At 39.9% G+C, this 62,380-nt stretch overlaps 1 protein-coding gene across 2 annotated transcripts; it reads right to left on the reverse strand.

Moving 5' to 3' along the window:
* Positions 1 to 8,530: 8,530 nt before the first annotated feature.
* On the reverse strand, positions 8,531 to 56,637 carry LOC120490941 (NACHT, LRR and PYD domains-containing protein 3). 2 transcript variants are annotated; one of them, XM_089130933.1, is made up of 19 exons: positions 56,438 to 56,637; positions 50,876 to 50,992; positions 49,474 to 49,581; positions 47,550 to 47,654; positions 47,279 to 47,378; positions 46,836 to 47,031; positions 44,911 to 46,741; positions 39,415 to 39,585; positions 38,031 to 38,204; positions 28,091 to 28,261; positions 22,311 to 22,484; positions 21,903 to 22,076; positions 20,188 to 20,361; positions 18,091 to 18,261; positions 11,580 to 11,753; positions 11,044 to 11,217; positions 10,633 to 10,806; positions 10,240 to 10,401; positions 8,531 to 9,443 (listed from the first exon to the last, which is right to left on the reverse strand). In XM_089130933.1, exons 2-19 carry the CDS (start codon positions 50,932 to 50,934, stop codon positions 9,374 to 9,376), a joined length of 4,362 nt encoding a protein of 1,453 aa, XP_088987059.1. In that variant the 5' UTR covers positions 50,935 to 50,992; positions 56,438 to 56,637; the 3' UTR covers positions 8,531 to 9,373. The 2 variants fall into 2 exon arrangements, with proteins under 2 accessions (XP_088987059.1, XP_088987060.1); XM_089130934.1 differs by lacking the exons at positions 8,531 to 9,443; positions 56,438 to 56,637 and having other exon boundaries at positions 10,236 to 10,401; positions 50,876 to 51,032.
* Between the last annotated feature and the right edge of the window lie 5,743 nt (positions 56,638 to 62,380).

Genomic DNA, 62,380 nt, shown 5'->3' on the forward strand with positions numbered 1-62,380 from the left:
CTGGAACTCGGAGCGAACCGCGATGCCATGCCCACCTCGGGACTCGATCGCGAAGCCACAGCTGAAGCGGTCTCATATGAAGCAAACCGAGCGGCGTTGCCGCGGCCGCGGATGCCATATGCCCCAGGAGCCTCTGAAATAGTTTCAGTGGAACCGCACTCTTGCCCTCGAACTGTCGAAGACAAGTCAGCAGTGAGTGCGCGCGCTCGTTCGTGAGCTGCGCGGACATGGCGACCGAGTCTATCTCCATGCCGAGAAAAGAGATCCTCTGCACGGGGCAAAGTTTGCTCTTTTCCCGGTTGACCCGAAGGCCCAGACGGGCTAGGTGCCGGAGCACCAGGTCTCTGTGTTCGCAAACCTGAGCTCGAGAGTGTGCCAGTATCAGCTAGTCGTCGAGATAGTTCAGGATGCGTTTGGCTGTGAGCATTTTGAACGGTAGTCGATGGAGAGAACGGTTCAAAATGCGCAGGTCCAGGATCGGTCGTAACCCACCGGTCTTTTTGGGGACAATGAAGTAGGGGCTGTAGAACCCGGACCTCATCTCGGCTGGAGGGACCGTCTCGATTGCACCCTTCGCCAGCAGGGTCGCAATCTCCGCTCTCATGACCGGGGCATTGCCACCGATCATCGTGGAGCGAACTCCCCCGAAACGGGGAGGAGACCGTGCGAACTGAATCGCGTAGCCGAATCTGATCTTTCTGATGACCCAGCGGGACAGCCCGGGAAGCTCTAGCCAGGCTTCCAGGAAGTGAACCAGCGGGGTCATCCGAACCACAGACGTCCCCCCGGAGGGGCAGCGAGGCGGGTCGTCCGGCATGCGCGCAGGAGTTACCCCGCCCGGATGCACCGTCGAAGCCCGCTCCCCGACAGAACAGACCAGGGAAGGCAGAGCGTTCCACGGGGGTCTGTTCTGCCGGGGGTCTGGCGACAGAGGGGGAAGGGAGTGGCGTAGCCCGGGGACGACACACGCTCCCTTCCGTGCCCTCAGAGACAGAGAGGAATGAGTGGGCTGACGCACTGGGACGTCGAGCGCACCCAATCCTGTCTGTGCGCTCAGTGATGATGTCAAGTCTTTCTTTAACCAACTCAGGGTGCTGCCCACCCGTGGGTGAGCAGCGGGGAGCTGAGAACAAAAGATTCTCCCCCGGCCCTCCACCGGGGGAAGGAGGGGACCTGCTACCGCCTCCTGGGAAAAACTCAACTTCATCACTGAGCAGCCCGTGTCAGGAACGTCGCTTAGCCTGGCGTTTAGCGGGGCGTGCGGCCTGAGGGGGCTGTGACGCCAGCCTGCGGCCTCCTCCACGCCGTGGCCCGGGTGAAGGCTGTTGCTGGGGCCGGGCGGGAGGGAGGGGAGCCGCGGGGGGGCGTCCTCGGCGGCGAGCAGCGGGAGGCATCTGTGCCGACGACTGGGTGGAGGCAGCAGCTGGTCGTCGGGGCAGAATATGTTTGATTGCCTCCGTCTGCTTCTGGGCAGTGGAGAACTGCTGGGCAAAGTCCTCGACTGCACCGCCGAAAAGGGCCGAAAAGTTGAGCCAGAGATGGCGCTCCTGGACCACACTGGTGGCCATCACCTGACCAACGGCGCGAGCGGTCACTTTCGTCGCCCGGAGAGCAAGGTCAGTGGCGGTCCGCAAATCTTTGAATGCCGTTGGATCAGTCCCGCCCTCGTGCATATCTCTGAGCAGCTTCGCTTGGAAGACCTGCAAAGTGCTCATCGCATGCAAAGCGGTGGCCGCCTGTCCCGCCGCTCTATAGGAACGCGCCGCCATAGCAGACAAGAACCTACAGGCTTTGGATGGGTGCTTAGGAGGACCACGGGAGGAGGCGCTCTGTGGACACAGCTGCATCGCAACAGAGCGCTCCAGCGGGGGCATCCCAGTGTACCCACGGGCGGCCCCACCATCGAGGGGGGGAAAGGCGGGGGAGAGATCGCGCTCTCGAGTGGACAGGGGAGCCCCCCAAGAGCGCGATAACTCCACATGCAGCTTGGGGAAAAAAGGTAATGGAGTTGGCCATGGCCTTGCGGCGGCAGCTTTGTCCAAAAACCAATTATCCATCCGTGAGAGATCGGGGCAGGGCGGAGGGTTCCACTCTAACCCGATACTCCCAGCGGCTCGAGACAGCATGGCCGTCAGCTCGGGATCCGACACGGGCAACGCTGGCACTCCCGAAGGAGGCAACGCAGCCGCATCCTCATCTCCCGAGGACTCTAGCCCGCCTAGTGATGCTGTGATCGACATCGCATCATCATCTGGAGCGCTGCCCGAAGCAAGCGGTACCACCGAAGAAGCGGCCGACTGAATCGAACTAACGCTCACTGGCTCTCGCACTGAGGCGGGAGGTGTGGCCCGAGGAATCGTCGGGGCTTTGTCCCACACCGTCACCGTGAAATCACCAGGTCCCCGGGTCGACGGGCCCCCCGTGGAGGAAACCGATCGAGTAGGGGGGACCGGGACTCTCACTCTAGTCAGATCATTGAGTCTCGACCTCAGTGTAGAGATGGTCATGTTCCCACAGAAGGAACATGAGTCATCCACGAACGCTGCTGCTGCATGCTGAATGCCCAGGCATACAAAGCAGCGATCGTGACCATCAGATGACGATAGAAATCGACCACACCCAGAAGAACACGGGCGAACCATCTTTAAAAAGACGTGCCACGTGCAGCTCTTTCAATGAGAGGAGGAAATTCACTCTTTTCAGCGCTGAGGCGACCAGGGAGAAGTGCAAAGTCTGGCAGACCACTGCTCAGATTGCAGGCGATGCAGAATCTCGCTGGGTACCGCCGTCACACCAACACTGAAGAGGACGCTCATCTTGAAGAGTCTTGAACAGTGAAAATGGCTTTCAGGAGTGAAGAGGTTCTCTTGGCTCCGAAGCGAAAACATACTGCGGTTGCGTTCACTTCCTCCTTTTATACTCACGGAGTAGGGCGGAGTACGCTATGCAAATTTCCGCAGCCCCAAGGCATTGCACGCCATTGGCTCGTTTTTAAATACTCGAAGAGGATTGGCTTTCTATGCGAAACCCCCAATCTCCGTCACTTCTGACGTAACTCGAAGTGACTACGAAAGGGAACACATTTTAAATATGCATCCACAAGACTTTTGACAACGAATGTTGTCGCCTAGAGTTTTTGCTTCAAAATGATCTGAAAATCATCCTGCCTAATCATCCACATTTAGATGACCAGTCACAACAAAGCTTTGAGGGCTGTGTCAATAGAAGCAATGTTATTTAGCTGGGACCCCCTTTTGCAGTCCACAAATTCCACTTCTGGAGTAAGGGTGAAATTGTGGTTCTTGAAGAAGGATGGAATGGGGTTTTGATTCGTACTCTTCGCTTGGAAGATGGTACAATGCCAGGTCACCCAGGTGGAGGATAGCACCTTTCGGTGCTTGAATCCACATGATCTGGTTGAACAAAGGGGACATGGGTGGCAGTGTCATGTTGGTCGTTGGTGAGTGTAGCTGTGTGCTGACGAGTGTTAACGAGCCACCTGTCCCCTATACTGTCTGCTCATGTCTCGGTGACTTGAGTGCTAGGTTTGGCCTCAGAAGGGCAGTGTGTGTCTTGGATCAGAGGCTGCAGACCAGCTGAGTTTGAGCAAAATCATTCTGGAAGACTAAACAGCTGTCTCATGGAGTTCACGCTCCTGTTCAGCAGAATGCTGTGGGTGTTGAGAATTACCACCGTTCCCTTCAATGTCTTGTCAATGGTCTGTAGGCTCTTTTAGCTGTGGGATCTCAGTTTGAATTTCAGCTAGGTTGCCACTGGACATGCCAATGTTAAACAGAGTTCCGACGGGAGCGGAGGCTCTGAGCAAAGCTCCCAGGAACCGTTTGAAGTGGGGGTTGTGCCCACCTCTACTTGTGTGACAGTCCTTTTCTCAAGTTGGTTGAACTTTTGTTCGACATTGGGTTCTTAAATAAGGTTTTTACCTTATTTTAGTTTACCTGGGGTGAACTGAAGTCATTCTGGTTGGACCTACTGTCGTGGTCAATCTTTCTGTTGTCCCCAAGCACTCCACCACTGTGTCCGCGGGCCCTTCCATTCATCTGTACCAAGGTGTGCACTCTTAAACAACTTGATTTTAAACACCACTGATGTGGTTGACTTCCCTTTTGAGTACCAAATTGCTGATGTCATGTTGCGTGCCACACCAATGGAAAGAAACAGAAAAGTCCGAGATTCACGTATGGTCAGTGTCGGTAATGCAGGTCAGACGAACCAGCTTGCTGTACCCCAAACAGAGATGACTGTCAAATCACCACAGCACATGAGAGAGTTCTACCTATAAATACCAAAACAGGATGAAGAAAAAGGTGAAACTTAAAGTGAATTAAAGCTTTGTCTAAACCAAATTAAGTACTTATGTATGTAGAAAATTAAAGACATAGGCTTTACTAAATAGTGGTAAAAACAAAAAGGGAATTATGACAATGATGTTAATAGCTGGGTTTCAGTCACGTGATTATGATGACGCGCAAAATTCAGATGGAGGGCAAGGAGTGAAGAGAGCAATGGACGAGATGGAGGAAAGTACGTACTGTACTACTTTACATGCTATTACAAGAGAAAGATGTAAACAAAAAAATCAGATATATGTTGGACGTGATCCTTACATTATGAAGAGGAGCGATTTTTCAACTGAATTGAAAGATTTTCCAGCCATCGAGGCGGTAGATATCAGCAACTATGAACTACCTCGTCTTGCAGACATACTTTGACTTTACAAAGTTCGGAAACATTACACATTACACAAACATAGCCACTTGAAATGTTGTATTAACTCACCTTTGAAGAAGTCATTACTGCACACACGGTAATTTTCCCATTCAGCTCCTCTCGACCGCAGACGTAGGTTTGCAAGACGTTTTCCTGAGATTTGCATTTCGCGCCATGGCAATGCAGTGGCGTGACGTCATGTGAAAACAAGCTATTATCAGAATAACCTAACCTCAAAGAAGAGGTATCATTAGGAAGAGCACAGGAGGGAGCAAGCTTACTACAGCTGGTTTGGGCCACAAAGAGGGCGTACTTCTACTTACATTGCAATCCAAACTGGTTTAAACTCAATTTACAGTTTTTCTCGATTGTTTACACAGATTTCCTGCAAGTATGCCTCATACTCTAAGAACTCTACACACAAATCTAAAAACACACACAATCGGCAAATATGAATAGATATTTATAAGAACCAGTTGAACACGGATGTGCTCAATGTAAAACACTACGATCAATGGAAAACACTTCTTCTCCATTCATCATAATGACTTGGGCCTTTTTTGTTCAATGTTACACTTACTACAGACATTACATACATAAGTGTGTTGTAAAATATTTGAGAATATTGTTTTTATTCCCAGAACACACCAATACACGGTAACAAATATATATTTTATTTTTCCCACAAAAACAATGGGAGATATATTTTGGTCTTTTATGCTAAAGCTCTGATTGCTAATTGTAAAACTGTGTGACGGGTGTTTGCCCGTGTGACGAGTCAGTGTGAATATTTGAATGGAAGTGTGTTCCTTGTGAAAACAAGAGATTTTCTGCATGAAAATTGTGCCAATTGTAGTGAATTTGTGAGTAGTAATTAGCAGTGGTGGAAAGAGTACTGAAAAAACATACTCAAGTAAAAGTACCATTACATTCCAAAAAATGTAGTGTGAGTAGAGTAAAAAGTACTTGTCCAAAAATCTACTTGAGTAAGAGTAAAAAAGTAGCTTATTTAAAAGTACTCAAGAGTAGTGAGTAGTGAGTACTGAGGTGCGGATTCTAACCCTTATAATAAACACTGCACTACAATTTATAAATTAAAAAAAAAAACACATACTGTAATTCAGATTATATTTTGTTCTTTGTAAGAAAGATTGAAGAATATCTATCATCCATCTTTTTAAAATGCATCAAATCAGTACACTCATCACCATTTAAATCATAATTTAAAATTTAAAATTAAGCGAAAAGCCACTGGGCCTGAGCATGCTATTGTTGCACATAAAATATCAATATTCATAACTGTGCAAAGAATTCAAAAACCTTTTAAAACGCATATGATAGTTCAGCATCACACACCAAGAGAAGGGTTAAATAGAGAGATTAAAAAATACCCAATTTCTCTCCAAAGTGGTACCAATGTTAGTGTTTTGATAAATGAGAATCACTAATATTATCAGATTACCTCAACTAATGCACTGAAAAAGGTAAGATAGTGCTAACACTAATTACACACTTTTATTCCATGCTATTAAATATGTTACAATTTAAACGTAAATGCATTGTTCTAGAAGGGTGGCATCATCCTTTACATTTTACACAGCTACATTTACTCACATTGTAATGCTGATAATATAATTTGTTAAGAAAATTGTGCATTAAATAGGGAATTTATATCCAGGAAACTTTTACAAAAGAAACAAACAAACACACTTTGTCTCTGAAGTCTCTGCGAAGCTGTTTTATCAGCAGCATCCACAAACAAACAAAAAAAAAGTTCAGCATAAAAAATGTTTTTGCGGAAGTGCACTTGCCAAATGAAGACGGATCGTATAATGGATCAATAAAAAAAAAACATTGTTTATTAACGAGTTGTGCTAATTTCTTATTAAGAAATGCAGTTCAAGTTAACGACATGGTGCACTGATTCTGAATGTGGTGGCATGGCATGGCGAGCGCGAGACGCGGCAGTGCACAGATCGTGACGCGCGTCTCTATAGTGAAGTAAATGAGCGGGAATTCACCGCATTATGAACTCGTCTCGCAATTCCCCCAACCTCAGACCAAATGTTAGGCCATGTAAACAGGCCAGCCTTTATAAATATCATATTAAGTAGAAATGTGAAATGTACCTTAGCATATTAGAGGGAGACGCTGATATCTGGATTGAATTGATGCGTGATGAATGCACTTCCACAGCAGTCACGAGTAACAGCAGGAATAGGCGGTTAAAGTTTTCTATGCTTAATTTGAATTGATGACAGTCACGAGACCGATTACTCGATCCAATCACGTTGATGGATAAAAATTAAATTAAAACAAGCATGTAACGAGTAACGGCCACAAACAGAAGGAAAATAGCGGAGAAAAAGTACCGATACATCACTTAAAATGTACTCAAGTAAAAGTAAAATTACACAATTTTAAACTTACTCAAAAAAGTACAATTTCTGAAAAAAACTACTTAATTACAGTAACGTGAGTATTTGTAATTCGTTACTTTACACCCCTGGTAATTAGAACTGAAATTTGAGTGTAAAGCAGGAATTGTGCTTGTAGTTCAGCAGAATTGGTTCAGGGGGTTGGTGAATGAGTTACATGTTGTGGTCATTGTGTCTCATGTACCAAAATTTGTGTGTAAACAATTGAGAAAAACTGTAATGTGCTGAACTTGGATTAGTGCCTTTAGTCAGTTTAGTCAGTGAGTCTGCGTTGCGACTTTATTCATGTGTCCGCATTCTCCACCATAATAAGTATTTCTGATCAATTTGGGGAATATGTATACAATAATTAACAATTAATAATTATTCACACGAGTTTGATCCAGATAAACTTTACATGATTAAATATCCTGAAAAGGAATGATATGTTCCCTGCATGTGCATTCATATATGTACTTAGGCAATTAACCACAAATGATTATAATAAATTGGATATGTAGACTATTTTACAGACAGGTTAAAATTAGCTCAATTGTATATCAATACTTAATCAAAGTGGATGATAATTAAAGGATGATAATTAAATATTAATATCAATTAGGTCTATCATTTATCATCTCAGGATAGTCCCTGTGGAATTAATTTGTGATCTGATAATCCATTTGTCCAACTGATCCTGTGATCTTTATCAATTCTCACACAGAAATCATCTCAGAGATTCGCAGTGAAGGCAAATTCTGGCCATGAATACAACCTTCCTGTTTTACAAAGATAGCCTGCTAGTTAAAGTAATTTTATACTTTTAAAGCCCGTAGCTTTTGATTGTGCATTGAAGGGACTTGTATATGAGCATGAAACTGTCAATCAAATGAATATAATGTATTTTAATAAATGGAAACTAGGTTATAGTTACTAACATTACAAGGAATAAAATGTATTTACAGACAATAACACAACAACAATGCAAGGAGAATGCATAAATATATATATATATATATATATATAGAGAGAGAGAGAGAGAGAGAGAGAGAGAGAGAGAATCTGGAAGGATCAGTGGCAAATTACAGTAATACATTCTATCATTACCTAAGAGGCATCTTTGTCTGGAGGAGGCTAGGATTTCCAATGATACCACGCAGGCTTACAAACACAAAAGGAAAGCAAGTTTACATTCATTTTCATGAATACAGGCATTCAGAGTTTGTCTCTAGATACATCTTGAGAAATCATGATAATACTAAAATGACAATAAAACATGGGTATGCATGAATATTTAGTAATTTAATATTTCTTTTCAGAATTAGTCAAGTAACAGATTTCAATGAAGGAATGTCTGTTTATGTGTGTGCGTTTTTGGACAGAGCTTTCTGACCGCCTGGCCTGGCTCTGAGGAGATAGCGATCTGTTTGAGGCCTGACCCCCGGCTGTGTGTGTGTGTGTGTGTGTGTGTGTGTGTTGTACAAAACGTTCCTTCTTGCTGGAAAGGGGGAAGGCTTGGTTTCAACTCAGTTCGCTAGTGTCAATGAAAGACATTAGGAACAGACTTCCTGGCACTCTCTGGTGAATTACTAGCGTGGAAGTCAAAGGTTAAAATCTTTTCAACTGTGGATTTGATAATCCCAACTGACACAGTCTAGATACCCTACATACTGTACATCTGTGCATCAGCAACACACACACACACACACACACACACACCATGCACACATACTGTAACTAACTTCATGTACAATAAAACAATAACAATAAAGATATTCTGTGTATAAAATGTAAGAGAGATAATGTAAATGTTTAAAAGTTACATGAAATCTTTATATCTATTGGAACATTAATGTGCTATACTTAACAATCACGTTCATGATTAGAAAAAAATTACTAATTATGGATGAGTTTAGTCTAAACATTATTATATTTGCAGGCCTGATAGTGAGGATTTCTGCTGACACTTCATCTGAGCTTCTTCCTCTGTTCCACCTTTAATTACAACTAAACCATCATTTAGCTGAATGATAAACCAACATTAATCATTCAATCATATTCATATAACATATCATATGTTTCTAACATGCATGCTAACACACACGCTGCTTTATTTAATTGTGAAGTTTAAGTCTCTTCCACCTGTATGAAACACATTTACACATGTATTTCTCCTCATAGACAGCAGTGAGACTCTTCTGTGGATCACCTGATGGTTTCTGCTCTTCTCATCTCCTTTTCACAGACTTAAACCATGATGGAAATCCACTGACATTTGCCGGTCGATCTTCATCTACACTGTAAAGTAGAACAGAAGAGAAAACAATCAGTGTTCAGTGGAACAAAGTGCAAATTAGTATATTTAAATTACTGTTTTTTTAAGGAAAAATAAGTTACAATGAGTTCCTGTGAAAAGATTAATTATTGACTTTACATGATCTTGGATATAGATATTTGTGTTTTTAAATATAATTCAAATATAAGTCATGTTGATATGTGTGTCTGTGTGTGTCGGTGCGACTCCTATTGAGTCTTTGTAAAGAAGAAACTGAGTGTACGGCCTATGGAATAAAACACAGGGAGCAAAGTCTAATTTTATTTTTGTTAAACACAAACCTTTAGTTAAAGCTGTTTGTCATCCAGTTTAAACATGTTTGTAGGCTCTTAGTAAATAACTGAGAGTAAAGTAAGTGTAGAGTAGTGTGACATGTTGCTTGTCACAGTAAAAACACACTAGAGACAGAGACATTGCTCATGTGAGCTGGACGCTGTGAGCTGAAGCTGGAACCGCACTGATTTTAGCAGGAGTGCAGCGTTTCCTACAATCTGACCAAGTCTGTTTCACACTCAAATGATTCACTTCTACTGACACAGTTCATAAAGCAGGTGTTGATGTATAAAGCTGTGACAGTGAGCTTTTCTTCTCTTTCCTCCTTTGTGTTGAACATTTCAATAACATCACATTTTGTTCTCACACAAACCCTTTGTTGCAACAAATCTTAATGATAACTTCCTTTTGTGAATATCTGAAAGGTTTGTTCACATATCAGAGGTATATGAAGATCTCTTAAATATCTCAGTGATGTTTCCTCACCTCAGGACACAGTTTGAGTCTTGTAGCTTGTCTCTGAGCCGCTGCTTTGAGACTCTTATCTTATTGTCTCTCAGATCAAGCTCTTTTAAAAACTGCAGAGCTTTTGAGTTAGTCAAAGACTGAGTTAAAGAAGAAACATCTGTAATGCCACAGCGATGTAGACTAGAGAGAAACAGAGGAAGAGATTATCTTACAAACAAATCAAGAATGTAAAGAATTTTACACAAATATAATGTGAATTTAGACTCACTGATATATTGAGAATAAATTTAGTTTTAGTTTTTCTAAACCCAAAAAGTACACTGCTATAACCAGTGAAACAAAAGCCCTGGTGTCTTCAAATAAATAAACTTCAGTCACACTGTAATTGCTGTACAGTATAATGACACTAACTCTAGTTTCTCCAGCTTGAATTGTGGGTTCATCAGTAGATCACTGAGGTTTTTCACTCCAGAGTCTCCTAGTTTATTCCCGCTCAGGTCCAGCTCTCTCAGGTGTGATGGGTTTGATTTCAGAGCTGAAGTCACATCAGAACAACCTTCATCTGTTAGATCACACCAGCTGAACCTACATTAGGAGAGAGAGAGAGAGAGAGAGAGAGAGAGAGAGAATGAAGAAAATAAGAGACTCTTTATTCTGTCACATCATCTTTATCAGCAAATAAAACAGACAAAGGAAGAGAGATCTTTATTTCACCACATCATAAAATACTAAAGTGAAAATGTTTTTACAAATTTAATGTGAATTTTTAAACAGTTGAAATGATTTAAAGCATTTTGATTCTTGTATGTGAATGTGACTGACCTCAATCTCTCCAGTTTACAGTGTGAATCCTTCAGTACGGCACATAAGTGCTTCACTCCTGAGTTTCCTAGTTTATTCCCACTCAGGTTCAGCTCTCTCAGGTGTGACGTGTTTGATTTCAGAGCTGAAGTCAGGATGAGACTCTGTTCCTCTGTAATACTGCAATAACTCAGACTGAAGAAAGAGAAATAACAATAGTTCACATCTATGACGATCATCTTATTGAAGAGCTACAGCAGCATTTAGTTTCCAATAGTCTGTTTTAAAACTCATTCACACTAGTTCTGTGCGCTGGAAGACACTGTTTCTTCTCTTTGTGTCTGCAGAGAAGAAACTGTCTGCGTGTACACAATCAGTACATTTTATCAGATGTTGGGAAAAAAAATACTATGTAGATAAAATATCACATAAACATGTGAGCAATAGGCGAAACCCAGAAAGTGTACTGCAATAACCAATGAAACATAAGCCCTGCTGTCTTCAAATAAATAAACTTCAGTCACACTGTAATTGCTGTACAGTATAATGACACTAACTGTAGTTTCTCCAGCTTGAATTGTGGGTTCATCAGTAGATCACTGAGGTTTTTCACTCCAGAGTCTCCTAGTTTATTCCAGCTCAGGTCCAGCTCTCTCAGGTGTGACAGGTTTAATTTCAGAGCTGAAGTCACATCAGAACAACCTTCATCTGTCATATCACAGTATCTTAACCTACATTACCAGAAAGAGAAAGAGAATGAAGAAAATAAGAGACTCTTTATTTTTTAAAGTCACATCTTCTTCATCTGCAAATACAACAGAGAGAGGAATAGAAATCTTCATCTTTATTTCACCACATCACAAAATACTAATGTGAAAATGTTTGCAGAAATATAATGTGAATTTAGACTTATTGTGAGATATTGAGAACAAAGTGTTTTAGTTTAAACTTTTGATTCTTGAATGTATGTATATATATATTTATTTGCATGCTTTGGGAGCGTGTGATTGGCCCTAATGTGTGGTAGAAGTGTGTTCTCGGAGTGTTTGATTGGCTGAATTTCAAGTAGAAGCATGCTTTTGCACATAACACACTATAGACTTCTTTAAAGGGGTCATATAATGCCATTTTTGTACAAGTTAATATGAATGTTTAGGGTCTAAATGAAAACTTTGTAATATACTTTTTTTTTTTTAATTCTCATTAGTATTTGTTTCAGTGCATATGCTTTAAATAATAAACCCTGCCCCTCTGTTCTGCGGGCGTGAACACACGTGGAGTGTTGCCTTGACAACAGTTGAAGGTTTTGGGAATGGCAGCGGGAGTCTCTGAGGACACATCTGTGCAACCGTATCAGTTTGAACCGGAGTCGCACCTAAACAAGATGACGGCCACAAAGAAGTTCAACATTTAAGGCTTGAGGACGTTTCTGAATGGTTAGTTAATGTAATGTTACTTTGATCAAATTTGTATGCACTGGCACGGTATAGTAGTGAGATACGAACGCTGTGTTTACTGATGTATACGTTAGTTCATTGACAGATTGACGTCACAACTAATGGTAATGAAAAACTTTTTCCCGCGATTTGCAAAGATTAATACAACTTTAGGTGCAGAGGGAACATAAATAATTGGTGCCCATTATTTTTTCAGGAGCAGCTTAGCAAAACCAGCTTTATACTGACCCTCGTTTTATTTACAGTATAAAGCAGTCTGGTGAGAAATGATTCGCGCAAACAAGAAAGTATTTACGTTGATCGTGAGGAATATTCCCTTCGTAAACAAAACTCAGCCACTGTGTCTTCAGCGGTTCAAATTTAGGAACATCAAAATGATTTCTGAGTTTGTTATATCACCCAAGAACAGAACAACACAAGTCTTGTTCTGCTCCAGTGTATCAACAATGACGGACTTTAGTCTATGATGACAGCTCGCTCAGGGCGGGTCTGTGTTGAAACACTTCTGTCAATCAACAATCGTGGGAGGAGCGTGTGACGTCACGCGGTCGAACGGCTCGATTAGAGACAGGGGAAAACATATAAGAGATTAAAACAAAACCACTGGCTGGATTTTTATCATTATTTAAATGATGGTTGTGTACAGGCACTGACAACATACATTGCAGTACAATCAACTTGTAAAAGTGCATGTACCCTTATATGACCCCTTTAATTCAAAATTAGGCTGCATAATTTAGATCAGCCAGAACACGTCCCATAAATTCTGATGTACTTGGTACATCATAAGAAGGATGGTGCCTCATCGACACGACAACCATCAGCACTGATCCTCAACAACTCGTCTCCATACGGGCGTGATTACTTCGACTTCCAAACAGATGGAAATGGACAAATACTCTTAATGTTCCAATCCAAATTTGACTGGTAATGCTGCCGGAATCACACACTGTTCCTTCGTTGGGCAGAGGAGATCTGGCCCCCGACTGTGTCTGGTTTCTCCCAAGGTTTATTTCTCCATTCTCAGGGTTGCCAACTTTTGAGTTTTGCTTGGAGTGGGATTTTTTTTTGGGGGGGGGGGGGTCACAAGATCTTGTAGGGCACAATGTATAGTTTGTCCAATTTTAATTTGGCATTAGGCTAACAGTTTTACTGATTAAAAAAAACAGTTTTGGGAGTAAAGTTCATAAATTATTATTCTTTCCAATATGATTTAGTAAAACTATATTGAGACCTCTGTCCTTCTAGGGGGCTTCGGGGGCATGCTCCCCTGGAAGAAAATTTTGTACATTTTAAGGTTAAATGCATCAATCTGGTGCACTTTGAGAGCTCAAAATTAAGAGTTTTAACCGGCTTCAAATCATGAACTGTGACATTCAACAAAGCAAAAGCCTCGACTTGTACCTGGACATTAAAGAGGGATCAGACATCTTTTTTATAAAGTCAATGATATAAAGACTTTATGATATAAAGTCTCAGTCTCTTTTAGGATGCCAAACGATTATTATAATAATGTAATAATGATTTATATAATTATTCCTATTACGTAAAATCCATATAGGCCTAGTCTATAAATGTAGGCTGCTGTATAAATGAAAATGAATATTTCAAAAGTATATTTTACTTACAATATTGTATAGGAAAATTACAATAGTTTTGTCCTAATTTCTTCACTTGCAAGAAATAAACCCTTGAGCTTTTATTTAGGAGAAAACACCAGATGAGAAGAGAGAGTAAAAGGCAAAAGCCGGATTCGAACTCGGGTCGAACGCGTCAAAGTTTGCTATCAGCACCTCACGCCCTCGCCCTACACCACTGTAGATATTTAGTGAAAGATATCTTTTTTGCTAAAAAGACAGGCACGTAGTGCAAATGTACGCTCTCAACTCACGTTCAAGGTCATAGGCAGCGCAGCGTCTCTCTGTGCATCGCAAAAGCCCGTGTTGACAGTTTGTTAATATAAAGCGGGAGATTACCAGATACAGTATTTTGCTCGTGCCCTGTGGGTGTTGTAGCCTAGGCAACTGTATCACGTGCCGTTTGAACTGACGCGCTACTGCGTTCTGTCACATTTAAAAGCGCCAAAACGCTCCATATCAGGAGTAAACTTCTCTGTAGTCTGTCGGTGTCAGTGTCATCTTTTTCCGCGATTTTTCTCTGCGTCCAATCAGTAGTTAAGAGCCTGAACTTGCTTATAGTAATACAAAAAAAAATAAAAAATACAGCCCAGAAGAATGTCTAATTTAGCGTTGAGATTTCTATTTTGAGCGTGAGACCGTGAGATTGAGGCTGAATGCGTGAGTGTCACGCCAGATGCGTGAGAGTTGGCAACCCTGCATTCTGTCCCTGATGGAGTTTTGGTTCCTTGCCTCTGTTGCCTTGGCTTTTGGCTTGCTTAGTTGGGGACATTTAAAGGTGGCCCAGAATTTTTTTTTTTATTATTATTATTATTATATAATGTTTCCTGGGTTGCCCTTATAATGTTAGTATGTTTTTTTAGATCAAAAATAGTCATAATTTAATAATAAAAGGCATTTTTCCTAGCCTGATTTTAGCCTCTGCTTTGAACACTCTGATTGAAGGGGCGTGTCTGCATTTGTGTAACCTGCCTCTGCTGTGATTGGCTTACAAGCTTGCATATGAAATAGCTATGTATTACATATGAAACTCTCTCGAATAATTTTACTATTTTAGGTTTTTACTATTACAGCTATCGAGATTAACAAATCTTGAAATGTTTTTGAAGTATTTAGATCTATTCCCATCACATAAGTTGCTGTGATGAGCATTGAGCAAGCAGAGGACAGTCTGTCGATTGTGAGAATGAAGATCTTATCATTTTAACGCAGTTTCTGCTCTCTAATGCTTTCACCAATGCAGACACGATCATATAAATACAGTAAGAGCTTTGTTGTTCAGTGTAATGTGCGTCATTGATTCATAACAAGTTTGGCAAGTGTCCAAATAAACTCGCGCTCTGTGGAAAGATTGTTCTTTGATCGCTTTCGGTAAATAATTTATTCACAATTTAAATACGTTTTTTTTCCATCCTAAAAAAAAATAAACGATGTGAAGGTGATATTTTAGTCACTGGCTTGACTTACTGATGCATAAACAGTATTGAACGATTTTGAGAGAAAGATTACCTGTCTGAACTTGAACAACAATTACACATCAGAAAGTGTTGCTTGGTAGATCGATCCAAGGTCAGCTCTTGGCCCAAGTTGAGGGAAGCTTCTGACGCTCAGTGTGTGAGCTGTGCAGCTGCAGATGCGTTTTACATATAGGCTTCAGTAAATCGAGGAAAATGAGTTTGCGTACTGCTACATCGAGAGGTTACTTGTGTGGACTTGAGCCAGGTATCCCAGAATGCATCTCGCACCAACCAGCACTCATCAATAGCAGAGGACAAAACCCACGTAATATCAAAATACTACTGTTATTGTGTCATGAAATGTAATTTTAAGAGTGGTTCAGGCGAGAATGTAGTTGTTTAAAGCTCAAATCTGTGGTTTATTTATAAAAATAGCACCTATTTGAAAAATATATCTGACGTTTCCGGAGTTGTGACTTCTAAGCCTTAACCGTCGCCCAGCACTCATTTACCCCAACTATAACATCTTTTCCTCGGTTACTGCTTCTGACTTTTGCCGCTGGCTCTGTCTCTAGTCTAGTGGATAAACTTTACGTATAATTCATCTTGTGTACAAGTCTATCCTTTGTCTCATTAAACTATAGTTTGTTCCATGGCAAAAAATCATTTTGGCTGAGAGAAAAGTGAAGATGCATAACTTTATATATTTAGGCTGTTGAACTTTAACTTTGTAGCCTATTAAAGAGCTTACCTATGTTTGACTTGTTTGCCTTATTTTCTTATTTAATGACTATTGTGACTGTCATATTAATTGCTCTAACTGTTGATCTGGTCTTCGTCAACAATATGTGCTTGCACCCCCTGCTGGTGAGATTGACTAGCACCCTTCCTCTTTTAGCTCACGGCAGCGAGTGAGGCGAAAGCTGGACCAATGTGTTTATCCTAGTCCTGGCTTTTAATTTGTCACTCTCCCCTTTTCTTTTTTTAGTTTCCTCTGATAAAACCGTTGCCTTCTTCCTTGTAGCGGTTGTTCGGCCATGACGAAAACATACAGACGGCAATCAAACGCGAGTTGAGCACTAACGTCAGAATCTGAGAAAGTTGTGGGTGGTGGGGTAAGTGGGGTAAGAATGTCATCACAAGTGCCAAAAAGAACTTTAAATGCCTGTAATTATGCATCAAGACGTAACTCGACAATGCTATGTATGTGGTATGATGTATTTGTTGTTTTTATAATCCTCTCTGTTTGATCTGTCTTTTATGCTGTATCAATATCATGAAATGTATAATGCCATGTACAGTTTGTTTCAAAGTTAGCATAATTTTCCTTTGTCCTAAAGACGCAAATTAACAACGTTATCCTGTTGATAACGTGGGCGTACGCGCTCCTTGAGTTGGACGACAGCCATTGGCTGCCACAGCGTCTCGAGGTATGTCCAGCTTAACCTTTAAAGCCTTGAGACAGAAGCAAAGCGTCCTCTTGTCCTCCTGGTCCTCTTGTAACCTCCTGAAACTTCTTCAACTCTACTCTTCCCTACTCTCTTGTCGACCGTTCTTGTTTTATTTTACTTTTGTTCTACTTTTGCGAATAGCCAGTTAAGTTCTGAAAACCGTGTCTTCCGTCTTCCAGTCTTCCGACGATAAGACGATCACCACGCATAATAGAACTGTTCAGGACGCGTTTGAGTTCCCGCGAAACGATCCCACGTGGAAGGAACAAAGGAACCCATGCCTCTCATTTCTCGGACTGCACACACGCTTTCAACAACACTAACCAGGTCTGAAATGCAAGTGTTCCACTAAATTTTAGACTCAAGCTTGAATCCTGTGGCTGTCTCTGAAGATTAAATTGTGCTAGCAATTGTATTTTTCCTTGTGTTTCCATTTTTCCTTTCTTAAGTGTTTATTCTCATTTGTTGAGATATATCTTGTGTGATTTTAGTGTAACTTAGTTGTGTTCTTTTTATTAAACCTCATTTTATACATTATTTGCCATTGTGTGTATTGATCACATACATAACAAAGCCTCTTTAATATGAGATCCTAACGCTACAATCTGATATTTGTTAAGTGCACAAACAATGTCAGTAAATTTAAGCTAAAACAGACCAAGTGATTGATAGCTTCCTGCAGAACAGCACGCTGGACGAGCTGACTAAGGAAGCTACGTCAATCCCTTTGGTATTTTAAAGATCAAACACCCATCTGTCTGTGCAGTATATATATATATATATATATATATATATATATATTCCTGGTTAATCATAATTCATTGTGTTTAATGGTTTATATATGCCCGAAGCAGACGTGTGTGGTGTAAAACCCCTTGTTGGGTGATTTATTTATGTAAGGTCTCAGTTCAAGCTATATTCAATAATTTGTTGATCAAGATCAATAAGTGTGAATATTTTTCCCCGAAATTCAAATTGAGCTATAAGCATTAAGCCAGATTCTTTACATCAGCTAACATTGCAACCAACAGTAAAGTAATATTATAAATAAATGAGTAAAACTCACGTCAGTGTGTTGAGTTGAAAGTGTTTATCCTGCAGTAGAGCAGCGATCTGATTCACTTGTGTGTCTCCTAGTTTATGTTTACTCAGATTCAGCTTTCTCTGCAGAAACGGATTTTCACCCATAACTCTATTCACATACTGACAGGCTTCCTCTGCAGCAGGACTCAAAAACCTGCGGAACAGTCAATTCATTTCTCAAATACATACAAAAAAATATACAATACACGTTTTTTCTTTGAACACTTAAATACACAAATAAATATACATTTAAAAGAAACTAGAGCGACACTCAGTCCTACAGCAAACTCAAAACTAGAAACGTCTCACGAGCAGAGTGGTAAAAGCTCACTAGATCATGGTTTTCAGTATGAATAGAGAGTGTGAAATTAAGATCTTTCTGGCCTTTAAGTAGCCTGGCTGCGCCCTCCTACGCACTTCCGTACTTCTGTACTACGTCTGGGATCGCTCCATATCCTTAGGTTTCCAGAAATCGATTTTTTGTAGGACCAATCAGCGAATAGAGGGAGTGGCTGAGAAAGATGACGTTGATGTAAGCGCGTCAGTTTCAATTCAGTAATGGCAGTGGAGAAAGACGTGAGAAAAGCTATTCGGTCCGTTGTTGGAAAAGAAACTGCCGAATATACAGAATTTAAAGCCGGATTGTTATCGTCTCACCTCTTGTTGCACAACTGAGGACCAAGTGAAGGAGGCAGAAAGTTTGGAAGTTTGTGCTGGGCAGTTCGTGCACGATGACCGTGACATTTTGGACGGACGGTTTAGCCTGGTGTTCACGGTGTTCGGAAGCCCCGAGTCCTGGCTGCTAAACTATTGTTGAAGATCCGCTCAGGAGTCATGTCAGTCGCTCATATTCCCAACTGTAAATTTACTGATTCTTGTGATGAATAGAACATTTTGAGCCCCTTTGTGCACTCGTGCAGGAGGTTGGTGTGTCAGTTTTACATGTTGTAAATCATACAAATTGGTTGTGATTTAAAAAAAAATAATTGTCATAAATAAAAATGTGAAAAACCATACTTTGAAGATATTTGATTTACAGTTTTACATGGCAATGGTTGATTTGTTTTACTAAAAAAAATAAATGCCACATAAAAATGTATAAACACATACTTTGAAGACCATAATTAAGGTAATTAAGAAACAATAAGACGTAATATGAAAAATTGTTGTTTATTACACATCTGCAGATAACAGACAGACTGATCATTCACTGTAGCTGCTACAGCATTTGCGGCAGATCAGAAACGACCACAGCGGCGTATTTGTAATGACACAGCTTCCACCGTTGAATGAATATATCACTGTCCTTCGTGTCAAATATACATTTCGAATTAATAATTGTTCCTAGATTAACAAAACCTGAGGCGCTCGTTGACTGAAATCCTATTGTAAACATAATCCTCTGATCATTCGGACTTGTTGTTTCCAGCCATTTCGGCGCGTGACATACGTTACTCACGACACCCCGTTAGCGATTGGCTATGGCAGATCGTGAGTGACTTTGGGCAGATCCAATAGATTTGAACTTTAATAGTGAAGGAAGGAAACGTTTTTCAATGGAGCGGTTCCAGACTCTATGTGGAAATGAAATGAACTAGAGTCTGGTTGAACCAGGCTACCCTTTAAGCAGGAGAAGTGGGAAATGTCAGCACAGAGAATACTGGCTTGTAAAACTGCATGTTTGTGAACATCTGGAGACTCATAGACCTGCTACAGAGAGATGCAGTGAATCTGGGCTTGATGGAAAACTATTGTGTTCAGAAAACTATTTCACCTAAAAGGTTATCTAGATTTTTGTTGAGAAGTGTGCACAGAAATAAAACTTTGCATTTCAATTATCAAGGTATACTCCAGAATAGCAGCACATATACTGACCCATAATGTCCATTTGACCTGTAGCTCGTATCATAACTAAACTGTGTTGACGTCTATCATCATCATGATAGAACCTGCAGCATCTGATCTTGATCATTTTGATGCAACACTTTGTCAAGCTAATTCTATAGTTAAAATAATATATTAGTTATGAATATTTAGCCTCCATATAACTAATTTAGTTAAACATTTGATCCTGTCTCACCTCAGTGTCTTCAGTTGACAGTCTGGATCCTGTAGTAAATCGTTGAGCTGCTTCACTCCTGATTCTCCAGGATCATTTCCTGTGAGATCCAGCTCTATCAGGTGTGAAGGGTTTGATGTCAGAGCTGAAGCCAGAGTTTTATAACTTTCTTCTGTTACACTGCAGTTAGAGAGTCTAGAACAGGAATGAAAGCATTCAACTTATTAATCAGTTAAACCCCAAACAATATACATCCTAAAAACTTGATTTTTATTTAGTTGTTTGTACAAATGCATTGAAAGTTAGTTGCAAAAACTGACAACTGAATATGGTTTTCAACTGGTATAATTTTTGTAAATATATTTACATTTGTAAATATATTTTTTATTTGCAAATGTCATGTTATTTATTTGTAAGTTTTATATTTTTTGTGAAACTCTGTGAACAAAGCCCGCCTACTTTACAGTGACAGATCAATGAGGCTCAGATATGAACACACACACACACACACACTGGCCCTCATTTATCAAAAGTGTGTACACCAAATTTCCAGCGTACACCTTGCGTACACTCAAAACCACGGTGAGTTATATGGACGTGGGCGTACGGCACGCTCGAATCCTACACCAGCTCAGGAGGTGGTGTACGCACCACTTCCTGAGTTAGTGAGGAAATGCGCAGAAAAATTCCTAACACCACAAAACGCACTGACAAACTAAAAGATATGATATATTATGACCCACTATAAAACAAACAAACAAAAAACAACATAGTAATTATAAACTTCAGTGTTTATTTTTGTGTAACGTGGACTTTAATGTTTAATTTGTGTGACTTTACCAAAGCATTTGATTTGTAAGCATATGTATTCCTTCAGTTGCGAGCCTGTGTGCTTTACCCTGACATTTCAGGATTATCCCCCGCAGCCAGGTGCGCACGGACTGGGTTCGGTAGCCTAATGAAAGGCTTTCAATGACCAAAAAATAATTCAGACTGACAAAATAATAAAAAATACGTTCTTCCTCTTTTAAATGATAATAATAATACAAATAATAATAACGACATCCTTCTTCTAAATAACAATAAGAATCATTAATACAAATCATAACAATAAGAAGAATACTATTACAAATCGTCATGCAATTATTAATGTGAATGAATGGTACTTCACATCACATCATCATCATCATCATCATCACTATTATACATGTGACGTGATTCGAAATTGAATGCTAATTTCAAAAGACGTGCTGTAAAATAATGCATTGTGATAGGTCATTTCAGCTCCATGTCGGAGAAGTTTCTCTTCTTTGCCGTCTTCCGTGTGCCCATGGCGTAAAATGAGGGCGTGGGGGGAGCGGAGACTTGAATATTTAGGGGCGTGTTATTCTAATGATGATCGTTTTCGGCCACGGGATTTATCAAAGGCAGGCATTGCGTACACCTGGATTTCAAAGGTACGCATATCTTCATAAATCAGGCGGTGAGAGGAGTGTACGGCGCATAATCTTACGCCAACATATACACCCGTTTCTACGCAAGATTGATAAATGAGGGCCACTGTACTCTGTTTCTGACGTGCTTGGGGCCGTTGTGAACTGAAGATGAATAACACGCTGAATTTGATTATAACAAGACTAATTTGTGTAGCCTACACTTAATCACACATTTTTAGGGGGGCTAGGCAGAAGTTTAGGGCCTAGTGATGCCTTGCTGTACAGTATAATGACACTAACTGTAGTTTCTCAAGCTTGAATTGTGGGTTCATCAGTAGATCACTGAGGTTTTTCACTCCAGAGTCTCCTAGTTTATTCCCGCTCAGCTCCAGCTCTCTCAGGTGTGACGGGTTTGATTTCAGAGCTGAAGTCACATCAGAACAACCTTCATCTGTCATATCACACCAGCTCAACCTACATTTGTATAGAGAGAGAATAAAGAAAATAAGAGACTTTTTATTCTGTAAAGTCACATCATCTTCATCAGCAAATAAAACAGACAGAGGAAGAGAGATCTTCATTTTGATTTCACCAGATCACAAAATACTAAGGTGAAAATGTTTGTACAAATATAATGTTAATGTGTTCTAGTTTAAACAGTCAAAGTGATTTTAAGCATTTTGATTCTTGTATGTGAATGTGACTGACCTCAATCTAACCAGTTTACAGTGTGAATCCTTCAGTACGGCACTTAAGTGCTTCACTCCTGAGTCTCCTAGTTTATTCCTGCTCAGGTCCAGCTTTCTCAAGTGTGACAGGTTTGATTTCAGAGCTGAAGTAAGGATGAGACTTTGTTTCTCTGTAATACTGCAATCACTCAGACTGAAGACAGAGAAATAACAATAGTTCACATTTATAATGATCATCTTATTGAAGAGCTGCAGCAGCATTTAGTTTCCAATAGTCTGTTTTAAAACCCAGTCACACTAGTTCTGTCAGTCAGTACCGTGATAATCAACTACAAGTTCATTGGTGAATTCCTCCTCCTCATCGCTCTACTCCACTTATCCTTCTCTGGCCTCCGCTAACCCTGCCGGCCTCTCTTGCGCTAACAGCTCTGCCCAGATGCGCAGGGCTCTCTTGCGTGCCCAATCTGCACCATACCGAACTGGCTTAAACAAACAATCTGTTTTAGAAGATTAAATACAACACACCAGGCGTGTAAAAGAGACTGGCGTCTATTCGGGATTCGGCTATTATTTGAAGTTTTACGATATGCATGGTAATTCTGAATATCGTCCCTAGGGGTTCCTCATATTTTCGTTTGCAAATTGATGTTCCCAGGCCCGCAGTGCTTTTGGCTGGATTTGTGTGCAAAAAACAAACCAAAAGTGTAAGCGAGGAAAAATGAAAGTCAGAAGAATACAGATCCTATTTATTTTGCATAAACATGAAGCTGCAGCTTCAAAATACATGAATTACACTTACGAATACGATTAAAATGCTGCAAATGTTTTTTTTTCCTCACAATTGTTAGGCGATTTACACTTTTACAAATCTTCTCTTGCGCATGCAAATTTAATTTATTCTTGCAATCTTAAGTAGAATTTCACAAATCTTACACTGCACATGCAATTCTTTATGGTATTATAATACCTCCATACACAAGCACCTATTAAATATATTTTCATAATAGTATTATTGTATAAATATATATTTGTATACTTCGAATATGGTTGAATATTTCACCAGTATCAGCACTGGGACTTGTCACTGTATTACTCCACAAGTTTGTGTTTGTGTAACTTGCATCTGTAAGCCAGTAGGGGGCGACACGCGACTGTATTTATGAATGAGCAATTAAACCATTAATTGAACTAATTAGTCCAAAAACATTGATTAATTTGGGACATAAACAAGTTGCCGAAACTAATCTTTGATGCTTATACATATTGCTCATATGCCTATGGACACAGAAGGATTGCATTGGTGTTTGACTGAAATGATGGCTCGTTTAAAAAACAAACAAATTTTATGTTTTATAAGCTCAAATGGTCGCCTTTCTCTGTTCTGTGATGCGCATTCGTGACTCTCCTGTTCGAACTCGTTCATCAAAATACACAAATCTTTTCCAGAGTCAATTCATTGAATGAACCAAATGACACAAAAAAAGATTAGTTCATTTTGATAAACAAGTTCGAACAGGAGAGTCACGAACGCGCATCACAGAACAGAGCAAGGCAACCATTTGAGCTTATAAAACTTAAACTTTGTTATTTTTTTTTAAATGAGCCATCATTTCAGTCAAACGCCAATGCAATCCTTCTGTGTCCATAGGCATATATGAGCAATATGTATAAGCATCAAAGATCAGTTTCGGCAACTTGTTTATGTACCGAATTAATCAATGTTTTTGGACTAATTAGTTCAATTAATGGTTTAATTGCTCACTCATTTTTTAAAAAATGAGCAATCGTTTCGCTTGATAAGACCCTTATTCATCGTCTGGAATCATTTAAAGCCCTTTGAACAGTTTGCAGTTTGCACTGAAACTTTCTTTTGGACCTTGAACCATTTGGTTACCAGTAAAGTGCATTATATAAAGAAAAATCCTGGAATGTTTTCATCAAAAACCTTAATTTCTTTTTGACTGAAGAAAGAATGACATGGATATCTTGGATGACACGGGGGTGAGTAAATTTTCAGCAAAAGTGAACTACTTCTTTAAGTGTCTGTACAATATGTGCTCTTTTATCAATTTCCAGTGCTTTTTTATTTTATTTTATGGATGGCTCAGCTAAACAGGCCAATAAAGAGACTATTAACTACAATTATTCCTTTTAATTATACAAATGTCCAATTAAAACAACTACAAATGTATAAAACTGATCAGATATCAGGTTAAACCCATAGACATTTGTTCAATCTCAGTAAATCTGCATGATTCATTGGTTCACAGAGGTAATCTTCCCTCAATGGTGAACCACTGACATTTCCAAATGTTTTGAAACAGTTATGACATAACTAATCCTTGTTTCCTGAAATCATGTGAGTTTGGCAGTTTGATACATGCTCCGAACCACTGATTTAAAACAAATGATTTTTCGGAAAGGTTTCGTATCTTCATGAAACATGTTTTGAAAGCGCCCATCACTAGTGTTCAGTGGATCTTATTACAGGCAGATACTGATCACAGACTTTAAAAATGAACTTGTTCAATTTTTACAAGTTACTGTATATGCTGCACCAAATTTTACAATATTACATTTTGGGAAATACAAACATTGAAATGAAAGCAGTTATGAACATTTCTGATTCTGAAGTCACAAAAACATTGTTCTGCCTCTACAGTAACTGACATAATTTTTTACCCATGATCCAGCTGGTTGACCAACTGGCAAATAATGGTCCAAACCAAATATTTAAAGCTTGATATCACATTTTAATTGTGTTTTTAATTTGCTGTTTCATATTTTTACTTTAAATTGTTGTGGCTCTGTGTGACGCTGAGGAAAAATCGTCTCGGTTCCGTATGTAACCCTCGTTCCCTGAGTAGGGAATGGAGACGTTACATCGGATGACAGAATGGGGGTTTCGCCTAGAAAGCCAATCATCTTCGAGTATTAAAAACGAGCCAATGGCAATGAAATGCCATGGGTCTGGAGAATTTGCATAGCACATCTCCGCCCCACCGTGTGGGTATATAAGGAGAATGCGGACGCAAAGGCAGTTATGTCTTCGCTGAGGAGCCGAGACTGAATAGGGAGCAGCCCAGCCCATAGGGTAGCAGCTTTCAACTCCAGGGGTGCCAAGGTGGCTTGCTGAGGGAAAGACACATGCTCAAGGAGGCTTACAGTGGAAAATACACATGTGGGGGTTACTCAGAGGAGGAACCATGCACACTGAGGCACCTAGCTAACGCCCAGGCAATAGACACTGGCGCCAGCGTCAACAGTGCTGGAGGAACTCAGGGCTTCAAAAGAGAAGGCTCAGCTGAGGAAAAATCGCACGTATTCAGTCTGTGGAGTGGAATGGCGAACAAGCGAAGACACCTGAGCGGTTCCAGTACTTAGCTGGTTGAAGTGAGTACATGAGAAGACACAGGCTCCACTTGGAGATTGTAGAATCTGGCGAATGTGTTGGGTGTCACCCAGCCTGCAGCTCTGCAGATGTCAGCAAGGCGCCATGCGCTAGAGCCCAAGAGAAAGCCACACTCCGGGTGGAGTGCGCTGTCATACCAAGGGGGCACGGTCGATCACCTGATCCAGGGAGCGTGAGGCCACTTTTGTCGCTCGGAGAGCGAGATCAGTGGCGGCATGCAGCTCATCAAAGAGCCCTGGGTCAGTCCTGCCCTTGTGCATATCTCTGAGCAGCTGGGCCTGGTAGACCTGTAATGTGCTCATCGCATGCAGACCGGCGGCCGCCTGTCCTGCAGCTCTGTGAGACCTTGCCACCAAAGTAGACAAGAATCTACAGGCCTTGGACTGGTGCTTAGGATTGCCACGAGAGGATGCGCTCTGAGGACACAGTTGTATCGCAACAGAGCGCTCCACCGGGAGAATCCCAGTGTACCCTCGAGATCTGATACAGTCAACGCTGGGACTCCCGAAGGAGGCAACGCAGCCGCTTCATCACTTCCCGATGGCTCATGCCCACCTTGTGATGCAGCGATCGACATTGAGTCATCCTCTGGAGCGCCGAATGAAACACGCGGGACCTCCATAGAAAAACCCGCCTGAATCACCACGGCACTCGTGGGTTGCAGAGGGGGGCGTGGTCCGAGGACATGTCATCGGATTATTCCACACGTCACCCTCAAGTCACCCTGTCCACCAGCCGAAGTACCACCTCTCGTGGAGGAGGTAGATCAGGGTGTGGATGAGGGGACCCTCTCCGAGATCATTGAGTCTCGACCTCAGTGTTGCGATGGTCATGTTCCCACAGAAGGAACATGAGTCTTCCACGAGCGCCGCTTTAGCGTGCTCAAAGCCCAGACACACAAAACAGTGCTCGTGCCAAAGGAAGACAGGAAGACAGGAATCGAAGGAAGACAGGAATCGACCGCATCCAGAAGAACACGGGCGAGACATCTTTAAAAAGACGTGCCACGTGCAGCTCTTTTAGTGAGAGGAATAACTCTGCGATGCTAAGGCAACCAGGGAGAAACACAGAGGGCTCTATCTTGCACCCGGCACAAATGACTTTATACACTAACGCATGTCTCAGTCCTATTTTGCATCCACAGACGCATGTCGGTAAACTGGGAAATGAACTTGCGCTCTCTGGGCGGATCGGTGCAAAAAGGAGGCGTGTTTCGGCGCAAACATTCCCTGGTGCTATATTACAGTTCCAGAAAACAATTGCGCCACTGACCAGAAAAAACCTGGTCTAAAGTCATTGGTGCGGCTCGCGTTGTTCATAATGCTATTTTAAGCACGCATGCTTGGCCATAATGTAGCGGGTGCACAATGGGCATAAACTTTGATTCTCTCATCAACCCAGATGCAGCAGTTTTTATTTTTGCAAATCATACATTATAACAAGGAAAATATTAACACATGAGGAAAATCAATGTGGTTTGCGTGAAGATGAAAAAAAACCTGATAACCCATTTTTTTAAGGCTAATTGTAGTACTAAAGGATCAGACCTGTTTGCCCAATAGTGGCAAAGAAACATTTGTATATAATGTTTAACCGACACTGATTTGGGTGGTTTCTCCCATCCCCATACAAGGTCACTTCTCTATCTTTCACTGCCCTGACAAGAACGTCGGTCTCATCGACTGTAAACCGCTCCTGGGTCACGCTTGGTAAACCCGCCGTTACAATAACAATCCGTCATGCAACATGCGCACCTGCTCTTAAAGCGTATGTTGGATGATGCTCTGATTGGTTTATTTCACGTTACGCCCAAACCACACCTATGAATAATGAGGCTACTTAAGACCAACCCCTTTTAAACTTGCGCCCGGCGCAAGAGTCATTTATCCCCCCGGTAAAATAGCAACAGAGCCCAAGACCCGCCCATAAAGTTACTTGCGCTTCACGCTTGATACTTGCGTTTCAGATCGTTAAAATAGGGCCCACAGACTGGTAGACCACTGCTCAGATCGCAGGCAATGTGAGACTCGCTGGGTACCGCTGTCACACCAACACCGGAGAGTTGGCTCGTCACTGAAAACTCAGGTCTTTTGACTTGTGGCGTGAAGAGGTTTTCTTGGCTTTGAAGTGAAAACATAAGAATGTCTGCATTCTCCTTATATACCCACGCGGTGGGGCGGAGATGTGCTATGCAAATTCTGCAGACCTATGGCATTTCATTGCCATTGGCTCGTTTTTTAATACTCGAAGTTGATTAGCTTTCTAGGCGAAACCATCGGAGTGACTACAAAATGGGAACTGCTCTGAAACAAGTGAGGAAATATTATCATCAGCTAACATTGCAACTAAAAGTAAAGTAATATTATAAATAAATGAGCAATACTCACGTCAGTGTGTTGGGTTGACAGTGTTTATCCTGCAGTAGAGCAGCGATCTGATTTACTCGTGTGTCTCCTAGTTTATGTCCATTCAGATTCAGGTTTCTCTGGAGTAACGGGTTTACACCCACAACTCTATTCACATACTTACAGGCTTCCTCTGCAGCAGGACTCAAAAACCTGCAGAACAGTCAATTCAGTTCTCAAATACATGTCTGTTGCATTACAAAAAAGATTTATACGATATTTTTTTTTTCTTTGAACATTTAAATACACAAATAAATAGAAATTTAAAAGAAACTAGAGCGACACTCAGTCCTAAAGCAAACTCATTAGAATAGAAACTTATCACGAGCAGAGGGGCAAAAGCTCACTAGATCATGGTTTTCAGTATGAATACAGAGTGTGAAATTAAAGGGATACTTCACCTCTGGGAAGATGAATGTGTATTTAATATTGGTAATTTATATAGAAGAAATGTGAAAATATTTCTGAAATTGAAGCATTCTAGCCTGAGAAAAGGCGGAAACTGTATGTTTTACTCATGTGGCTGAAAGATGACAACTCCCAGAATGCACTTGCTTTGCTGCCCTTACGAGGCCACACCCAAACCACGCCTGCGGCAGAATCCAAAAAAAAAAAATGGATACAACTAGGCTTGCTTTAAAACATTGTGAGTTATTTGATAAATTTCCATCGAAATGGTGCTAAATTGCATTGTACCGGGATGTACTAGCCTAAAGTATATAACACGACTTAGACTTTCACATTAAAAATATGATGCAAGGCAGGACCATGACAACAGAGTAGCTTAGCTCTGCTTATGAACTGTTTTCCTCCAATTGAAATCACTATTTCTCTAAGCTAATACATCATCTAGGCTAATCCATACTCTACTAACACCACTAACACTAATCGTTTATAAAAAGAATCACAACCAATGTGAGTAATAACTTTTATTTTAAAAAATAATTAATATTAACACTTTTAAACTCAAAGCTCTGCGGATTCAGCGATCTCACCAGAAGAAAACGGCATCGCTGAGATTCGCAACAGCAATAGGACTCTGTATCTGTTTCATTGGCGCACAGCAAAAGAACTCACATTCTCCATCTCCCACAACTGTTTATCGCTGTATTGCGGCTCGAACAGGTAGTCGCAAACATCAGATTCTCGCCCACCCCAGCTCGAGTCTGGCCAGGCTCAGGTCTCGCTCCGACCACCTCGCTCTTGTTCTGCAATCTGATCTGCTCTTATCATCCGATCGTGGTTGCATCTCTCTATTAGTGTTACTCAATCTTAGTGCTGCATTTAACACAATTGACCACAACATTCTTTTAAATAGACTAGAAAACTATGTTGGCATTTGTGGAACTGCATTAGCATGGTTTAAATCATACTTATCTGGCCGTTATCAGTTAGTAGCAGTAAATGAAGAGATGTCTTATCGCTCACAAGTTCAGTATGGCGTACCATGCTACCATTAGGAGATATCATTAGGAAACATGGAAGTAGCTTTCACTGCTATGCTGATGATACTCAGCTCTATATTTCTTCAAAACCTAACGAAACTTACCAACTCATAAAATTAACGGAATGCATTGCTGATATAAAAAATTGGATGACTAGTAATTTCCTACTACTAAATTCTGAAAAAACAGAGATTTTAAGGCTGCTCTGTTAAGTCTTCGTCGTCGGTTAAGAACCTGGGTGTGCTCTTTGACACTAATCTCTCATTTGAAAGTCATGTGTCTAGTATCTGTAGAACCGCATTTTTCTATCTTAAAAATATATCTAAATTACGCCATATGCTCTCATTGACAAATGAGGAACAATTAGTTCATGCATTCATGACATCAAGGCTAGATTATTGTAATGCTTTACTGGGTGGTTGCCCTGCATGTTTAATAAACAAACTTCAGATAGTCCAAAACACAGCCGCTCAAGTTCTTACCAGAACCAGGAAGTATGACCATATTAGCCCTTTTCTGTCAACCCATTGCTGCCTATAAAAGATTGTATAAATTTTAAAATATTGCTGATTACTTATAAAGCACTAAATGGTTTAGCTCCACAGTACTTGAGCGAGCTCTTAACGCATTATAGTCCTTCATGTCTATTGCGATCTCAAAACTCCAGCCAGTTGATAATACCTAAAATATCAAAATCGACTGCAGGCGGTAGATCCTTTTCCTATTTAGCACCAAAACTCTGGAACAATCTTCCTAACATTGTCCAGGAAGCAGACACACTCTGTCAGTTCAAATCTAGACTAAAAACACATCTCGTTGGCCTAGCATACACATAACACACTATAGACTTCCTAAATTCAAATAAAGCTGCATAGTTTAGATCAGCCGGAACTGGGAATACGTCACGTAAATCCTGATGTACTTGGTACATCAAAAGAAGGATGGCGTCTACGCTAATATCAGTTTTTCTGTTTATCCCGAGGGACCCTCTATGGTGGACCTGCGCCTGGATCCATCCCGACTCATCCTTAAGTGCCGGCTTCATCGACACGACAGCCATCGGCACTGACCCTCAACATTTCGTCTCCAAACCGGCGTGATTACTTCGACTTCCAAACAGATGGAAATGGACAATTCTCTTAATGTTTCGATCCAATTTGTTTTGTAATCACTGTTCTTTCGTTGGCCAGAGGAGAACTGGCCCCCCGACTGAGCCTGGGTTCTTCCAAGGTTTTTTTTCTTTTTTCTTTTTTTTTCAAGGTTTTGGTTCCTTGCCACTGTTGCCTTGCTTTTGGCTTGCTTAGTTGGGGACATTTAATATTCAACAATATTATTGATCTGTGTTAGGGGAGCACGGTAATTCGAAAATACAACTGGCTTTCTACTGATACAAAGCTTAATGTTAAATCCTGAAATATCCCTTTAAGATCTTTCTGGCTTTTAAGCAGGAGAAGTGAGAAACGTCAGCACAGAGAATCACCTGAACCCACTCCCTCAATCAACCACCTGTTCATCATCTTATTAATCTGTATCACCTGTTTGCACCTTGTTATTGTCACAGTCTGTCGTCTTCACCAGTTTGTCTCGTCATCTGCACTACACTTCCCCGGATCCTTTTGTTTCTACTCCCGGACTCACTCCCCAATCAGCCACCTGTTCCTCGTCCTGTCATTATCATTTTCACCTGTTTCCACCCCATTTAGCTTAATTCCTCAGTGTATTTAGTTCAGTTCAGTTTCATTCAGGATTTGTCGGTCGATGTCTTTCGTTGTTCATTGTGAACCCGTGTGGTGCTTGTATTCCAGTCTGCCTGCCTGTTTATATATATATTAAAACTTTGTTCTCCCGGATACTCCGGTCTCCTCGTCCCTCTGCCAGAGCCACACCGTGACAGATCGACCGACCACACTGAAAAAGAACAATGGAGATTCCCGCAGTGGCTCTCCTTTGCCTGGATCAAGAAGACCGTTCCCTGGAATCCCATACACGGGACTTTCTGGAGTTGGCGTGCCTAACTCACTATTCTGACCACTCGCTGAGTTCCGCCTCTCTCCGCTGGTTCCGTCCAGCCTCGGCGAGCCCGAGCTCTCTTCTCCGCTGGTTCCGTCCAGCCCCGCCGAGCTCGAGCTCTCCTCTCCGCTGGTTCCGTCCAGACTCAGCGAGCCCGAGCTCTCTTCTCCGCTGGTTCCGTCCAGCCCCGTCCAGCCCGCACCAGAGACCGTCCAGCCAGAGACCGTCCAGCCAGAGACCGTCCAGCCAGTGACCGTCCAGCCAGAGACCAGGATCCCACCCAGCCTCCCTCTCCCGCCTCCTCCCACCATTCACCCAACAGCCCTCCTGTCCCATAGCCATCCAGACCCAGCAGGGTTCGTGGATCCCCGGCCTTCGCCTCACACCTCCTCCATCTGGACCCTTCCTCGGCCCCCTGTCTCATCGGCTCCCCCGTGGCTTCTGCCTCCCTCAGCTCCTCCATGGCCCCTCAGTCCACCAGCTCGACCAGGCTCCCTCGTCCCTCTGGATTCCTTTCGGTCCCTCATCACCCGTCCTTCACCTCTGGACTTTCATTTGTTTGCTTTGCCCCGTCATTTCACCCCCCCCCAGTTCAGTTGGATTCTTCACTCCCTCCGGTCACCCATCAGCCCTCACTCCCTCTGGCCTCACCGTGTCCTTCTGTACCCCTGTCATCACTTCAGTCACCGTAGCCTGCGGGGTCCCCATGTTCCCACGGTTCCTCATCAGCACCTCATGTCGTCAGTTCCCTCCATCTTTTCCGCCCTGGTCTCGCCCTCAGCCTGCTCCGCCCTGGTCTCGCCCTCAGCCTGCTCCGCCCTGGCCTCGCCCTCAGCCTGCTCCGCCCTGGTCTCGCCCTCATCCTGCTCCGCCCTGGCCACGCCCTCATCCTGCTCCGCCCTGGCCTCGCCCTCATCCTGCTCCGCCCTGGGGTGGGGGCTTCCTCCTCCTGACCACGCCCTCCACAGCCTCCAGTGTGCCCACCCCCCCTCCCCATTGATGTTACGGCGTGAGGCCACGCCTACCGGGAGGGGGGAGTGATGTCACAGTCTGTCGTCTTCACCAGTTTGTCTCGTTATCTGCACTTCACTTCCCCGGATCCTTTTGTTTCTACTCCCAGACTCACTCCCCAATCAGCCACCTGTTCCTCGTCCTGTCATTATCATTTTCACCTGTTTCCACCCCATTTAGCTTAATTCCTCTGTGTATTTAGTTCAGTTCAGTTTCATTCAGGATTTGTCGGTCGATGTCTTTCGTTGTTCATTGTGAACCCGTGTGGTGCTTGTATTCCAGTCTGCGTGCCTGTTTATATATATTAAAACTTTGTTCTCCCCGATACTCCGGTCTCCTCGTCCCTCTGCCAGAGCCACACCGTGACAGTTATGTTTGATTCTTGCTTGTATTTAGTTTCCTTCAGTTCAGTATGTCCTCATTGGTCAATGTCAATGTTACATTGTGTGTACCTTCTGCCTGCCTCTGACTGTACCAGTTTTTGTTATCGAGTAAAAGTGTTATTCGTTTGAATCTTGTCTCAGTCTGCTCTTCTGCCTGCACCCAACAGTGACAAAAACAAGACTGTCTTTGTTTTATTTGCATTTAACACAAGCTTTGAATCAAAAAGCCAAGATTGTACAACGTCAAAGGCAGTGTTGGAATGTAACAAAGTACAAATACTTTGTTACTTTACTTAAGTACATTTTTCACGTATCTTTACTTTTCTTAAGTAGGATAAATAGTGCATTCTTTTTACTTCTACTTCGTTACATTTTGCAGCAATTATTATACTTTCTACTTCACTCCTTTTCTCCAACTTCTGTTACTTTTTCATTACATTTTCTGATCAGTTTTTCCCCTGCCAAAACGTAATCTGACCGTCCGTTCGTTGCACGTTTGTCTCACCAGTGACGTTTTGTATGCCATACATTAACTAAATGCGTCTCACAGGCAGTGTGTTTATCGTGCAATTTATACGCAAAAATTTGTTTTTACGTGCATAGGAAACACACCGTGTGTAAATACGTTTGGTTAGGATTATGGCAAGTCAAGAGCTTTAGAATTACATCATAAATTAATCGCGTTTACTGCCAAACATAGTTATTAACATATAGTAAGGATAAGCATGGTTTATATTGCCTAATTGCAACCTTGTTTCAGAAATGGTGACAACAATTTTTTTTCCATCATTATTGAACATCATTACAGGAGTATTAGGTTGAATGAGTTAGAATTAAATGTTTTATTAATCATTAAAAAATAGTCATTAAGAGAATCAATTGTTATGCAAGTACTTTTACTTTTAATATTTAAAATAGATTTAAAATCAGGTACTTTTTACTTAACTATGGTTGTCATTGTGTTACTTCTACTTTTACTAAAGTAAATATTTATCTGGTTATTTGTACTTTTACTTAAGTACTGAGTTGCAGTACTTCCTCCACCACTGGTCAAAGGCATCCTGCAGGTACTGAAAAGTCTTGTGAAGGGTTTCTCCACAGCTCTAAATAATTGTGCCATCAGCATAAAGATGAAACAGAGCATTATGGACATTTGAACCAAGATCATTTACATAAATGGGAAATAAAAGTGGGCCCAGCACCGATCCTTGAGGAACCCCTGATAAAACTTGTAAAAAACCTGAAGAAGTACCATCAAAAGTGACGCACTGAGTCCTATCTGAGAGATAATTTTCAAACCAACCAATTGCCTTCTCAGAAAGACCAATGCTGAGCAGTCTCTGTTTAAAAATACAATGGTTGACCATATCAAAAGCTTTAGAAAGATCGATGAAAAGAGCTGCACACATCTTTTTGCAGTCTACTGCCTCAATGCTGTCATTCACCACCTTCAATGAAGCAGAGATGGTACTATGTTCCTTTCGTAAACCTGACTGAAACTCTGATAGGATTTTATTAACACTCAGGAATTCTTTGAGTTGTTCACTTACTAGTCGTTCTAAGACCTTTGACAGCACAGACAAGTTGGAGATAGGCTTATAGTTGTTTGGCAAAGTAGGATCTCCTCCCTTTAACAAAGGGAGGACATAAGCAGATTTCCAGACTGATTCTAGCCTGACTTCGTCATACTCATATTCAAGAAAAAATATGAGTCTGAAAGTCCTCCATTGGGCTTTGATTATGAGGCGTGTCGTAACCGAACCAGGACAAAAAAAAAAAATCCTCTGGACTCAATTGGATAGTCGGTAGACCTACCAACCAATCAGAGCAACGCATAAGTCAACTCCTTTGCAAAGCGCAGTTTTCAAATACAGAACGTAGCCTACTTTATTTATTTTAGAAGTTAAACAACGAGTGTTACTACTTTTACTTACTTCTCCATGAGTGCCACCAAAGGAGAAACCACAACGACCACAGGCTTTTCATTACGTCCCATCTTCTTAACGACCATCAGAGCCAGCTGATAAGTTACACTTTTCCCGAATCATGTAGGAAGGACGCCAAAATATCTTTCCGATCGACAAATGCCTTGATTGCAGTTCTCTGTTTGTCTATTAAAATGAATGAGCTGTCGATTTTTTTTTACAAATAACGCGACAGCGGAATCTATACATCTCAACTCTCCAGCTGCAGTTATCTTTGACAAGCGCACTTTGATGACGTGAGGATTACGTTACTGAAGACCACCTGTCAATCATCGTATAAAGCCCGCCCTGGCAATTTGATCATAATTACTCCTCAATGGATCGAGTCCAGACCGAACTTCCCGTCCAAAAAATGTTGTGGGCGGAGTATGGGCTGGCATCCAGGCTAATAGCATTCTAAACCAAAGACAAATTAAAAATATACATAAGCGGTTTAGCAAAAAAACTGCAGTATTTAAAAAAAATATATATATATATATATAAACAATCTGAGCCAGCAAGCTTTTTGATGTCCAGTGACATTAGAGCTTTGTGCACATCATCGATTGAAAACGGGGCAAAGGTAAAAGACAAAGGCTGGCCAACATAGCATCTTCCCGCAGCACTACCATCAGAAGAGGAGATTTTTGGAGATAGAGATTGGTCAAACAAAGAACCAGATGAAACAAAATGTTCATTAATACATTCTAGCATTGCAGATCTTTCCGAGATAATAATATTATCCCTAATGATATGGAGAGGCAGTTCATTATGAGATTTAGTTAACGAAATTGACTGAATAGATTTCCAAAAAGTCCGAAGGTTATTTAGATTGTCTGTAGTGGCCGCTAGATAGTATTCAGATTTGGCACGTTGGACAGCTGTAAACTGTTTTCGTAGTCGTCTAAAAGTAATCCTATCAGCCTCCACGCCAGAATTTACCTAACCTAAACTTACGCATAGGAGCATGTTTATCAATAAGTTGTAAAAGTCCATCATGAAAGTATTTCCAGGCTATTTGAACATCATAAATAAGCCTAATGCTGTCCCAATTAAAATAAAATTAATCATGTAACAAACCTTGTAAGGAGAAATGTTTCATATCACGTTTTTGGTCGCCTGGATTTGGGAAATTTTGCATTTCTAACTGCAGCAATCGTACAATGATCACTAATGTCATTAGCAAACACACCAATTTCAGAAAATGTATGAGGTGCATTTGTCAATAGCAAATCAATTAGAGTAGATTTCTCTGGCTGTTTTGAATTTGGATGAGTACGTAGGAGATGCAATTAACCTGTTAACCTTCAGCTCCACAAGGCACAGCTGAAAATGACATGCCTGGATAACAATAAATACAGCTCCTGAGAACAGTGTACCACAGGCACAATTAAGGTATCTTTGGAAAGAAGACAGTTGGGACTCTACTAACAATCAATCAGATTTGATAATGCTCAAACAGAAAAAAAGTTATAAAAGTTAAAAGTGCCTCAAAAATAATGTGCGCCACAAAAATGTTTTAGTATTTCATGTACAGATATATAAAAATAGACCTGGAGTAATTCAGATAGATAAAGGATTGAAAGCCACAAGTCTCATCAGTTTATATTTCAAATTTGAGGAAGATATAATGAACAATGGGGTTCCTGCAAACTTTTTTCCAAGACTATGTCAGTTCCCTTTCTCCCTCCCCCTGCGTGAGGCACATCCCCAGAAATAACATGCCCAAACTAAAATATTTGCAGTTGCTCAACTATTTGCACTACATGCACAATTTAGACATGTTTAATTGTGTGAGATTTAATTCACTACAAAGGCCCTTCATTCCGTCTGAAGCAGGTTTGAACCAGTCCCAGTTCACATCGCCTGCCAAGATAATCTCACTGTACTGCAGCTGTGATAAAAGCTGTGACAGCGTCAGAAGGCTATCAGCTGCAACAGAAGTTGGTCTGTAGCATCCAACAACAGTGATAGTCATACCTTTGTACAAATTCAAGTTGTTTACTCACAGATATAGACAGAAGCACACTGGCAGTGAATTTGTTCTTTACATATATAGTCACGCCCCCAGCCTTACGAGGCCAGTCAGTTCTAAAAACATTGTATTCACTGATAACAAAGTCTTTATCTGTGACTGATTTAGATAGTCATGTTTCTGAAAGAATTATAATATCTGCATCAGTGGATTTTGCCCAAATACGTAAAGAATCAACGTAAAGGAAACATTCAGTACTTCGCATATTCAAATGAATAATACCCAACCCAGATTTTGTTTTTAAAATCAGCCAGAGTATTGCAGATTTTAGAGTCAACATCAACAGAGCCAGGATTTGGCAGCACATCACCACAAATAATTAACATATTAATTACTGTATCAAGCATCTCTGTTTCATAGTTGCACCAAGGCTCACAGAATTTTTAGTATGTAGTGAATTTAAAAAACAACATAAGATCCTTGTCAGATAAAACAGTAAAACTTTTCAAAACAGCAAGGCACAGAGAACAGAGAAGGGATACAGAAGGAACACTATAAAGGGGCTGTAGTTTTTGTAATTTTTTCACAGGTAACTCTGGCCTGGTGCAGGTCTGAGAACTAATGGGGGACCCCAGGCCTTCACTAGAGGTTTCATCTGGGACATTCATATGCCCCTGTCCCCAGAGCAAGACGAGACTCAGTAGAAAAAGTGTCATTTCCGGCACTGTAGAGCTGCGACCCAAAGAGAAGAGCAATTCGCCTGGCAGATGACTGTGTATACAGGCAGAGCAAAGACTGGAGAGTTTGGTAGTTCAACGTTCAAGCACAGGTGCATTCAAAAAGAAAGTCTTACCAGTCGAAGCCGGGTGAAGCAACAATAATCATTCCATAGATTACCAGTAAGGCCATGCAGAAAGCCTGTGGAAGACCATGCGACAGGAGGACACGGGCAGCAGCAACAGCGCGAAGATGCAAGCCAAAAAGCAAAAGCAGCATGCGGTGAGAGTTAAATGATTAGCCAGATCAGCCCAAGCAACAAATTGTCAAGCTAATTGAATAGCTGAAATATTATATTAGTGATGGATATTTAGCCTCCATATAATTAATTTAGTTAAACATTTGATCCTGTCTCACCTCAGCTTCTTCAGTTGACAGTCTGGATCCTGTAGTAAATGATTGAGCTGCTTCACTCCTGATTCTCCAGGATCATTTCCTGTGAGATCCAGCTCTATCAGGTGTGAAGGGTTTGATCTCAGAGCTGAAGCCAGAGCTTTAGAACCTTCTTCTGTTACATTGCAGTTAGAGAGTCTAGAACATGATTATTGATTATTTGATTAATCAGTTAAACCCCAAACAATATAAATCCTTAAACTTGAATTTTTATTTTGTTCTTTGTACAAATTCATTGAAATTTAGTTGCAAAACTGACAATTGAATATGGACGCAAACAAAAGGCACAGAAATCTTTAATATGTTAGACATCAACATCACTTTCGATGTGAACACACTCATAAACTAGAGGGAGTGTTTAGTTGAGACTAGCTGCAAAGCTGAAATCATAAGATACACAACTCCCCCAAAAGCACTAAAATACATTAATCCTGTCACATAAAATATTAAGAGAAGTGATTTCTACCAGATATCGGCCTCCATTCTGTGGCAGATTTACCAGCTCTAACAGAATCATCTGAATTCTGACTCAACACTAGGTGTGCAAGTAATGACTAAATCACTAAAGTATAAATTACTATAAACAAAAACATCATAATTTAAGTGTTTACTTCTAAGAAGTAGAATATACATATATAAAAAATACTTTATCCACTAAATAGTATAATTCCAGTGCAGTACCATGTTAAAGGGATAGTTCACCCAAAAATGAAAATTAGCTCATGATTTACCCTCACCCTCAATACATCCTAGGTGTACATGACATGCTACTTTCAGAAGAATACAATCGGAATGATATATAAAAAAAATGTCCTGGCTCTTCCAAGCTTTATAATGGCAGTGAATGGCTGTATATTTTTCCATCAAAGTCCATCCATCAATGATAAAAGTGCTCCACGCGACTCTGGGGGGTTAATTAAAGCCTTCTGAAGTGAAGCGATGCGTTTGTGTAGGAAAACTATCCTTATTTAAAACTTTATCGACTAAAATAACTAGCTTCTGACCTTTAATAAAACCCCCAGAGTCACGTGTAGCACTTATTTTACAAAAAAAAAAAAGATATTTGCCAATGACCCTCAGGATCTGAAGCTCTTATTCTGAAATTTATTGATAGATCTTTCCTTTTCTTAGAACGAAATGAATGCTTACTGTCACTTCAATATTACTAGATGAAAAAAACATCAACAATAAAATAGCACAATTACAGGATTGATATGGTATACCCACATTGTAACAAATTAATAAAACATCTTTGAATTTTTCACAAAAGTTTTCTTGCGTTTTTGCCTTCGCTGTCCTGTCAGTCATCGCACCTCACTCATCATGTGACTCCTGTGGCTCGACTTACCTCAGTATCTCCAATTTACACTTTACATTCTTCAGTCCAGTGCAGAGCAGCTTCACTCCTGAATCCTGCAGATTATTATTGTTCATGTTCAGCTCATTCAGATTGGTATCTGATCCAAGAACTGCAGCCAGAGCTGAACAGCTTTTGTCTGTTAAGTTACAATCATTTAACCTACAATAAAATCACAACACAGAATTAGATGGAACACATACAATACATTTTTTATATATGAATATTAATTACATTTTCCATTATTTTTAACATAAACAGCATATACAGCAAAGAGGCTGAGTTAAACTAACATTTATCTTCAAAAACTACTATTTCCTGTACATTAGTGTTTTTTATTCTGTGAAAAATTTCCTAGATAAAATGAAGCATATCTGAAAAAAATATTTGTGTAAGCTGTTTTAGCTATAGGAGTTTTTCTCTATTTATGTATCCTGATGGAGTTTAGGTTCTTGCCAGTGTTGCCTCTGTCTTTTTTAATTGGGGACACTTAATAATAGGGGTATGCATAAAAAATCGATTCACATTTGTATCGCGATTCAAGCTTTGCCGATTCAATTCACCGAAAATTTTTACCGAAATCAATTTATAGTTCCAAAAATCGATTCTCATTTATGATTTTCAGAAATGGAATTTTAAGAAAAACGGGTTTAATTAACGTGATAGCAGGGAGACTGGCGCCCCCTTTTTTATTGCCTTTTTTTCATTTCACATATTTTAGTTATCATCATAGATTAGGTATCATTCGAAAGCTTACAAACTCAAAATTCAACCTGTGAAAACCATTTTGAAATTGGACGATTGAGAGGCGAGCAAGGTATTTTAAATGAGCAGCTTCAAACTCTGCTGTTCTCTTGTGCTCCGTATCACACCACACTATAAGGCTGGATAAAAACAAATCAATAAAAACTTGCGGGCTGTTGTAGTTCACCCAGAACTGGACTTTATTCTGTTATGTTGTTTATTTTGATAGGTGAACTGTCTTTTTAGTGTTAAGAGAAGGAGATCTAAATGGGAGATATTGTTTTTTTGCCCCTCCATATGTACAGTATATGTACAGTCATGGTCAAAATTGATGGCACCCCTGGTAAATATGATCAAAACTGGCTGTAAAAAATAAATCTGCATTGTTTATCCTTTTGATCTTTCATTAAAAAAATGGCAAAACTCCAACCTTTCATTGAATTAAAAGAATTGAAAGTGTGGGGGTCACATTATAAAATAAATGTTTTTCTCCAAAATACGTTGACAACTATTATTGGCACCCTTTTATGAAATAGTTTTTGCTATCTCCTTTTGCCAATATACCAGCTCTGAGTCTTCTCCTATAATGCCTGATGAGTTTTGAGAACACCTGACAAGAGATCAGAGATCATTCCTTCATACAGACTCTCTCCAGATCCTTCAGATTCCCAGATCCATATTGGTGCTTCATTTCTTCAGTTCACTCCACTCATCAGGTCAGGACACTGATCATGGCAGAAGCTTTATTTTGTGCTCCGTAACTAATTTTTGTGTAATTTTGATGTTTGTTTTGGAACATTGTCCAGATGGAAGATCCAACCACGGCCCATTATAAGATTTCTAGCAGAAGGCTTCAGGTTTTGATTTTTTATCTGTTGATATTTGACAAAATCCACAATGCCATGTATCTGAACAAGAAGTCCAGGACCTCCAGCAGAAAAACATGCCCACAACATTAAAGATCAAATGGTATATTAAATTGTACACATGGGGTACTTTTTATCCTTGTGTGCACCAAACCCATCTAGCGTGTTTGCTGCCAAAAAGCTCTTTTTTAAGTTTCATCTGACCACAGAAGCCTGTCCCGTTTGAAAATCCAGTCATGTCTGACAACTAAATTTGCTGGAGTTTGTTCTTGGATGAGCGAGGAGGATTTTTCTTCAAACCCTACCAAAAAACATGTGCTGACATATATATATATATATATATATATATATATATATATATATGAGTGTCAATGGGGAGAGTCGGGACGTTTCCCGGTGGTCTGGTTGCGTTTCAAGGCCGCGAGGGCCGGTCTGATAATAGTGATACATTGCAAGTTCTTACCATCCGGCAGACTGGTGTGCGTTTAAGAACTTTTATTTTTTAGACAAAGTGTAATACAAAAAGTATTTCTCTTTATATGAAGATTAATCTGTTAGAAATTTATGTGGATATCTATAAAGCGAAGAAAAAGTCCCATTCACCTGTGGTGTCATTATAGTGTGGTCATTTTCAGGACTTTCGTCCCGGTTAGAGATTTTGGCACACATCCCACGTTGTTCAATGGAGTCATATTAGTCTAGAACAGTTGAGATGTTCTCCGCTAAATAAAGTGCACACAAATCTTACCCAGGACTTCTACTAGTGGTTACAGTCTATATCAAGCAGGGACACGTTTGTGTGCATTTTATTTTGTGATTTCACCGGAATGAATAGAGAGTCTCCACAACGGCGATAGATTGATGAGTGCGTCCAAATGAAGACTGTGCGCACGCCACAAGAGAACTGTATCCATGACACTGATAGCAGCGGCAACGAGAGCTCAGCATGATTTAAAAAAAACAACAGATGTAAGTGCTAGATTTCTTATTTAATAGTGAACTAAATGAATGCTCTGCTAGTTAACTGGAGATGTTTTATTTATTTGTATTAGGTACAACCGTGCAATGTTTCAAAAAGAGGTGGGGGACAATATCGATCCTGAGAAAAAGGGGTGAGGACATGTCCCATCAGTCCCAGCCGCAATTTATGCCTATAGCATGATTGTTTGTTTAATCTGACTACAGCATTTTAAAGCTAAATATAAAAGCTTTTTATTTAAGTTTTATTTTAAACTTAAATTAAATGTATTTGAAAACTGGCGAAAGCTTGGCACTTTGCACTTTTTAGTTGCAAAAGTTTTTATTTTTGTATGAAGACATATAATGTAATATAAAACTACATTTAATTTGTTGTGTTTCTTTTCTTTTAAAATATATGTCAACTACAATCAATCACAAAGGAAAAAGTAAAATACATTTACCTACTCTGAATCGTTTTTTGAATCGAGAAGCGTTTTGGAATTGAAAATCGATTTTGAATCGAATCTTCAGCCTAAAGATTGATATCCAATCGAATCGTGACATTTTCGGAATCATGCACCCCTGCTTAATATTCAACAATATTATTGACTTAACTGCACCGACACCATTAAATGAGTTTAAAAGTTAAAAGTTAAAGGCCTTTCACTATAATACTAAAACTGCCTCCATTCACATGTACATGTCTTTTTGACGTAACATATTTAATTATTTAAATAAAGCAACAATTACTTAAACCTAAGAAATTGTATTTGTTTTTAATATAATCAAGATTAAGGTCAACCGATGTCTGATGCCAATTTATTTGAGAGCAGGTTGGCAAATGGGTGATATATCATTAATTTAAAGATAGTAAAGAAGCATCCATGACAATTACTGAAATTAAATTGATAGCTATTTTACTTAATTACTAAATTAGAAAAAATATATATATATATACTTTTTAAAGATATGTGAAAAATATATATTTTGAACAATAAAAACAAGGGAATGTATTTTTTGTCGTGTGTGGAAAGTATAGTTTGTTTCTATGAGGACGCTGTATCAGAGAGAGAGATGTGCTGCGGCTCACAAGCCTGTTCTTCACAAGATTGTAAAGTTACCCATAAGTTTTGTCGGTGAAGCTCAAAAATGAATACACCTAAGTTTACCCTCTCGGGTTCATACGGCCAATGAGGTATTTTTTTATTTACTTGTCATTTATTTCTGTTACGTGACTGTGTTTGTAACAAGCCAAGAAAGATTTTTTTACATGGTATTTACTTATGCTTTATTTCTTAGTTTTCAATGTGATTTCATTTAATATTGTCCGCAAATATCTCAAGAATTTAAAGGTGCAATGTGTAATGATTTTGAGTATCTATTAACAGAAATGCAATATGAAATCTATAGCTATGGTTTCAATGGTGTATATAAAGAACTCAATTAAAGGTGCTCTAAGCGATGTCACACATTTTTTAGGCCCAAACATTTTTTGTCACATACAGCAAACATCTCCTCAGTATCCGCTAGCTGCCTGTCCCCTAAACACACTGGAAAAAACCGCGGTCTATGCAGACAACCCAGGCTGTAGATTTATATCTATAACCGCGGGCACCCCCTGCTATGAAGCTCGCCATATTGTGATGTCATGTTTCTACCGTAGCCGAACGCGAACAAACGTCGCTTCAGAGTGTTTAGTTCATACCTTGAAAGAGAAGCTGCAGAAACCTAGAAGCTAGCCATAGACACAGTGAGTAGTGACTTTTCCCTTGTCAGTAGTGTAAAATATGTAGTTGGACTGTTTCATGTAACTTAGCTCTTCTGATTTGTAGGGCTGTCACGGTTATGAAATTTCCCTTGCGGAAATGTTGAGTGGCTCAATAGCGCGATATGCGGTATTACCGCCATTTATTTATTTAATTTGTATGTATTAATTGCTATATAAATAAAGTTTATGATGTGGGCAGCATGGACAAAAACGAGGACATTTTCAGTAACCATTGTAACCGAAACTAAACAGCAGCTATGTGCATTGAAAGGCTTTCACTCAGCGCGCACATTGTTATGACAACAGACTTTAAGTAAGTCATTAAACTGTTCATTCAATAAACACGTTCAAGCTGATTCATTAAAAGGGATGTAACAAGGTGTTGATTATTTTTAACGTTAAGTTCCACTTTTCAAGGCTCAGCTGAGCAGCGGTGGTGGGCGGACTTAGGGATCTGAGTGGACGGCGGGGCTGTCGGGGCAGATTAAGCCTCAGTCTGATCGTGGGCGGTTGAGAACTGTTGGGCAAAGCCCTCGACTGCACCACCGAAGAGGCTGACCTGGAATATAGAGTGTCAAGCAGATGGGCCAGCCTGACATCCTGCACATTGGACAGATTCAGCCACAGAATGGTGAGCATCACCTGACCCAGGGAGCATACGGCCACTTTCGTCGCTCGGAGAGCAAGGTGGCAAGAGCCCTGGTTCAGTTCACTCTCCGCAAAAAACACACTCACTGGCAGATAACTGCACAGATCAGCAGGCAATGTGAACTCACTGCAGATTGCCAACACCAGAGAAAGTGGCTCGTCACTTAGAGCGAAGTCAGAAATAGCTGTGGAGTGATGAGATACTCTTGGCTCCGAAGCGAAAATATATATGCATGTTGTCGGCGTCCTCGTTTATACCCAAATGGTAAGGCAGAGATACGCTATGCAAATTCTGCAGACCCACGGCATTTCTTTGCCATTGGCTCATTTTGTATCCTCAAAGTCCATAGGCTTTCTAAGTGAAACCCCATTCGTTGTCATCCGACAGAACTCGGAGTGACAATGAAAGGGAACTTCATGTTTATGATGGGGAATCACTATAGAGAATAATGCATTTTTCATATGGGAGCTAAACATGACAAAATTTATTAAAAGACTTACAGGGCTCTTTTGGAGGCTTTAATGACTGCCGATAATTTAATGAGGCACTCGTCTGATTTCTTGAATTTCTGAAGCTCAAACTCCTCCAGCTCTTCCTCTGATGTCAACAACACAAAGGCTAAAGCAGACCACTGGGCAGGTGAAAGGTCACCAGATGAGAGACTTCCTTTGCTAAGGTGGGTCTGAATCTCGTTCACCAGAGTTTGGTCGTTCAGTTCATTCAGACAGTAGAACAGATTGATGGATCTCTCGGCAGGAAGATTAGCTTCTAATTTCTGCTTGATGTACTGAACTATCCCCTTTTTGGTCCGATCAGTGCCGTCTCGCTGTGTCAACAGACCTCGTAAGAGTCGTCGATTGGACTGGAGTGACAGACCGAGGAGGAAGCGAAGGAAAAGGTCCAGGTGTCCATTGTCACTCTCCAGCGCCTTGTCCACTGCAGTCTTGAGAAAATCAATCATAGTTTCATTTCTGTTTTTGTGTTCTATAGACTCATGATCAAACACACTTGTCTTGTTGATGTCTAGAAACAGATGTGCATAAAGGGCTGCAATAAACTCTTGAATGCTCAAGTGAACAAAGCAGTACATGGTACCAAGAACGATCCCTGTTTCCTCCTTAAAGATCTGGGTACACATGCCTGAGTACACTGATGCCTTATAGACGTCAAGACCACAGGCTTCCAGGTCTGTGTCATAGAAGATCAGGTTGTTTCTTTTCAGATGATGAAATGCCAGTTTCCCCAGTGAAAGGATGGCATCTTTATCCCAGGAAACATCTAGTGTGTATTCTCCATCATACTTTCGGCGGCTCTGCTGGATCTGAAAGCGGAGAAAGTGTGTGTACATTTGTGTCAGAGTCTTGGGAGTGTCTTCAGTGTTTGATTCCTGCAGTGTTTTAGAGATCTCATCAGCCTGAGTGTTTCTCACATCATTATTTCTCTTCTCCTCCAGAATGTTCTGGAGAACAGTGGCTGAAATCCAGCAGAAGACTGGGATGTGGCACATGATAAAGAGACTCTTTGATTGTTTAACATGATCTATGATTGTGTTGGCTTGAATATCATCCTTGAATCTTTTTTTGAAGTACTCTTGCTTCTGTGTGTCGCTGAATCCTCGTATCTCTGTCAGCCGGTCGATACAGTCAGGAGGAATCTTACTGGCAGCTGCTGGTCTGCTGGTGATCCAGACGAGAGCAGAAGGAAGCAAATTTCCCTTCATGAGGTTAGTTAGGAGAACATCCAGAGAGGCTGGTGACGATACATCACGCCACGTCTCATTACAATCAAACTTCAGAGGAAGGCGACATTCGTCCAGTCCATCAAGGATGAACAGCACTTTGAACTGATTCCTTCTTGTAAGGTTCAGTCCTTTTGTCTCTGGGAAAAACTGAGTTATAAGGTCCATCAAACTTAGTTTTTCTTTCTCCTTTAAGTTCATCTCTCTGAATGGAAGAGGAAATATGAAGCTGATATCTTGATTTTCTTTTCCTTCAGCCCAGTCCAGAACAAACTTTTGCACAGAGACTGATTTCCCAATGCCAGCGACTCCTTTTGTCAGTACAGTTCGGATCCCCTTGTCTTGTTCAGGCACTTCAAACAAATGTGTGCATTCAACCTGTACCTCTTGTGCTTCATGACGTCTGGAAGCAACTTCAATCTGTCTCACCTCATGTTCAGTATTGACCTGTTCACTGCCACCCTGAGTGATGTAGAGATCTGTGTAGATGTTATTCAGGAGTGTGGAGTCACCTTGCTTCGCCATTCCTTCAAACACACATTGATACTTCTTCTTTAGGCCACATTTCAGCTGATGAATGAGGAACAGCTCATCTAAACACAGGAACAGGAAATAGATAGTTTTAGTCTTCATTTTCTCTCCTACATTTATAAGAGACAATCAGACAGATGATGACGAGTCTCTTGCCTTCTAGAGCATCAGCAGCTTCATCTTGCTTCATCTCTCTCAGGTAATGTAGTGTGAGATCAAGAGCTGCTGATTTGATACTGGATCTGTTCTCATTAAAGTCCTTCACAAAGTGTTGTGTGTTCTCATGTTGTAATATTTTCTTTAACTTCTCCAGCTCATTCTTCAGAAATGTGATTATTTTCCTCTCAAGATCCTACAAACAAAAGTGAAAAGACAGAATAACAGAATTTAAGCCAAATTGTACATCTACGTTTGGTCAACACTATTTATTAAATAATCATAATACTGTACATGTGCATGAAAAAAAATCCAGTTAAAAGAATAACATGCTAACCAAGTTGTGCTAAAATGTGTTTAAAAGGAGAAAAAAAGAGAGTAATTAAATTTTTTTGTACAATAACATATTTGTTTGCAACATTTTTAAAAATGTGTTTTCCTACCTGGAAGATCCCAAGAAGATTGTCTTTGAAATTTTTCTTGGGATCAAAACAAAGGTTCCTGTGAGTCTGAAGGTCTGAGTCTAATGTCTCATATTGAAGCCTGTAATCACATTAGTAAATTAAAATACTAACTGATATTTTACAGAAAGAGAAATAAGCATTAGCTGTGAAAACTCAAATGTTTGATCTAAGCATGTTTCATGATTGGTTTTCACAAATACAACTTTTAAACACAGTCAACGTGTGACAAAAAATGAGCAAAACAAAATACCTTTCTATAGATGATGGTGTTTTCTCACTTAAGTCTGGTCCTCCTCCTTTAGAGCAATCACTCTTCAGAGACACAGAGCTGGACACATGTGAGCCTGATCTTACACTGATGACACAAAGAACATTAGAAAAGGTTTAATGTTGCAAATAGTAATTAAATGCAGTATTGCTGTGCATTTGTTTATTAGTAACTGTGGTTGATGAATGGACATGTTTAGTTGAATGATTTATTTTCCATAGTGAAATTATGCCTCCTTGTGGCTGACTGTGTAACCGTGTTACAGGAGTTTCATAAATCCCCTTACACAGTCAAGTTCAATCACCTTCACCACCTGAAACTCATACATTATAGCATATTATAATGTAACTTATTAGGCCTATATTTATAGAATAGCAAAGTATGCCTAATCAATCATTGTACCACATAGGCTAGATATATGAAGGCTATCATGATCATTTTGCCAACAATGTATATATATATATATATATTTTAAATTAATTTTGTTTTTAATTTCAACAAATAAAACGTTCAAAACTCATCGGCTTAGACTGCATTTGAAGAAAAATTAACACAACAAAATTCAATAGAATTACACTTCTATAATGTTCTTTCAAGTGCAAAAAATAATATTTTTTTTATTTTGTAGTTTTTCTTATCATAGCCTACAAATGTCTAGCCTGGCTCAACCAGACTCTAGTACATTTCATTTGTAACATTTGTACATTTCATTACCTTAATTATGGTCTTCAAAGTATGTGTTTGTACATTTTTATATGGCATTTAGTAGTTTTTTTTTATTATTAAAAAATTAACCATTAACGACATCTAAAACTGAAAATCAAATTATGGTCTTCAAAGTATGGGTTTTCACATTTTTATTTATGACAATTATTTAAAAAAAAAATTACAACCAATTTGTATGATTTACAACATGTAAAACTGACACACCAACCTCCTGCACGAGTGCACAAAGGGGCTCAAAATGTTCTATTCATCACAAGAATCAGTAAATTTACTGTTGGGAATCTGAGCTACTGACATGACTCCTGAACGGATCTTCAACAATAGTTTAGCAGCTAGGACTCGGGGCTTCCGAACACCAGGCTAAAGCGTCCGTCCAAAATGTCACGGTCATCGTGCACACCGAGCTGCCCAGCCCAGCACAAACTTCCAACCTTTCTGCCTCCTTCACGTGGTCCTCCGTTGTGCAACAAGAGGTGAGACGACAACAGTCCGGCTTTATATTCTGTATATTTGGCATTTTTTTTCCAACAACGGACCGAGCTTTTCTCACGTCTTTCTCCGCTGCCATTACTGAACTCAAACTGACGCGCTTACATCAACGTCATCGTTCTCAGCCACTCCCTCTATTCGCTGATTGGTCCTACAAAAAATTGATTTCTGGAAACCTAAGGATATACAGCAGTCCCAGACGTAGTACTGAAGGAGAATGAAATTGAGCGGAAGTGCGTAGGAGGGCGCAGCCAGGCTAACAAATGTCTTCGGAAATTCCTTTTCCTCGATTTACTGAAGCCTAGATGTAAAACACATGTCATTTGGAGCTGCACAGCCGTGTATATATCTATGCTGCATATTACTATGCTGTCTGACTCGCTCATGGCACGAGCGCCTCTAACCTGCGACCAATGAGACAACTCTACGTTATTGCATGTCAGAGCCCGCCAAAGTCCCCGAATTTTCCATTATAGCAGGTCTTCATTCATAGTCTGTCTGACATATATTAGAAGATGTGTCTGTCATGGATTTGCACTGAACTGATTCTCAAAAATACGGAACAAAGTGCGTTCCCTATCAGTTCAATACGGAACAAGACTTTTATGTGTACGGAATGATTCCGTATTATACGGAACGGTTGGCGACCATAAATACAACCCTATAATTTAATGTAAACAACACAAAATACCTTTTCTTAGATGATGGTGTTTTCTCACTGAAGTTTGGTCCTCCTCCACCTTTAGACCAATCACTCTTCAGAGACACAGAGCTGGACACATGTGAGCCTGATCTTACACTGATGACACAAAGAACAGAGAGAGAGAGAGAGAGAGAGAAAACACTTTAGGGGATACTTAAGGATTTAGGATTAAGCTTTGTATCAGAAGAAAACCAGTAGTATTTTGAATTGCTGTGCTTCCCCCCTCATATCCCCCTGATATGAGAGAAAAATTAAATTTTAGCCTGGAAAAAATCCTCCGATGATGCAAAAATCGTCATTTTGCGTCATCTGAGGATTTTTGGTCCAGAGGCTAAAGACTACAGCCAGTGTTCCACATGTTTTCACCACGCCCATATGGGGCAAGATCTCACTCGCAGAATATAAACATTGCGTCACGTTATTACAAAGCAAACGGACTACACGAGTATAACGTTGTATTTATTAGCAGCGTGTGCTAGTGTATCAAAATCAACAACCGCTATGAGAACCGAAATCATAACCTAAAACATTATAAAACGGTCTAACTAGTATAACTTCACACTCACAGTAAGGTTAGAAGTAAAAAAGATGTGCTTGTTGATCTTTGCGGGGTTTAGCTGACTGAAGACATCCACACAGTTTAATCCAAAGACGACACTTGTCACGATTTAATTCTCCCTGATTGTTAATTGATTATTTTTTACTGTCCTGTGCATTATTTTATTTATTTATTTATTTTTTTTCTGCTTTGTACAGCACTTTGGTCAGCTAGCTGTTTTTAAATGTGCTCTATAAATAAATATTGTATTGTATTGTATTGTATTGTATTGATTTGACTTCGGTTTTGGGAAGGGAAGAAACGGACACCCCCCTCCAACCTATCTGGGAAACGCCTATCTGTGTTACAAATGCCCGAGGCACAACGTTTAACCATATTTTGGATAAAATTACGACGGTAATAGCCTGCCGAGACCAAAAATATGAGACGCCTGTGTTGAAAGTCAATGGAGCGCTGTGAAAAAGTGTCCGACCTCTGTGGGAGCTCGTTCTTGGCTGCGCTGTGATTGGTCAATCTACATTCTAGGGTGTGGCTTAGCCAAAGGCGAATTAAGTGTAAGTGTGTTTTCTAATGTCTATCAATAATTGTATGATCTAAAATCTAAAGTTATTTTTGGATTAATTTAGCGTCTAGAAGGTTATTAACAAATTATTAAATGTGATATTTTTTACAGAGCAAACAAGGCTTTATAGACAATGACAGAGTTAATTTCAGAAGTTAAAATTGAAGTTGTTGCAAATATAGAGCAATGCTCAAAGTTGTGTTATTGACAGGGAAAGACAAAGTCCAGTGGAGTTTAAAGTGAGAGTGTGAAAACAGACGCAGTCTCACCTGTGTTTCTCTGAGAGACTCATCTGAGAGAGAGAGTCCTTTCCTCTTTCCTCTGACATACTGCAGCTAAACTGACCCTGAAAACTGATCAGAAAACACTCAATCCTTCAGCATCACCTGCAAATCACAACATTTACACACATCAACAATAAAGACTTATCATCAACAACAGCAACAGCAAAAACAATCTATCAAATAAAGTGAGTTACAAACAAATATATTTGTAAAATAACCGAATAGTCTTAATCATTTCTGATTGTTTAATTAGTTTAACTGACTCTAAATATGAATTCATTGGGGACAGAAATGTACACTGTGCTGGAAAACTGTGAACCCAATTTGATTTATTCTCTATTACAGTATAATATCATTTTATAATCACATTTACCCAATCTTATTAATTGTTGAATCGTTTGTCAATTAATCATTACTTCAAGTTCACAATGATTGTTGAATCATTACTTTCAAATGATCCTAAAATAACTGATGAGTAAAAGTAACCAGAATTTGAGAATTAAATACTGTATAACTACTTATCATAATGATTTATTTATTTTTTACATTAAACAACATTATAATACAATATTTAGAATGAAATTATTATTTTATTAAAAGCTCGAAAAGCTTCCAAGGTATTAACACACTACCCATTCAAGTGTAATTTTAAGTAACACTGTTTATATGTGACCCTAGACCACAAAAAAAGTCACATGGTTTCAATTTATACATCATATGAAAGCTGAATAAATAAGCTATAAAAATGTATGGTTTGTTAGGATAGGACAATATTTGATAGAGATACGACTATTTGAATATCTGCACAAAAAAAAAAGAGAGAGAGAAATTGAGAAAATCTCCTTTAAAGTTGTGCTTTTATGTTCGCAATTGTCCTGCATTCAGGAAACTTACAAAATATCATCATGAAACATAATCTACTTAATATCCTAAGGATTTTTGGCATAAAAGAAACATCTATATTTTTGACCAATACAATGTATTGTTGGCTATTGCCACCGGTGCGACTTGTTTTGTGATCGAGGGTCATTTACAGTATGTGCTTTATAACAGCGCCTCACATTTTAAACGTCCACAAAAGTTCTGCACAACACACTAATTTCAACACACCTTAACTAAATATAAAAATATGCAGAATACACATAAAAAGCTTATAATGTAAAATAACAAGCCCATTTATGGATATTAAGAGTCATCTTCAAGCACAAACGTAACATTTAAAGTTTAAAAAGTTGTAATTTTTGTAATCTTGTGAAAATGAAAATATGACCAGTAAATGCAATTATAAAATATTTGTTAAAAAGCTGTATTTATAATTTATTTAAGTTATATTATTCTTGTAATGTGTTTTAGTAATGTCATAATTTTATAACATTGTTTTGAACTGCTTGCTACGGATAATTAACTATTTCATTGTGCGATTTTCATTTTTATTTATTTTTCATTTTTTTGCCTGTGCATGTCACAGTCTCGTCTGCACCGTTCTGTCTACGTCTCCTGCACTACACTTCCCATGATCCTCTCGTCTGCACACCTGAACTCACTCCCTCATCAGCCTCCCGTTCAGCGTCTTGTTTTATCTGTTTCACCTGTTTTCCACCTCGTAATGTTTGATTCATCTGTGTATGCGTTCCCTCTGTTCCATTCAGTCCTGGTCGATCGTTGTATATGTTACAATGTGTTTGGAGAGTTTTCCTGCCTGTTCCTGCTCCTGTTTGTTGTTGGAAGTTTAGTAAAGTAATTGAATTTGAGCCTTTGCCTCTCCGGTCGTCTTCTTCAGCCTGCACTCCTACACTACCCTGTGACAGTGCGGTGAATTGTATTAAAACCAAAACATAAATCCTAATAATAAAACTAAATCATAATCATTATAGATGTTAATAATAATATTGGGAACCCACAACAATTAAAGGAAAACTTTTTGGGACTTTAGCCTATTCACCTTACCCCCCAGAGTTAGATAAGTCCATACATACCTTTTTCATCTCCGTGCGTGCTATAAGTCTGTTTGACGCACCCACCGCTAGCCTAGCTTAGCACAAAGACTGGATGTGAATGGTTGCAGCTTTCATACTGATCCAAATGAGTGGCAAAATAACGCAAACGTTTTCCTATTTACATGTTGTGGTTTGTATAGTCACAGAGTGTGCAAATATCAAGGCCATATGAGACACAGACATCTTTTGACCGTATAAATACTATATTTTCTGAAGGGGAAGCACTGCTACTTGGGCAGAGTGATAACAATCACCTGAGACGCACCGTGACGAGGAGCAGAGAGTTCGCGTCGCTCAGCGTTGGAATAAAGAGGCAGCAATTACTAACGTTAGATAGAAAAGCATAGTTTATCATGGGTGTTTGCTTTATTGTATGAGCTGTGACAATAAACAGGGGAGACCAGGTAATACAGTACCATGTTTCATTGATTTCCAACCAAAAACGCACCCAGATTTATAAATATCACATGAATAAATAATTATTATTACAGGAATCAATATATTTTAAATGCAATTTATTAGCTGAACCAAATGTAGGCTATTTAGCCTATATAATATACAGTATTGCATTACTATAGGATAGAATAAGGGGAAAGTAATAGCACAAATTGTTTTTGCACAATGAACTCACAGCCTATCGTACCCTTTTGCACGCTCAAGTTCGTTATTTCCATGGTTATTTCAAATTTAGGCTACTAGGCGCGCCGCGCGCAGGGTGCAAGTTCAACGCGGTAAACGCGCTCGTTTTTTTTTTCCCAAGCGCGTCCGCACCGCATCAAGATAAAAACATATTCATACCCTAATCATATAATATAGTGTCACTAACGTTACATTAGATCTGGCTAATAATGGCACTGTTACAGTAGGTCATCTAAAAACATAACGGAACACTTACCTCAGCCGCAGGTGATCCAATTGTCCTGTCTGAAATGTACCGAGCAAACATAATGTCCCTTGATAATCTTAGGTGTGTTTGGATAAATATCCAGAGTAAGTTAGCCATTTCTTCATCCAGTCAGCGTTTTTAGTTGGAATTCTGTGAAATGGTATTACCTCCACTGTTTACTGTCGCAGCTATTTACAATAGAGCGAAAACCCATGACTCTAAACTACGCTTTTACTATTTATAAATTGCTGACTCTATTACCCAAACACCGAGCGAACTCTCCGCTCCTCACCACTGCGTGTCTCCGGTGATGCGGTTATTACGCCGTCAAAGTAGCAGTGCTTCGCCTTCAGAGAATAGTTCCCAGGTTTTATACGGTTAAAAGATGTCTGTGTCTCATTTGACTTTGTTATTTGTACATTATGTGACTATACAAATCACAACATGTAAATAGGAAAACGTTTGCGTTATTTTGCCACTCATTTGGATCAGTATGAAAGCTGCAACCAGTCACATCGAGTCTTTGTGCTAAGCTAGGCTAGAGGTGGGTGCGTCAAACAGACTTATAGCACGCACGGAGATGAAAAAGGTATGTATGGACTTATCTAACTCTGGGGGGTAAGGTGAATAGGCTAAAGTCCCAAAAAGTCGGAGTGTTCCTTTAACCAACAAAATGTATTGTCCCTGTTTCTTTAGAAAATATCTTACGACCTATTAGCCACTTTCTGCATTAAAGGGTAAGTTCACCCAAAAATAAAAATTAAGTCATTAATTACTCACCCCCATGCTGTACCAACCCCGTAAGACCTTCGTTCGTCTTCGGAACACAAATGAAGATATTTTTGATTAAATTTGAGAGCTGTATAACTACCACATTGGCTGCCTAAGGGACTGCCTCTTGACAGCCCAGAAAGTCAATGAAGAAAACGTTAAATATCCCAAGTGACTACCGTGGCTCAACTATATGTTTATCAAGCGACGCGAATACTTTTTGTGCGAAAAAACAAACAAAAATAACGAGTTTATTCGACTATTTCTTTTCTTCCTTGTAGGCCAGAAACGAGACTTCCTTAGATTTCCATGACGCATGCGCGAGAATTGCGATCAGATCGTTTCTGGCCTACAAGGAAGAAAAGAAATAGTCGAATAAACTCATTATTTTTGCTTGTTTTTTCGCACAAAAAGTATTCGCATCGCTTGATAAACATATAGTTGAGCCACGGTAGTCACTTGGGATATTTAAACATTTTCTTCATTGACTTTCTGGGCCGTCAAGAGGCAGTCCCTTAGGAGCCAATGTGGTAGTTATACAGCTCTCAAATTTAATCAAAAATATCTTCATTTGTGTTCCGAAGACAAACGAAGGTCTTACGGGGTTGGTACAGCATGGGGGTGAGTAATTAATGACTTAATTTTCATTTTTGGGTGAACTAACCCTTTAAGAACAAATGCTGCTACGGAACAAAGTCCAGAGTTAGTTAATAACTAGCAAGTAGTTCCTACGCCTCAAGTGTGGACTTTGTGTTCAATTTAAGAAAGAACTTGTTTGTCTCAAGACTCTTTCTTGCCCTGTGCTGTTGTGTTTGATTATAAGAATACTGTCTGAACATATTCATGTGAAACACAGTACTATATGCTGATTAAATAGGTAATAATCTAAACATAATACGATACACAAACGTTGGATTGGCTCCAGAAGATCACTTCTGAAGATGACGCAGTTATAGACTAATAGAATGAACCAGTAACAGCTAAAAACTCAAATTCTCACGCTAAAGACAAGAAACGAGATGTTAGAATCATAAAAGCATAAGATATAACAAACACACTTCTCTTGAACACACACACAATAAAGGAAACTCTATAGCGAGCAGTTGACTGTTAATTATTAACTTTTTAAAAGTATAATTTGAAAAATCTAGTGTTTGATCATGTCTAAATATTTATTCAAATGAAAAATCTAAAAATAAGTACGGTAAGCAGTTATGACCTGCAATACTCTTTGGAGTAACTAGACTAGTAGAGACATGTTTATTTATTAAAGAGCCATACAGGCACCTAGTGTGTAAACCATGGCATTACAAATGGAAATTATTATATTTTTTTGGCCACAAAATTACTCTAATTTGCCTCATTTGAAACCCTTTTCTCCATGTGAGCATCTAATAGTACACTAATTGTAATATACATTTTTTTTTTAAATAGAAAAATAGAAATAGAAAAAATATGATTTTAAGTTGTTTCTCAGCTGTTTAATTTGTCATCACAAGTCATCGCATCAAAGTTGTCGTTGCCACTGGTAGGCAACAGTTCGATACACACACACACACACACTACTAATCACAATTGTTATATATGAATTGAAATATTGAGTTTAATAACAGCAGATTGTTGTTGATTGACGTTAGGCTTCTTCTGTCTGTCTACTGTAAATGTCTGCTTCAAAAATACAATCGATTTTACATCACAAAAACAACAGCTTATGAAAAAAAAATTGGAGAAAATATTCAAAAACTTGTTTTTAAATTTGTTTTCCATAAACCTTTAGTTGAGTAGCAAATAAATAACAGCCTTCTGTAACTTCACATTTACATCTCTCTTAATATACAATATGAAGTTCCTAATAATTACAAATGACTGTAATGGAGAATGTAATAAACTTACTTGCAGTCTTGTCCACTAAGAAGAGAATTTATCAGTATTTTAAACTCAGTAACGCTTGTTGTCAGTCCGCGCGCGTCGTTCTCACAATCTCTTGCTGGTCTCGATGGATTGTGGATTAAACACATAAATGGCCACATAAATTAAATTTTGGTAAGCATTGTGCAAAATTGACATCTGTAGACATGTTTCCTGGATCAAAGATCAGATCAGATACAGTGAACAACAGGTTTAGGCATAGATATACAATAAACGCTAGATGTCTTACAGCGGAGTCTCTAACGTCATCACTGGTGGCCATCTTGTCACAGGCAAGCTTTTTGGCGGGCTCTGTGGTTCCTGATGTAAGGTGAGTGATCTGCACGGACACAAATTATTTTTATTTTTTATTATTATTTTTATTATAATAGTAATATTCATATTAAAAAAGTGTTAGTTTTAGTAAAAGATTTTTAGTAGCCTGTATATTGATTTAACATAAATAACAAATACCTTGTGCGTGTATATTTATTGCACCTGTTTTATTCAATGTTATTTTCATTTGGAAGTCCATGGTTATAATTATTCATAAGCATGTAGTGTCATAACTACATCTCTGACGTTAATAACAAACCAAATCGTTTGAAAATCGGTAGAAAATTGAGCAAGTTATGGTTATTTAGAAAGTAGATGCACCATTAAAACACAACGTTACGAGGTGACTGTGGCAATATGGCAGCCAGATGTGTACATTGACCCCCCATTGGCCAGCAGAGTGGACGAGACATCTAGGCCGTTTCTCAATATGCCTTCTTGTCTGTACTTGTGTTCTTGTGGACTTGTGAAACGTCATCAGTCGCGGCCCAAGTACTGTCCCAATACACAAGTTTGCATTTCGGCAAGATCGGTTAAAAATCCCGGATGTGTTCTTGACACTCCCATTTTACCGAGGATGCATCGGTTGGTAACTTGTGTGAACTTGACGCAGAAATATCCTATAATTCATTTCGGCATTCGCGGAAGGAGCGGGAAGCAGAGAGAGGCAGGTCAATTTTAAGTTACCTGAATATTACCGCCGTTTTTTCCCGCCGTTGGCTAGTGATGTACACAAACAATCAACAGAAGCAGAATAAAAATGAGACAGGTGTTGTTTTATTGTTATGAATATACACTGTGATCTGTGATCGACTGTGATCGCATCCGAATAGCGAGTGATCAAAATGATCAAAAGTAATGAGAGTCACAAAGATTTAATTAGAAGTTCATTTTAATTATTTATTTAGAGGTAATGTCACAACAATGAAGCAAGAAGTGAGAGTCACAAAGGTTTATTTTCTGGTTGAGCGCATCTGTAGTCAGTCACATCAGTTCAATTTACTGTACATCCCCATCACTGGAACCACAGATTCAGACGTATTTGTAAGTGCACAACACATGCTCACAAGCTTGTCAAGGTTGTCACATCATTTTCTCTGTCTATGTCCGTGAAACATATGGAGACAGCGCTTTGCAAGACTGTACTTTTGACGGAGATCTCCTATTACTCTTTCAATGTGTGTGTATCCTAAGAGAGGCTAGACATCTGGTGTTCTCCAAGTCAACAGGATCTAATTGCTTCTTTCCACGAGTAAATGCTGGAATCTTTCCTTCAGCTTGGGATCTCTGAATGGACTCTTTAACCAGGAAACCTCTGTCTGCTAAAACTACGTCTCCTGGGAGCAAATGAGATATAAAGTTTCTTTGTTCTGTGATGAACTTGTCACGTGTGCGACTGACCTCCCCATCCAGTGGAGATGAAACGAATTGAGGGCAAATTCGATTAAATATTTCATTGTGTGGTGTGATTTGTATGATGAGTAACAATGAGCACTGGCTAGCAATCTACTGGGTTTCTCTAGAAATATTTCCAAACAATCTACAGTGAGGAAAATAAGTAATTGAACACCCTGCTATTTTGCAAGTTCTCCCACTTAGAAATCATGGAGGGGTCTGAAATTGTCATCGTAGGTGCATGTCCACTGTGAGAGACATAATCTAAAAAACAAACAATATATTATTTTTTTAACTATTTATTGATATGATAAAACCATTTTTCTGATTGCCTTGTCATCAGTCAAACGGGTGGGGGATTTAAACGCCATTTACATCTGTTAGCGCTGCGTGTCTTGAGTTTGGCCCAAATGACTCACCCCGTTGAGCACAGATCATTTCCCTATCGGCTCTGCCAGCATCTGATAGTGAGAGTGATGTTAATCTCCTCTGCCCGGTCAGGGATCTGAGACTTTACATTACGAGATCCGCCCCATTCAGGCGTTCTTTGCAGCTTTTCGTTTCATATGGAGGTCGCACCAAAGGTCTCGCTGCCTCGAAACAAAGCCTGTCTAGGTGGATAATAGACACAATAGCAGTTTACACGGCAAAAGGTCTGCAGTGCCCTCTGGGCATTAGGGTCACTCCACGAGAATTTCATTGAGATTTTCATTGAATTCCATGACAATTTCCATTCACGACATATGTGTGACCGCTGGCTGGTCCTCCCCGTCCACCTTTGTCAGGTTTTATAACCTGGAAGTTCCCACCTTCCCACATAGCAAATTTTTTCTGGCCCAGCTCCGGCCCACACAATCACTTTTCCCTCTGCCCAAGTACCGCAAAGAATGGCGGCCCTGAAGTGGCCCAGAACTGGATTAAAGACAAGGGTTGCACATGGACCTTAACTGGCCCGAATCTCAGCCAGTTAATCACCCTTAACTGGCCCTGAACTGGGTCAAAACAGGTTTTATTATTGGTACTGATTCTCAGCCATAAGTTCCAAAACATTCCAGCATTTTTCTCCACATGCACACAATCTTTTTCCGAGTCAATTTGTTTGTTTCGTTCATTGAATGAACCAAATGACTCGGAAAAAGATTCGTTCATTTTGATGAATGAGTTCGAACAAGAGAGTCACAAACGTGCGTCACAGAACAGAGCAAGGCGAGCATTTGAGCTTAAAAAACTAAAACTTTGTCATTTGTTAATTAAATGAGCAATCGTTTCGCTTGATAAGACCCTTATTCATCGTCTGAAATCGTTTAAAGCCCTTTGAACAGTTTGCAGTTTTTACTGAAATAAACGTTTACTGTGTCTTTTGGACCTTGAAGTTTTCATCCAAAACCACATTTCAAGTTTGAGACATTCACACACAGTTAATTTTATACATTTAATATCCCAAAATCTAGAAAAAAAAGTTCACCTTCAGGTCTGAGCTGGTCTGGCTAGGACATTTACAGTCATGTAGAGTCAACATCTGGAGAACAGGACCAAAACAGTCCTTGCAACTGGCCTTGGGCATCAAACCAAACTCTGGAGCATTTGCTGGGAGTGGTGAGAGGTCCAACACATCCTGAAGAGGCATTATCTAAAGAGTGCCTTTCCCACCACCTGAAACTTTCCAGAGCATAGCACTAGTGTAGCCCTCAGCCTCCAAGGGGATAGCGGACATTTTTTTCCTCCCATTTCCACCTGGTAAAATTTAACATGATTGAAAAAAATGAATATGTGGAATAACAAATAATATAGCATTTGTATGCTGTTCCATAAATTAGAAGTTTGAAGTGCTCGAGATGAGAGGGGTGGCACATCACAACCAATGTGTAGCTCTCACCTGGATGAGCGCTCACCACACATCAACTACAGTGACGAGTTGAAGGAGAGGTAATGAGGGAGTTGAGGACCCAGATGTGTGTTACCATTCTCTGTTGCATTACCTTTACCTAATTAAAGTGTCAATTTATGTATTGTACATTACCTCCTGCTTTGTAAAGCAGCCACCGGTCCTGCAGTTCAACTATTTTTGGATAGATGGCCTGAAATAGCTTTGACAACTACATCATAAATAAAATATTATTTAGACCGATTTAATTTAGTTAAACAGTGAGGACATTTTCAATGTCACACTGAAGACAGAGTCCACATTAAAGGGACACAAATGATATTTTCTACTACACAACTGTGATCACTTCTGCATACCTCTACATGTTCCAAGATTAAAGCTACAATACCTAAGATTTAGATGCCGCTAGAGGGCGCTACATTCAAAACAACAACAACGGCTTTGCTTGATGACGACGTGGAGGAACGCGGAATGATGGGAACTGTTGTTTTCCACTCCACCGTGGATAAATCAGTCAGACGGGAATCAAAAATTTGTTGTCATGGATGAGGTAAAGTTCGATTTCTATAAATGTTGCGTTTAATGACGTGCTTGTTTTTCCTTAAACTGAAATAACTGCGCAAGAAAAGTCAGGTTTAAAAGTAAATTAGTTATCACAGATGTTACTGTACGAGTCACTGGACGAAGCTATGGTGGAGAGGGTTTGAAGGGGCAGGTCTCTTGCAAGGAGTTGACGTGGCTGGTCCTTCTTTTTGGTAACTTTAAAAATAAAAAATCAATTTAATGTACATTTGACACATCTTTTCATGTCGTGTAAGTATTCAACCACAGCTACAGTTTCACAAAATTAACGTTAAGGGGGTCGCACACCGGACGAGAAGCTCAGCGCCGCGCCACATCTTCAAAATTCGAACACATTATTATCTGTAAGTGTACACATACCGGCTGCGCCATTCGCCGTCTGTCCGTGGCACCCCGCAACGCCTCAGGACCGTGTTCAAAATCCTGCTGCGCCACAGAGCCCCATTTACATAGTTTTGTATATAAAAAAATAATTATTATTTTTGTTTCAAATCGTTGCTAATGGATCCTGACTTCGCCCTATGCTGCAATATGCATTTAGTTTTGCATTCATTTACAGAAATCAGCTGTTTAATGACAATTGCTGATGTTATTAGATTTATCAGGTGAGATTCTCAATTCATTCAGTGAACGGATGATCTGAGGTAAAGTTTTCAGACTGCAGACTCAGCAACGATTGTATTTAATTGTACAGTACAATCATAACATAGAACAGACATTATCTTCATTTTCTGTCATTAAACATAACAATATTGCTGGCCATACACTGATGAGAAAGTGCGCGTCCGGTGCGCAATACTGTGGAGTTGTCCTAAACGTGGCGCGGCGCTTCTCGTCCGGTGTGCGACCCCCTTTACAGCCAACAGTTCACATTCCGAGAATAAATGAAAAAAATAATTGTGCTCCATTCCATAACAAATGCGCGAAACAAGCTGACGTTTGTTGCTTGGTAGACGCTAACGCACAACTACAACTACCGCATTTGTCCAGGACTACAGGTAGTACGAGAGGAAACCGAGGTAAGCGGATATGACGCCATTGACTCGCGACTCCCAGCTCACCCCTGCTCACACGCCCCGTTTCCTTGGTTAAAATCTCAATTTTCTCGCGATTTAAACATTGTTTGAAATATTTGGAATGTTGTAAGTTATCATCTTAACTAAATATAGAACACTGGCCTTGTGATTTTGGGATATTTTAATGCAAAAATCTTAGGTATTCCACCTTTAATTTCATCATTCAAGATGGCAGTGCGATAGGTAAACTGTAGTTTTAGGACACATCATGGTATATTGTACAAATTGGTAGGATGGTCATCCCTTCATTTGCGCAGGCTCGAAATTTTTATTATTTCAAAGCCGTTATAATCTCAGGTCACATAATTGGCTTCAGTTCAAAGTGCCTGCTATCAGAACAGAGGCCGGAAAGCTAAGCCTGTTCTATTATGGCCCTTGGTCTTGGAATGATTTACAGACCAAACTGAAACTACAATCCCACATTTCTCTAAATGACTTTAAACATAGAATAAAGGAGGTGGTCACTATTAATTGCAGTTGCTATGCCAATTCTATTACCACTTAACTTTTTATTAAGCCTATGATTTAATACTGTTGGTTTCTGTGAATAGTAGTATGTAGAGCATTATGCAGTACCTAAATGTTTGTCTGTTGTGCTGTGTCATGATGTTGTATCATATGTTGTCATGGAGATTTGTTTTGTTGTGTTTTTGT

This window comes from Pimephales promelas, chromosome 5 (genome assembly GCF_988280905.1).
Source record: "Pimephales promelas chromosome 5, fPimPro1.hap1.1, whole genome shotgun sequence".
Lineage (NCBI taxonomy): Eukaryota > Metazoa > Chordata > Actinopteri > Cypriniformes > Leuciscidae > Pimephales > Pimephales promelas.

Coding starts and splice junctions, on each gene's coding strand:
- LOC120490941 (XM_089130933.1), bottom strand. CDS start 50,934: ATGTCAGAGGAAAGAGGAAAGGACTCTCTCTCTCAGATGAGTCTCTCA. Junction 46,742..46,835: donor AGCTGCTGATGCTCTAGAAG/GCAAGAGACTCG, acceptor TCCTGTGTTTAG/ATGAGCTGTTCCTCATTCAT. Junction 11,218..11,579: donor TTCAAGCTGGAGAAACTACA/GTTAGTGTCATT, acceptor CTCTTTCTTCAG/TCTGAGTTATTGCAGTATTA.